The sequence below is a fragment of the Ictidomys tridecemlineatus genome, chromosome 11, assembly GCF_052094955.1.
Source record: "Ictidomys tridecemlineatus isolate mIctTri1 chromosome 11, mIctTri1.hap1, whole genome shotgun sequence".
NCBI classification, from domain to species: Eukaryota; Metazoa; Chordata; class Mammalia; order Rodentia; family Sciuridae; genus Ictidomys; species Ictidomys tridecemlineatus.
In genome coordinates, this window is record NC_135487.1 from 88,912,745 (window position 1) to 88,984,833 (window position 72,089).

Below are 72,089 nucleotides of genomic sequence, written 5' to 3' on the forward strand. Positions count from 1 at the left end.
AGGCATCATATCACTTGGCTGCAAATTAATACATTAAAAATGTATAATATAATGCCTAAAGTGATGCTAACATTACAAAAAAAAGAATTATGGTACATCAAAAAAGAATAAAAATGGAATCATAGAATATTAATTTAATTCCAAAGAAGAAAACAAAGAATGGATGACAGTGATGATGAATTTATACCTGTGTCAATAATCACATTAAATGTAAAAAATACTTCTGGAACTCTAATTAAAATTGCATTGAAGAAAAATATCAGGAATTAACAAAAACCCAAATAGTTATAATGTCAAGTTGGAGTGGGATACACTAATATTAATATTAACATTAATGCAGATTTCATGGAAGATATTTACCTGAGATAAAGGAGGTCATTTTCAAATGATAAAGGGAACCAAACCATGCAAAGCATGTAGAAAATTCAAATATTTATACATGTAACTACACAGTGTTTTGATACAGGAAGTAAAACTGGTAGAATTACTATGAGAAAATAGATTTCTGCAACTCAAATCATATGTTTTAATTCATAACCTGATATTGAAGTGAGCAGAGGTAAAATATCCCTTGCTATATTCTTTCAATATTATAAAAAATTTATATTATAAAAAAATCATCATTTTTATTTATGGTTGTCAGTTTTGTCATGGTTTCATAATACATATAAGTATCTTCTCTTATAGCAAAATTCTAATATATATACAAGTCTCTTAAGGAACAGGTGGTTGGGTGAAGCTTGGTGGATGTTTGGATAGTTGGCCAAAGCCTAAATTTTCTCAAGGATATGATTTGCAGTAGCCTGATGCTCCTGAAGAAGTTGTCAATGATGGTTTAAAGGAAAATTAGACATGTTACTAGGTGCTCGAAAAAGTGGGATTTTCATTATGTAGTGGTAAAACTTAAAACTATGAAATTGTTAAACTAAACTTTGCAAAATGTAACTAAGAAGTTGGTAGTCCATGAGATTTCAAGGCAGATGGACTCAACAACTACCTGCATATAATTTACTGCCTATGATAAGTAACACAGGAGAAAGATAAGCTGAAAAATTAATTATTCCAGTTTTGAACCAAATTTACATTAAGTAGTAAAGAATCAGTACTTGGGGCAAAATAAACATTATTGCATTTTAATTCCCAGGTCTTTAAATATTTTCATATTAAAAACAGATTTGGAACAAATTTGAAAGAAGAATGGGACTATATGGCCTTCAATAAAATACCAGAAAACTACTGGGTTCTGTGGTGCACACCTATAATCCCAGGGGCTCAGGAGGCTGAGGCAGGAGAATTGAGTTCAAAGCCAGTCTCAGCAAAAGGGAGGCGCTAAGCAACTCAGTGAGACCCTATCTCTAAATACAATATAAATTAGGGCTGGGGATGTGACTCAGTGGCTGAGTGCCCCTGAGTTCAACCCCTGGTACATCCCCCTAAAATACCAGAAAGACATAAGGTGGTGTCTCAGAGAATAACTGTCAGAGAAATGCCCCTTGAAGCATCTCCAGTGATAAGGCCACAGATCCTCCTCTTAAAGAATAGACCTTCTAAGAAGTTAAAGCTGGAATGTGTTACATAGACTGCATTTACAAGTAGTTTAGACATGGGTTATCTTGCCTAGATTTCTGGATTGGGGGAATTTATGAAATTACAGTTTGAGTCAGCTTGATAAACATGAGGTAAGGAAATGTATATGAATTCCAGTATGGAGATCCCCAATCATCAGAATACTTTTATGATTTTAAATTCCATAATATAATTTCACATATCAGATTTAACAGGGGTCTACATGATGCTTTGAATATAATCCTTGCATCTCTTTCTGTCACTGTAGTTTATTTTAAAACTGACATTTCTTTTTCTCTTCCTCTTCTGCCTTTCTCACTGCCTAACTATGGGGGAAGCAAGATTAACCTTCTTCACATCCTAGGCTGAGTTATCTGTCCTCCAGCTCATGGATCAAAGTAATGAAGAAATCCAGACTGGGGCTGGTACCTGCAGATCTAAGAAACAACTCCATCTCACGGCTGTAAATCAATGACTCCTGACAGGGAACAGCTGGAGTATAGCCTTTGTTCCCTTCTTTAAACACCCACTCTTCTCCCTGGCACCTAGAATCATAGCCCCTTGGACTGGAGTCTACTATATATTCTCATTGCTAACAAAGCAATAAAGATTATTTTTCCTTTTTCTCGAAACCTCATCCTCATCGTTAGACCGGCTTGGGGACAAGGACTGAGCTTTCCTTGACAATATCTATCCTCCAAGGACAACAGGTTGGGAGGAGCAATTTATTAAATTATAATTCATGAACTCTGAGGTTTTGGAGAGTAAGAATTATATGTCCTCAATGTTTCTCTCAGCTCCTGACTTTGAATGTTTTCTCATGGTCTTTGTGTTGTTCTTGGGTACAATAGCACTGGAAAATTGAGTTACTGATAATACTGGATGCTACTGTTGGCCCCAGCTCAGTGGTCAAAGAGAAGCAAAGCCATGTCCAACACATCCTTTCCTCTTAACTTCCACAGCCTGATTCCTGCCAGGACAGGCCTCTACCTTCATCTGGTATAACAATGCAGAAAATCCTTCACAATATTCTTTGTTACTTTAGAGTTGCTGGAGGGATAGCTTGTTTAACATCTAAAGAATGTAACTCTCCACTTGTGCTTCCTATCTAAGTTACTTTAATTAATAATTAGATAATATGAAGAAAGGTAGATCAGCGTTGTGCTGGTCATATTATTTTAAAATGTTTCTTTAAAACTAGGAAGAACAAAGAGAGTGTCATGCCAAATTGGATTTTCTGAAAGCAACCTGGTCACTACTTCCACGGGGTTGAAAGTTCTTGCTGCTTCTTTCTTTCATATTGAAGTATTTGACACTGATATATAACTGGAATATATTCTTTTCCTCTCCAGTCACTGAAATGTAAACTTCCCCTAGTAATGAACAGAAATATATATATATATATATATATATATACAAATATATATATATATATGTATATATATATTTTTTTCATCTCATAGATCAAAATGTTAATATCTTATAAAACAACTCACATTTTTCTTGCCCCTCCCCCCATTGGATTCCCTTATAACTTAACTTTTGGAAGGAAGGGTTTTTTGTTTTGTTTTGTTTTGTATTGTTTGTTTGTTTTGTTTTAGCTCACTTTGTTCTCAGATTAAAACAAAAGTCATCTGGAAACTAAAGTTCTTCCGTTGTGTTCTTCTGCTCCAGTCCCCTTATAAGATATGAAAACTGAGATAGGTCTGAGGACATGGGTGTTTAGGTCATATGGAAGTACTGTTTGTTAATTCTCAAAAATAAGGGAAAGAGGCTAATTTGTATGTGTCTCAACAACACACACATGGTATTGATACTTCAAGTTCAACAATAATAATTTTTTAAGACTTTAGATGTGATAATTCCATTTCAATTGGATCTAGACTAAATAAACTTACATTATATTCAAACCTTAGTTAATTTTAACAGTCCAAGGACCATGCTTATGTCCCACATAAGCTTTAATTAAAACAATATATTCCTTCTCATGTCTGCCATTTTCATTCCACTTGCAGGTTTTCAGTATGTAGTCATTCATATATTTCATTACTTTTTTTTTCTTTGAAATACCTGTTCAAACCTTTCTTTGCTTACTTAAACTTAATGCATCTTTCCTCAGCCCAGTATTATAAATGGTTAATCTTTCCCTACTGTTCAGATAAGTGGTCAGATATGACTGCCATTGTTCCTTAGAGGGGAAAAAATGATTCTTTACAATGAATAAAAATCTAGATTTCCCAAGGTGATAAGTGAAATGAACCTTCTGGGGTCTGCACACTGTTAAGTGTAGAGACAGGTGGTGCTGACAAGTAGAACAGTTAAAAATTTAAGACAGTTTCTCAGAAGAATAAAAGAAATTAAATTTGTGAAGGTCACATCTGGACATTGTAACTTTTGGGCAGATTGCACTTCTTCACATACCATTGGGACTCTAAATAGTATCATAACATGGGACTAAATAAGCCATTTTCTTCTAGATATATTTTATTACCACTCTACATATTAATAATTCTTCTTCCTCCATAAAATTATGCATTCTATAGTAGGATATTTCATTTTGAAACATTACCTTTCACTTTTTTTTCAGACCTTAAGAGCAAGCTCTATTATTCATGTGGTTTTTCCAGAATCTACAACTTCAGCTCTTTTTCCATGCTGGCTTCTTGTTTAGGTTAACTGTAGCAATAGTGAAATGCTGACGGCTCAGGGAACAGTGCTTTAACACTGCAAGTACTTCCCCGAATTGCTACCCCAGGAATAGTGAAGCCACTTCCTTTCAATGTGTCTAGATCTTCTTTTTCCAACTTGCCAAATTTTCTGGTGTATAGGATTTGAAGGTTAAATGGGAGTCAGGACATTTTGACTATATTTTTTCCACCTATAAGTCACTTAGATATGACACAATACTGAAAGTTTTTTTTTTTTTTGGTACTGCATTATACTATATTAAATAGTTTTAAAAGTTTCAGTTTAAAAACAAGTTTCAACTTTTAATAATTTGTGGGCTCTGTTCTCAGAGTAAAGAAAACTCTCTGAATATTATGCTCTATAAATAGAAATACTTAGTTTATATAAAAAAATTAGAACCTTACTAGAAAGGTTCTAATTATAATTGGAATATGTTCAGTCAGATGCTTACTGTTACAATTTGGATTGTATTATGGTAAAGTCTTGTTCCCCTGGATGGTGCTGTTGGGAGACAGTAGGGCCTTCAGGAGGTTAGGCTTGTGGGATGCCTTTAACTCATAAGGGGCATGATTTTAAAGCCAACTGTGGGATTCCTGACTTTTATTCCACCTCTTTATCTTTCTAGCCACGGGATAAGCAATTTTTTTCTACTGCACACCCTAGTCACGATGTGCTTCCATAGGTCCAAAGCAATAAAGCCAACTGATCATGGACTAAAGTCTCTGAAGTGTGAGCAAAGACCAAATTTCTGAAACAAGTCTTGTTGGGCTAATATTGAGAATTGACAGGGCTACATGTTCCTTATGGTAGCTGTTGTCTTTTCCCCCTCTGGAAGCCACCTCCATTCCTTGTCTCCTGGCTCCTCCTTAACAGAAAGTAATATCACATCTTCAAGTCTCTCTTGGACTCTGACCTATGCTTCTGCCTCCCTCTTTGAAAGTAAAGAAATTTTGTGATAAAATCACAACCACCAAGATAATCCAAGATAATCCACTTATCTTAAGATCAGCTAATAGACAACCTTAACTCGATCTTCAGCATTAATCTCCTCTTATCATGTACACAGCATATTCAGAGGCTGTCAGGATTAGAACATAGATATTTTTGGAAGCCAATTATTCCTCTACCACATTTTTAAAGTGATAAATTTTATGCATTTATAATGTGAAAATAAATTTACAGAAATTATAGATTCTGATATTCTAACATTTAAATTAATACTTAAAAACATGTGTATGTATATGTGTATATATACGCATACATTAAATTTTTGAAGAAGACTCAGTTTAGAATCAAATGAATTAAGTTCTTAATTAGGCTCACTTTCTGATCTTAAATTCATAGGGAAAAAAATAAAAACACTAAAATTGCATATTTTTTTTAAAAAGAACTTCTTACCACAGCACTTCACACATTGTAAAAATTTAATAAATGCTATATATTATTATTTGTGATGAATATTTAATATTGGTTTAAAGGTTATATGATTTTTTTAAAAAATTCAAAAATTTCAAGAATATAATATGCATAATAATGTGCAGATAATTGTATAGATGACTGAAATTTCACAAACTAGGCATACCCGCACAACTAATATTCAAAACAGAAAAATAAAAGGAATATAGGTAACATGGCCCTATTTTTACTTTGTTACTCCTTAACTAAACACTACCTTTATCTTTCACAGCATAAATTAGATTTATCACTTATTTTACTTTACTTAAGTAAATTGATGCAATAGGTACCCTTAGTGCCTGACTTCTTGACTCATCCATCCATACCACTGAAACAGCTGAAGTGGTTCCTTTTCATTATTCTCTACTATTTCAGAAAAGAATTCCATTGTGTGAATATAATATAATTTTGAACCATTCATCTCTGATAGGTATTTGGTATTTTGTTATTATTCATAGTGTTGTTCTTAAGATTCCAGTGGTTATCTTTTGATTAATATAGGTCTACATTTTTTTTGACAGATGTAAAATTCTCATCATATTTATCAAATGTGCCACATAAAATAATGATTCCCCCAAAGATGTCTGCATATGTGTCCCTGGAACCTCTAAATATGTTAACTTACCTGGCAAAAGGGATTTTGCAGACATGATTAAATTAAAGATTTTGAGGTGAAGATTTTATCCTGGATTATTCAAGTAGGCCAATCTAGGTCTTAAAGTCTGAGAATGTTTCCTGGATGAATTCAACGTAAAAGGAAATGTGGTTACAGATCAGTTACAGAGCCATACAACCTTGTGGGCTTTAAAGATGAATGAAGGTGTAGAAGAGCACCTCCCCCCAAAAAAACTTAAATACGTTGATATTTTAATGTAAAATAGTGCCACTTAGTGAATAAACGGAACCTTAGTCCCCAGAGTCTTATTATGTAGAGTGAGTATTTCTCTTGGTTTGAAATGGATTAAGCTAATTTCAGATGGCTCACTGATTCAGCTGAGGTCAATCAAAAAGGTCAATTTTGGCTTCCTTGGTCCATAATGCCTTTAGCTAATATATATGCTTCTGTTCCATATGTCATCTCATTTTCCAGAGACTTCAGATGGGCAATTTTTAGATCAAAGGAGTGATATAATTTGCTGTCTTGTATGAGCACTACCTGGCAAAGGCAGAACTAGTAAGCCTCAAGTTTTTCTTACAGTCACACAGAAATTGGCTAAAACATTAATGGTGATCTTTAAGTAAATATCATGAATAGCATCAGTTTTAAAATAAAATTGGCATGATATATGCAATGGTATGTTTGAAAAATGAGGAAATGTATACTATAAAGTTAAAAAAAGTGAAGAGATAAAATTTAATACTTCAAATTTTACTTCTTTACAAGAAGAATTTTGTATCAGAGCCTTCCGTCCCCACCCCCACACCCAAAAAAGAAAGAAAGCAGTTTTAGGTTTGATGGCTTTCATGCTGATATTTATAAGGGAGGTCATTGAGAACATTTTAAACCTCATAATAAAGTAATCTAAATAAACTCTATGATGATTTCAATTTAGTAAATATTAATATATGAAGAATCAAAATTGAGACAACATGCAATAATCATAAAAATGAGACTACTTTTAAAATATATGTAGAGTTATATGAAAATTGGATAAAAATTTACTTGAAATAATTATCAGATAACACACTAATAGATTATTTACTAATTTTGGAAACTTTAATCCAACCTGTGACACAAAATGCCATATGTATTTTCTGGTGTTGGGAATTTATCTGATAGATTTCCTTAAGGCAACTGGAAATATAGGGTTATATGATCTAACTAATATGAGTAGTGAGTTATATAGATAATTGTATTAGAACATTTTAAGAAGAACAGAAGAAACCGTATGTGTAAAGATCATTAGGTGGGGCTGGGGATGTGGCTCAATCGGTAGCACACTAGCCTGGCATGCGCAGGGCGCTGGGTTCTAACCTCAGCACCACATACAAATAAAGATGTTGTGTCCACCGAAAAAAAAAAAAAAAATAAATATTAAAATTCTCTCTCTCTCTCTCTCTAAAAAAAAGATTATTAGGTATTAATATATTAGGCTTGTTAAAAGAATAAATGTCTATGTATGGACAGTATGAGAGAGGAAGACTGAAGTAGTTTAGGTTGATTCTTAGAGCAAGTTGATAAGAATTTGAATTTTCACTTGGAAGGAGACACAGCAATGATAGAACAGTTCCATATAGTATGGAGACTGTGGGGAGATGAGTGTGGATTCAGGGAGATCACTCCAAGATATAACTGACCAAGGAATCTCCATACTGCTTTCCTGATTGGCTGTACCAATTTGCAGTCCCACCAGCAGTGTATGAGTGTACCTTTTTCCCCCACATCCTCACCAACACTTATCGTTGTTTGTATTTTTGATAGCTGCCATTCTGACTGGAGTGAGATGAAATCTTAGAGTAGTTTTGATTTGTATTTCTCTAATTGCTAGAGATGTTGAACATTTTTTCATGTTTGTTGATTGATTGTGTATCCTCTTCTAAGAAGTGTCTGTTCAGTTCCTTGGCCCATTTGTTGATTGAGTAGATATTATTTTTGTACTTGCACTCTACTGATTGCTACTGAAATGGGACTATTAGAATTATTCATTTGCTTTCTCTTTTTTTTTTCTTTTTCTTCTTACTGTAATAGCCTCCTCCTCTCCTTCCTACTCCTCCTTTTCCCCCTCCTCCACCTTTTTACCTCCACCACTTTCTCCTCCTTTTTTTTTTTTTTTTTTTTTTTTTGCTTTATTGGGGATGGAACCCATGTGTTACTTTTCTTATTCCTCATTTTTTTCTTCCTTTTTCTTCTTATTTCTTCAAGGACCTGATGTTTTCACTAACTACATTTAGCTAAAACTGATTTGATTACACACATTAATCATTAGTGACAGAAAATTTGCTAGTAGCAATGCCAAATTCAGCAACTTGCAAAATAATTTGCCACTGTAGAAATAAAACAGTTCTCTACCAATGGTTGTCATTTTAAAAACAGAAATTAAAATAACGTGTTTTTTTTTTTCCTGTTTGTCTCTTCTTTCTTCCAGTTGCACCTGTTAGCAATTTAAAATATTACTGAAGGGAAGTAAAATGGTGTCAAATGAAGTGTCTTAGTGGTTATAGTTGGGATATAAAACATAAGGAAATGGCTTCCATGTGCTACTAAATTGTGACCTATTTATAGATAAATGTTCAAATTACAAATTCTTCTAATGGAAACATTTTTCTAGTTATTTTCTTCTAACAAGACCCAAATACCTTGTGTGACATTAAAATTTTAATTTACTTGAAAAAAAATTTATTTTTTAGTTGTAGTTGCACACAATACCTTTATTTTATTCATGTTTTTTTAAAAAATTTATTTTTTAGTTGCATTTTGAAACAATACCTTTATTTATTTATTTTTATGTGGTGCTGAGGATTGAACCCAGGGCCTTGCATTTGCTAGGCAAGCGCTCTATGGTTGAGCCACAACCTCAACCCCCTTACTTGAAATTTTAATGCCTCCAACTTTAATCAATTTAATATAATTTAATAATGACTTGTGACAAAGTAGAGACATTTAATATGAAAAATATTTCATGACAGCTAGTGTGGAGTTAATGCTACACAAAAAAGTTAACACTGGAAGTAATATAATGAGAGACTTCTGATAATGTAATATTCTTAGAAACAAAAGTAATCATGATCCCAGTATCAAGAGATTATGTAGATTTTCTGTTCCTATATGTTTTTATAAAAATTTTATATGAAAGAAGAATATTAGAGTTTTAAGTTTTATTGTAACTTGAGTATAATGTTTTATATTTATGAAGCTAATGGATACGTTTCCCTAAATAAATGTATAACACAAGGAAACAATTCTGTCCAATGTTATTAACACAACACTTCAAAGTTTTCATAGAGGTATTCACTAAACTTCTGATAAATTTGCAGTTATTTGGGATTACAAAGTTTATTTTATGTATTATATAATGTTTTTTAATTAATACATTAATTTTTTATGTTCTGATTTATTAGCCTACCATGTTTCATTAAGTGTAAGAGTATATGCTTCTAATTTCAGCTCCACATTGTACATGTTTTGTGACCTCAGGAAATTTGTTTAATTTCTCTGGGGTCTTACTTTCCTCACCTGTTAAATGGGATTAATTGAAGTAACTACTACATATGAAGCCTGTAAGGATTGTGTAATTTAATTTATAATGGTCTTACATATCCAGATATTACCATAATTCAAAATTATTTCCCCTCATACCAGATCTATTAGATAATAAAATGATGGGCCAATAGATTTTAATAACTGGAGAAACGGTTTAATTTAAGGTAATGTGGGGCAAGTCTGTATCTGAGAAAACAGGGAAAAGTGGGATCAGATTGAAGCTGTTGAAGGAAGAAAAACCTCCGGGTTATGGAGACAAGATTTATCTCAATTTACTTTTTCTAGGGTAAGCATATATCGCTCATCTTTTTCTTTAGCTCCGAGAATATAAACAGTACTGAAAGGAAAGCATCAGTGGTGTAGAGCCTTGAAAATCTTTAGATTCATCCTATAAACAGACATTTCAGTTCTTATTTACAGAGCTATCACAACACACATGACATAGAAATCATCCATAAGGAGAGTGACTGAGATATTCAACACTGTCAGTTAAGGAAAATCCCCTGAGAAAAGCTTATGCTGCTCAAAGGGTGTACAGCAAGTGCAGACAGGGAGGAGGAACCATTCATTAATAAACACTGATGGATGAAAAATACCCTGCATGGTCACATTAGATCCATCAGTCCAATAGACTGAAACACTCTACCTGAGGCTGGGAAACAGTTCATTCTTTCACCTATGAAAGAAAATTTCTGTTTTTTGGTTTTGAGTTACTGAGAAGGGCAGAAGAATAAACCTAGATTGCATTCTATTAAGTATATAGATCAGTTTTTCTTCATTAATCAAATTAGCTTCCCATGGACACAACATTATCAAGATTGTTTATTTACTCCCACATCAGTTAAGAAATATGCTTCAATATTGAGAAAGATTAGTAATCTGTTCCTTAAGTAATGCTGTCACTTTTTGCTACTGCTAAATGTTAGAAAATATCTTGCTGTGATTTCATCATTTCATAACTGAACATCACTGGTTCATATTTGCAATCAAATTTCATGAGAGATTTTTGAAGAAGCATATTATAGAGTAATCTTAATTTATGGTATTAAAACAAGTCATTTAACTTTTTCTTTCCTGTCACTCATCACTTACCAGATGACCCCATGCTGATTCTTTGGCATATATTTGTTGAATTAAGCTGATGTCTCACATGTCCTACCTAGATGAATGAAATTCATACTACATTGATGAAAACTTACTAATACTGTATTTATAAAAATTGTTCACAGACTTGTTAAGGTGGTACAAGCCAGTAATCCCTGGGAGGCTAAGGCAGGAAGATTGCAAGTTCAAGATCAGCTTCGACAAGTTAGTAAAACCCTGTCTTAAAAAAAAAAAAAGCAGCAGATATAAATAGATATAAATGCATAAGATTAACTTATAAAATTAACCTTTGGGACATGGTTAAGTATGAAACTTTGGGCCAGAATTGGATATTTCAAATGTAAAATTATTTAGTGATATAAACATATGAGTACAATGTATAGAAAGTTTTAACATCTTCTTTATAGCTTCCCAGTTTCCACTCTTCTTTCAAGGGAGGGCGGGGGAGAGAGTGAGAGAGAGATCAGATTGTAAACACTAGGTAGCAACTTAAATAATTTTCTTATAAATATTTCATTCATTAAAAGACAGAAAATCTCTAATGCTTTGTGTTTCCACCTTTGAAACACAAAACAAGCATTACAATAATAGAAACAAAGCCAAACATAATGAACCTTAAGAAAAATATCAAATGTGGAGTCTCACAGTTAGGTGTGACAAGTAAGCATTGCTTTTGCTGCTAACATCCCACTAAATCAAAACAATGGGGCCTATGGTGTGGGATAATTGTCTCTGATATGCTGCCAGAAGTGTTATTTAGGATTGTCTATAAAATATGCTGTCACAATGGCAGACTGCCAAGGACTTCAGTGGTAACTATTGAGTTGCCTATCTTTAGGTGTTCTCTGGGATACAAAATTTTTGAAAAAGGAAAAGAAAGTATGCTCAGCATTGTCATTGCAAAACCATCTTTTATCTTTTCACAATGATATGGTTTATTCAAAAGCTAAATATGTGAAGTGCATCTGACCTTACATTTTTTTAAAGTGTATAAACCCCCATCAGTTTAAGAAATTCTGTTCAACTTGTGCTCTTACATCCAGACTTACATTTACATAAGGGAAAGGCAGAGCAATTGAGTATTTGGAAAGTCTCTACACATATTGATAACACCAAAGTTGGTTTAATGCTAATGAAATTTTCTATAACTTAACTGATAACAGTCTTTTATAGTATATCCAATACACTTGGCTTTAAGAGCAAGGAAGCGCTTGTTTTTATTACAAAAATTATAAATCATAAAGATGCAATACCATTCTTTTAGATGAAAGGAATTTGAAATATAAATTGCACATATTCATGGTATTTTGATGACTTAAAAAAGAGCAATGATTATCTTCTGTAGAAATCAAGCTAAAAACCATAAAGTAATAATTTATTCAGGCAACTTTAGGATTTAGCTAATTTATGGTCTTAGAAGAATTTGTCTAACAAATTTCACTCTTCAGAAGAAAAGAGAAATAAATAAATAAGAATAAATAAATAGCAAATTTTGATAATATATTTTCTCTACATTATATAACAAAGTGAATTTTTAATTTCGATTAAATGTAGGTTTGTAGACTATTACTATTCAGGAAAATAATTGTTAGAGATCTTCGAGTTTTGAATGAGGGAAGCTGCCTCATTCTTAGCACAAACAAATAAACAATAAAATCATTTACATTTGAGCATTTTACCTCCCTTTATTCATACATAAAAAATTGTGAAAAGATAAGCATCTGTTATTCCTGAACCTCATTTTGTTAGTTTCAATGTTGAACTTTAAAATAATCAGTACCTGATATATGTTCTCCAGGATGCCACTCTCAGAAGCTACAGACCATGATGGTGGAATAGGTCATGTACAACGTTAAGGGTCAGAAAACATGAACTTTAATGTTGAAGAATAATTAAAAAGGATTAATTAATATATTGGGGGAAAGAATACCCCAAGAAAAGGATGGAGCCAGTATGGACAGTATCCATGTGTAGAAACAAAAAAGATGGGGTGATAAAAACAATGAAGGGAAGTGAAGGCTGGTGTTAATAAAGGGCAGGTCACCAAAAACCTTGTAGGATTTTAAGAATTCACTTTTTACTGAAGAAAGTGAGGCGTCATTACAGGTTTAAATCTACTGAGAAGTAGAAGCACACACTGTAACCAACATTTAAATATCAATTGAAATTTTGCAGATTCTCTTTATCAGATTAAAAATGTTAACTATGATGTCTAGTTTGTAAAAGATAGTGTTTTTTTAAATTAATTTTTAAAGAATCAATTGAAATAATTTTTGTCCTTAAAATATTATGAAATATATTGTTTGATATTTTAATTTTAAACATGTAATTTTAAATTTAACCTATTTGCTCAATGCATAATGTTATTTTTATATTATGAAATTTGATTTTAAAAATTATTTAACATGTTGACCTCTAAATTTAAAACAGTTCATTTTGTGATTCCTGTCCTGTAATGTCCTTGTAAATTTTTTTAGCCAATTTTATTATGGTCTCATAGAACTGAAATTCTGAGAACTGAAATTCTAATTAGAACTGAAGTTCCTTTATATGTATTCTCACATTGTGTGGGCTTTTGTTTTCCCATAGAATTTACATAAACTTATTGTTATTTTTTCTTTAAATGATTAGGAGAAATTATCAATGAAATCAACTCTTTATAACTTGATATTGCTCCAGATTCAAGATATTTAATAGAAATAAAATTATTTTGAATCTCATATAAATGATTATTTTCCTGCAAATAAAATCCACTTACTTTGTAGTACTTAATTACCATAAAGATTTTCAAAATATACTCAATTTTAAATAATTTTTAATAATTCAGCATTTGAACAGCACTAGTGAATTCTGCCTTTAGAGAACATGTACATTATCCTCTTTGACGATTCTACTATTGTTTGATGTATTATTATAGGTATACAGAATTATAATTCTTATATTTTTCTGAAACTTTGGCATATTTATGAGGTGTCATGGTCTAATAAATATGTTTTATTCTTCAATATTTCTTACCTATATTGATATTGTAATAGTTATATTTGCATTTTTTGTCAATATTAATATGACATAATATAATTTATATAAACAAAAATATAATTTGTTTATAATTAACTTTACCATGACCACATACATAGTATAAGTAATATGTAATATATGTAATATACTAAAAGAAAAATTAAAATACAATCTTTGAAGAGTATTGTAGATGAAGGATTGATTAACCATACATCCTATCTGCAAAAATCTACTTATAAATTTATTGTGAAGAGGAGATCAAAAAGTAGAATGTTGTAATATGTAGACAAACACTTTAGAAGTCTGTTATTGATTATATCTTTGTGGGTCTGATGATGTTTGTTTTTGGTGTATTCAGCTTTTTAAAAAATAGTTTTATGTAGAAATTCTCATTGTATATAAATGTTCCTTTTTATACCTAATATTCCATTTATCATTTTATACATTTTACTTTCCAATTCTCTAAGTTGCATGACTTATAACTTTGGGTGCCTTACCTGAGCCAACATTGTGTGCTGGTTGTCGGATGTTCTAGTGTAACCTAGGCAATGCTCACCATCTGCCTTGATACTGGAGCTATTTGCTGTCCAGTTGATGAACAACTGGTCCTCTCCTTGCTGACTCTTACAAGTTGAATTTTGTGACCCTGCAATATGCCATTTTGTCCTACATGGGCAATCTACCATCCGCCTGAGGGGCAGTGTTTGCCTTCCACTGTATCCCCTAAACAGAACTGTCAACTAGCATTTCCTTCTTAACAGACAAACATGGAGGAATGTTCAGAATGCATTCAGTGCTGGCACTGAGGTTGTGCTTAACTGACACTTCCTAAAATTAAGTTTAATGTTTAGGGCAATAAATCTGCTTTAGTTTTCCTCAGCCTAAAGTCAGAATTGATAATACACATATATAATTGCTCCATTCTCTTATTTTGCTCTACTTCTTCTACATACAATTTTAGTAAGTTATTTAAAATCTTAAATATTAACATGCTTCCATTTAATAGAGTTTGGTATTTACTTTATTATATATATTTTTTTCATTTAACACAGGGACTCTTTACCACCAAGGTATACACCCAATGCTTTTTTAATTTTTTTTTTTTATTTTGAGACAAGATCTCATTGAGCTCCCCAGACTGACCTTGAACTTGTGATCCTCTGGTCACGTCCTTCAAATGAGTACCTGGGATTATAAACATGCGCCATTGCACCTGGTTAGAGTTTGTTATATATATATATATATATATATATATATATATATATATATATATATATATTCTTTTTAGTTATACATGAGAGTACTCTGTATTTTGACATATGAAACAGACATGGATTATAACTTCCCATTTTTGTAGCTGTACATAATGTGGAGTTACACTGCTCCTGTATTCATATATAAACATACTAAAGTTATGTCCGATTCTACTGTCTTTACTATTCTTATTCCCCTTCCCTTCCCTTCATTCCACTTTCTCTAATTCACTGAGCTTCTATTCTTTCCTTCCTGCTGAGGGCCATTGCCAAGAAGGAATGACGCATGGAAATTTCCTTGCCAGTGTACCCCATGTTGCTTAGAGGAAGGACTCGTGGGAATGGACTTGCCTTGGACATTCGCTGTGACATTGCATGTATGTTTGAAAAAGGTGACCCTGCTCAAAGACCAGGGTGGATCCAGGTTTAGGGTGTATCCTGCAGGTTTTAGGAAGTATCCCGTTCCTTGGGTTTAGGGCGTTCCTGGTTTAGGACAATCTGGGTTTAGGGCTGTTCCAGGTTTAAGGTTATTCCTGCTGGGAATAGGGCGTATCCTGCTGCCTGAGTTCCCATTGAGTTCTCCTGGAATTCAGAAAGTATTTGGGATTCAAAGCCTGGTGGAGTACGTGAATTTTGCGGGCAGAACTTGGATTTCCCCAGAATGTGTTTGTAGAGGGCCAGTGTGAGTTCAGGAATAAAGAATTGCTGTTTGAATCTACAAGGTGTGTGGTGGCTCGTGATTCTGTGCCCAGCCAGACTGCGGCACCTTCCCCTCTGACTTATTGTGAGTTAGCATCCACATATCAGAGACAACATTAGGCTTTTGGTTTTTAGGATTGGTTTGTAACTATTCCTATATGAATATCATGCCAAGACATGATTCTATATTTAGAAGTCTCAAAAAAAAACTCCACCAGAAAACTTCTAGAATTCATAAATGAATTCAGCAAAGTAGCAAGATATAAAATTAACACCATAATTCAATTTATTCCTATACATCAATGATGAATCAACTGAAAGAGAAACTAGGAAAACTATTCCATTCACAAGAGTCCTGAAAAAAATAAAATATTTGGGAACAAATCTAACAAAAGAATTGAAAGACCTCTCCAATGAAAACTACAAAACATTAAAGGAAGAAGTTAAAGAAGACCTTAGAAGATGAAAAGATCTCCCATGTTCTTGTATAGGCAGAATTAATATTGTCAAAATGTCCATATTACCAAAAGATTTATACAGATTTACTAAAATTCCTATTAAAATTCCAATGATGTTCTTCATAAGAATAGAAGATGCAGTCATGAAATTCATTTTGAAAAATAAGAGGCCCAGTCTGTTTGTAAAGAAAAACATATTGAGGGAAAAACAACAACAAAATAAAACAAGCAACAACAACAACAAAATCAGATGAAAAAAAACCACTTTTTTGTGCAGAATCAGTTATTTTTGAAATAACAAAGTTTTGTTTTCTCTTGTCTAGACATGCAAACTAAATAGTGACTTTTGGTAAAGTTTTTTCACAACATAAAACAATACTTTAATCATTCATGGGTCAACAGTGTTTCATGTTTTGGCAGTTCAGATGGCCCTGGACTTAATAATGGTTCAAGGATTTTTTTTAACTTTACCAAGGTGTGAATGGAACATACACTTGATAAGAACTATATCTTAAATTTTTAATTTTGTTCTTTTTCCAGGCTAGTAATATGCAGTATAATATTCTTCTTTCACGTTGGGCGGGAATCCCCACTCAGTCTTATAATCATGAGAGTAAATTATGAATATTCTACAGTGTATAGTATTGCTAAGCTATGATGTTTGGGAAATTCAGTGTTTTTAACATGTTTTCCACTTACAACACTTTTAACTTATGAGGAGTTCACTGGAACACAACATCATTGTAAGTTGAGAAGTATCTGTATTTTTAAACTGAATGAATTATCATTGCAAAATATGTAGTGATAAAATTGTGTCTGATTAAATTTAAATTATAACCTGGCTTACTAAAGTGTTACAGAAAACATCTTTGATGTTGGATTCACAACGAATCTATGTTTGGAGTAGTTCTAAATCATTTATAAAAATGGAATTCAACATAATTTCAATTCATATTATCAAAATAACAATTTTAATTACAAATTTAGAACAGTTTTTAAATTAAATCTCCATTTTATTTCATGTGCTTTACTTTAAATGGATAACTCAATTATAAAGCTGACTGCAATTCTAAAATAATACTGGTGATATATATAATCTTCACAATATATATTTTACTCCTAATATAGAAATAGATAAATCTTTTCAGTGGATTTCAAATAGACAATATTAGGCTGTCTATAAAGTAAGTTGTCTTTTTTTCCTATTTCTAGTTTGAAAAATTATTTTATTCTCTTTGTAAAAAATCAAAATACATTTTTTAAAGTTTTATAAATATTCACTGCAATTGAGCTGCAAAAAAAAAATATTCTGTGCTTTTGAATACCTATTAAACTTTCTGAAACAAATCATCCTGAACTTCCTTACATAGAGGCAAATGGAATGCAACATAAATATAATTAAGAAAACAATTTTTCACAGAGAGGGCACTCAATGAAGATGATGGAAAGTATTCACAGACTGTAAAAATCTAAGTTTTCAATCAAGGGTGTCTTTTAGGCTAATGTTTTCTTTCCTTTCTCTGTCAATCCAGTCTTGTCTATCTCAGGAAGACTTCATGGTGATTAATTGATTCTCACCAAGATTGTAATACACTGAAAGCCTGGTGCAATTGAACGGGGATTGCAATTAGAACTATGCAGACTTTTACTGTAGCTTTCATCCAGGCAGGTAGTCTAGTCACCTTTGTGTTTTAAATATCAACTTGGTAAAACAGAACTGAGATCAAACATTGGACAATATTACTGACTGATCTCATTTGGGAATAAAATAGAGACTCAAATATTTTAAATGGATATTCCTTTCAACAGCTTACTGGCATATATGCAAGAGACACTTTTGTATTCAACACAAAATGACCTTTAAAAAAATCATTCAATGGTGCTGTGTAAATGTCTGATTAATTGGAATCAAGCAACTAAACAATGCAATTGACCTGAAAAAAATGACTCTGAGTGCTGTACAAAATGCCTTTGGATTTGTTTCTCAAATAAATGCATTACATTTTGCAAGCTTATTATTTAGCATATTCCTATCAATAAAATTTAAAATTTTATTTAAGATCAAAAACATTATGTCACAGGTATACTAAATGCTGGGACAAGTGGCATCATACTTTTAAAACAAATTTTATATATACAGTAGAAATTACTAGAACAATGATATTTTCCTTACTTCTTAGAACTAATTTGTTCCCTGCATTTAGGTTGAAATATTAGCTTGACATTAGTTCTTTAAAATTTCTGTACAGTATACTATTAATTAGTGAGTATATTAAATAAGTAAACTATGTTCATATTCATTCAAAATTTGTTTACCCACAAATTATTTCAATTATATCCAGTAGTTTTTAACTTTTACTTGTACTCAGTAAAATAAAACAATAGAACTGAACAATTTATTTTGGAATGTGTAGAAAAATCACCTATATATATATCAACTGAAAGTACATATCAAATAAATGTAAGAATAGTTTAGATTAATAAAGAACTGAGACTCTCATTAATCCTATGACCTTATTTCAAGTACACAAACCCCACTAAGATTCAGTGAAGTTGTATTAATGGTGGGTTCAATATCACAAATCACACAGCTAAAGTCATGTTCTATGTTTACTTTGTCAGCTTTTCTAACAGATGTCCCCCTCCCACCTAATCATAATGTTCGTCCCACATAAATGCACTTGTTGGAGAATAAACTGATGCTAAAAGATAAGAGAAAATTAGAAATTCATGCATTTTGAAGTTTTATCATAAACCTTTGTCCAGAAAAAATAGATACTTTACATGCAGAAATACTTATTCGACTGTTACATACATTTAGAATTCTATGTGTAATTGTTTACATCAAATGTAGGTAGCCAAAAAATCATATTATTATAAACAATGTGTGGAAAAATGAGAGAAAACTATGCTGTTTGAGGTGAAAAAAATAGGTAAGAATTTTTACCTGAAGGTTTAAGGTATGAAATAAAACAATAATGTAGAAACTTCTAAATGACCAAGGATTCCTGGAGTCAGATACAAGAATATGTGATTGACAGGGCTTGAATCTAAGTAGCCAAGTGAGTATTCCAAGAATGTTTGCAATAGAATGCAGTTTAAGTTTCATCTAACATTAGATGATGGAAAATTCAATATAGATATAAAATATGACTGGAGTAATGGCTTGACGTAAGCTAAAAGAGAATTTGCATGGCTTGAAATAATGTGCTTCTATGCTGCCTTTTCAATCATACTGGTTGATTGTATTCCATATATAATTCCATTGATACTAGTGTCATGTTTTTACAAAACAATTCAACAAGATTGGGGCTTTGCAAAGAGCCAATGGAAAATTCCTTATTAGCCCATAAAATCATTATGTGTAACAACTTGTTCTCAGGTAAAGAGGTAATTTCAAAATAATTTGTTGAAAAGCTTTTTCAATTAAAACATACCTATGGTGTTTGTATTTTGAAAAAAAATCTGTGTAATGTGGCTGTCATAAACCATGTATACTTTTCAGGAAAAGAACTAAATTAGCAATTATCTATATACTAATTTTCATAGCAATGTTTAAAAACAATATATTTGGAATTTTTTTGTTTTTCCTTTCTTTATCTTTTATTAACTTTAGAAATAATTAATCCCACCTATTGTCCTGTTTTGACTAAATTCATATTACATATTATTGCACTTCACTGAATGCCTCTGTGAAATATAATTTATTCACTTGCCCTCAGGATATGTAAAAATTCCCTATGAATGTTTTATCTATTAGTATTTACTTTAAAATCTGAGACTGTAACCAATGTGAACAATATTTCATTTGGTAAAAAATTTCAATTTTTGGCATTTCTACATAAATCATTAGTGTTAAAGAATTATCTCCCCTTTACATATTTAATAATAATATGTATGTTAATTGCTTAGGAAATTTTTTTAAACCTAACTGTCACATTGCATTATTTTGCAGTACATACAATATCACAAGTAGGTCAGGAGTCTAGTCCTGGGCACCTAGACATGTCAGTACATTTTCTACATTAGCCATTTTTCTCAGGGATACATGCAATTTGGTTTTCTCTCTATGTTAGCAGCACAAAACTATGAAGAAACCAAATCAGTATTGATTTACAACACAGATAATTACGGATGAATGTGTGAGAAAGCTTTCTAATAGAATTCTGTCAATCAACTCCCAGCCCAACTTTCTCATTATGTGTTTGCTGAAACTATATGATGGAATTTGTCTGGTGACATTTCAGGGATAGTGACTTTTATTTCAAAGGAAATGTTTCAGGTTCATTTCATTACCTTAGAAAAGTAAAAGCAAATTTGCCTTATAAAAAGCAATTACTTCTTAGCTGACCAGTGCACAATAGCAATATAAGAGAGATTTCTCATTCCACTATTCAAATCCTGAACCAGCAAACTAGTGTTTGATTTTGCTTTAAGCCAATTTTACCATGTTTGAATTGCAAAAGCATTTAATCTTCATAAAGTAGGTTATTATAATGGAGATCATATTGTATTGGTATGCAATACCAGCAAGAGACAATAAGGTATTGGTATTTTTATAGTACTTATGGCATTTAAAATATATGTGATTGAAAACATCTATGAATGTTTAAGAAATGCAGAAAACATTTTAAATTGTCATTGTACTATTACTTTCTTAGGTAGTTATACACTTGCTTATTTAAAATGACAGTTTTCTGAGTTTTTAAACAGATAAACCTGAGGAATATTTCAACTCCACACTCTATATAATGACTATTAGGAAAAAAATGTTAGAAAATCCTAACTACGTCTTAGTCATATTGTTTTCATTATTTTCTGCAATAATTACATTTTCATAACTATGATGTTCATAAAAATATTTTTGAACATTTTTATATAAAACACAAAAAGTGAGATAGAGACCAGGCTATTTTACTAAGGCGGAATTATTATCCTTCAGTATCAAGTCTAACAAAAGGTTAGATGAAAACTTCCAATTACAAAAATTTTCCTATGGAGTAAAAAAACCTAAAATTTGAGGTATTAAATAGAAGAAAACTAAGGAAGAGCATAAACAAGAATTTTTTCTTTTTTGTTTTATTTTCAGTCTAGCTGAATGGCTCCATCTAAACTTAATTTTCAAAATAAATTCGCAGTGTACAAAAAAAAAAAGGACAAATGAGAGAAAATATATCAACAAATAAAAAATGCAATATAGAAAATTGAAATAAGCATTAAATGTCTGACATTGAAGCTAGTAAAGAACATGATATAAAGACAAATTTTAGAATTTTAGATCATAAAAATTATGTACATATTTATCTATTTATTTGTGATTGTCAACAAGTAAGAGGCATGACTATGCATGTAATTTTCTCCTGTAATTTGTTAGCATTTTTGAGTTTCGTTTTAATGCAAATTTAATTCCTAGCATTTAATATAATCCTTTAATTACATACCACTATAGGCAAATGAGCTATTCAAATTTAACTCATTATAATTTTGTTTAGAGCCAAGAATCATGATTCCTTTTATGTCAATGAAACTTCAATGAATTTGCATACAGTGGATAAATATCAGTGAACCTTGGAGAGCTTTAAAGTATGGCATTAATGCAGCTATTCTGACAGGTAAGTTGGTATTTTATCTGTATGAGAACAAAGAGATAATCGTGGTTAAAATGACATATGGATGCCAAAACATAAATAGTAAAAAAAACAAAAAACACATAAAATTAGAAATCTGTGCTTAGAAACTATTTCCTATTTGTAGAAGTGAAGAACATGTGAATCATCCAAATGGGGCACAATAATTCCAATAGGATATAGGAGAATGAAAATAAAATTATGAAATATCAGTGGAAAAAACATGAGAATCATGTTTGAGTAAGACCAGAGATTTTTATGATCGATTAGAATAAATTTAAGGACACATGCAAAAAAAATTAGTAGATGGAAAAGAACTGCATAATTGAAATTCTAATTTCAAACTAATATTTACATATTTAATATAGCCACAATTTAGACCCTTTTGAAGATATAGACTTTTTAAAGATATAGACTTTTCTGTATAGTTAAAAGAATAGAATCAATAACATTTTTGAGATTATTTGATAATTGGTGATGTTAAAGTAGTTATCTTCTGATTTTAAGATAAGAATACAAATATCATTTGAAAATTAAAATGTGCAATTACCACATGAACCTATATAAGTAAGGAAAAGTATGGCCTTCAGTGCCATTCCTTCTTTCTATTTTCATTTATTTATTTATGGCTGTGATGGGGATTGAAACCAGTGCCCTATGCATCACTGGTAAGAATCTACCACTGCATTCCAACCTCATCAGTATGTTTTTTTTTTTTTTGAGAGAGAGAGAGAGAAAGAGAGAGAGAGAGAGAGAGAGAGAGAGAGAGAGAGAGAGAGAGAGAGAGAGAGAGAATTTTTTTAATATTTATTTTTTAGTTATCAGCGGGCATAACATCTTTGTTTGTATGTGGTGCTGAGGATGGAACTGGGCCACAGGAATGCCAGGTGAGTGCGCTACCACTTGAGCCACATCCCCAACCCTTCTTCAGTATGTTTTTAAACCTCTTATTTTCTTTTAGAAAACTCAAAACCTGTATAAAAGTAACTAAGAGATAAATTCCTGGCAAATGTCCCTCTACTTTCCCTTATAAAGAGGGAATGTTGGGTGTTGTTATATAATATAGTCCAGGTTATGTGATTATTGAGGAATTAGAAATAATATTCTTAAAATGTGCAAACATCTCTTATGTTCATATATGAATACACAACCAGTGTAACTCCACATCAGGTACAACCACAAGAATGGGAAGTTATATGACATGTATGTATGATATGTCAAAGTACATTCTACTGTCATATATAACTAAAAAGAATAAATTAAAAATATAAATAAAAACCTCCAGTAGTGGTGTCTTTATGTTATTTTCACTTTGCAGTTGAGGAAATGAAGGCAAATGTAAGCCCAACTTACCCAAAGATGTTTGGTGAATTACAAATACAATTCACAAAGTAGACCGGATTTTTTTGTTCTCTGTAAACTTCCCATTTAAATAAACTAAAATCAACTGTATCTCTGAGTTTGAGAATGCTCACTAAAAATGAGACTTCTCAGAAATTTATTTGGGGAAATAACCAATTTGCTAAAAGTTACCTTCATAGGAAAAATTTAGACATTGCATCTAAGCATAATTTAACCAGCTTTTATTATGGCATCGCAATGTTTTTCTCTTCCACAACTGCCATTTCATCTGCTGTCCTGTTTGTCCCATGGTTTTGTCTATAAAAACAACAAAAAACAGAAAGCAAAAACAGAGGTGTGTTTCACCATGAACACCTTTTTATTAGTGGCAAAAATTCACTTGCATCTCCTACCACAACTGACCCAGAATTTTGAAATTTAAACTCTTCCTTCAATTTGTCTATTTATCTGTGCTCCAATCAGATCAATACCTCAAATTTATCAATTTAACAATTTTTAAAATTTTTATTCCATTAACATTATAGGTCATAAATGTATGATTATGGATCTGAATTACTTTGTCCTTTTTGGTATCACAGATATACTTGCAGGAAAAAATATAGTATGATTTTAGTGGACATTTTTATCTTCTCTCCCTACCATGAAATTAAGAATCTCCCCCTAGTGATGAATGAGAGAAGGAGAGGGTAGAGAATAGTTTAGATCCTAGTGTGGTAAAAATGTAAATTCTTTCAGTCAAGATTTTTTCTGAAAAATAAAGAAAACTCCACAATGAAATATGTTATCAGTTAAAAACTTTAAAAATTGTGGAAATACAGAAAAGTTGTGTTTCAGGACATTGTAGTTTTCTTTTTTGAAATGAAGGAATCTAATATTGAAACAAGTAATAACCACATACAACAGGAAGCTTATAAAACATGACAGTTTTATGAATTTTAAAATTATATATGCTCCAAATTTAAGATCTTCTACTGGAGAAAGACATTATATTCCATTTAATTGCCAGTCATTTAAAACTATGTCATCACAGAAGATCTGCAGAAGTTTTCAATCACTCAACTTAACCAATAAGAAGTTCTAATAATTTTCTGAACTTTGTGTAGAATTCTACTCCTTAAAATCTGGAAGAAAGGGATAGGATAGAAGAGAATATTTTAAAATAAACATTGTATTTAGAAACTAAATCCTTTCCAATCAAAGTATAAGAACAATTGATATAGTATCTAAAAATAAAATAAAATATTTCAAAGCAAATTATAATTTTAAGGAAAAATGTAGTATATAAATGAATGAAAATTAAAGGAAATAAACCTAGTACAATTCAGAATTTGCTTAAGGGTAATATATATCAATTTTGTAACTTTTATTTTTAAACTTTGACTGGAGCTCTATCCAGTTACCATAGTCTAAATAGTCAAAAATATAGGTGATCTAGTATTGAAATATGCACATTAATTAGCTTTTTATCTTCTGACTATTTTATTATTATTTTCTTTTGCTGATGCATCTATTCTTTGTTAACTACAAAATGTAGCTTCTGAAAATTTCATTCAGGATTTTCTGAAAATAAAGTGGCCAATAGTTTTCTATTGCAAAATGACTTCTTCTTACTGAAGTTTTTCTGAAAATTGAATTAAAATGAAACCTCACTCCACAGGAATTTGAGGGGAATGACAAACTGAAATCAAGGCAAGTGCAAATACTTATTTGCTAGAGACAAGAAGACAATCTTAATGAGAGGTACTGGCATTTAGGAAGCCAGAGAGGACTTGGCATTGAGCACAGTCTCATCTAAGTCCAGTAATCAGAAGGTAAATAAAGAAAACTAAAAAAGAAGTTAAAATAAGCAAGCAAATAAATACAAATATTTGCAGAGTCATCATTTTCCACCATTAAAATGTGCATATCCTGTTTTTGAGAATATCTGCATTTTAAGAAAAAAGATTTGATTTCAGAAAACATGATTTGTTCTTTCATTTGAAGTATTAATTTGGTAGTAATTAGGAAGTCATTGAGCCAATTATTCAACAGCAAGAGATTACAAGATTCTTAAACACAGGCATGTTATATTGTGTAGGGGATTAAATGTTATTTCAGTATATTCCAGTGAAGTATAACAATCATTTTGAGTTGGAGGCAAATAAGATTCAACAGATACAGAAAAAAAGTCTTCTTATCTGATAAATACCAGAAACTTCTGAAAAATGATAACTGCTATCAAGTCTCTCTTCCAGAAGTTTCTGATTCTAAAAATTATGAAAAGTTGGTGCCAAGATGAAACTGATCTGCACAATTGAACTTTCTTAGTTTCTCACATATAATTATCTTCTTATAGTTTTAAGTCCTATAATCCTAAAACTCTTTGTCTCCTTAATTCTCTATCAATGTATTACTGTTTGCTAATCTGTTATGTAAGCCCACATTCTAACCCCAACTTTGAATTTCTTGCTGCTGAGGCTTCAACTGTCCTATTAATATGTGCAGCACATATTAATAACTATTTCCTCTTTTAATATGCCTTTTGTCAGGCGAATTTGCAGGATCCCACCCAACAAATGTAAACAAAGAGAAGTTTCTTTATTCCCTCCTCCATTGTCTTGCTCTATTTATCTCTAACAGATTTACATCATCATCACCAAGGGAAACAGCATGTTAATCTGTCCTGGGTGACAGTCTTGTTGATTATGAATGTTAAATGTGCTAATACAAATAACCTAGTACAACATACAGATGGAATTATTGTGAAATATAGTCAAAGCCAATGTAAATAGTTAAACAAGTTTATTAAAAATGGGAGCTTAAAACACAATTTCTTTGACTTTTTATTGTTGTTATTGTAATTTTTTTCTCTATTCTTTTTTTTTTAATTAGACAACAACTCCTTCACCACACTAGCAATCATTTTTTTCTAGCTTAAAAATGAAAATGTACTTCAATGCCATAGTGAAAGAAAGAATATAATAAAGTAAGCTTTGGTGAAAATTAATGTTTTGGCTATTTCTCCAATTTCAGAAAGTTTCAAGTATAATGGATACCTACAGGAGCTCTTTCTTTCTTGGTAGCTTAAATAATAACTATAAAATATTAGACCTATATCCTGCTGATATTGTAATAGACTTTTGCTGCACCATTGCATAGTTTCAAAAGAACACTATCTCCTTTGACACTCATTGAAATCAAAATAATAATTTTATTTAGCTTCATTTTTTTTCCTATGGAGTTGCTGAAATTTAAAAGCATATCAACATGTTTCAACTGTTGGTAAATTTATTTTGCTTTCTTTGGAACAGAGAGTAATGAATATGCACCAAGGTTTTAAGGGATCCTGCAGTTATAACCCAAAGAAGTAATAATTTATGATATTCAACATGGCACTTGCTTAGTTTATCACTCCACTAGTATTAGAGGAAATTACATGATTAAAAAAATGTAGTGGAATTGTGGCTGAACTTTGGGAATGCATATCTGTCCTGTGATTTATTACAAGTCTTTACATTATCTGTACCTCCCATACTGCTCATGATGTATAGATGAAGTGCTTAATATAGTAAATTATAAAAAATAATACTGATAATTAAAATATGAATTAAAAAAGAAAAATAGAAAAAAAATGCAAAAAAAATATATTCACATTAATTTCTATATGGCAACATTCCTTTATAATTTCTCATATGATTTCATATATTACCAACATGAGCATTTCCTATTAAAATTTTCCATCTTCTGAGCCATGCTTTTGGTTGATTTGGATACATGGAAATCCATTATGTATGTGTTCATATACAGATCAAAAGTGTGTTGGAAATATTATTAATATAAGGGCAATACTATGCTTGATTTTCTGCTTATCCTACCATGCACATATGATTTTCAAACCAGTCACTGACTTTACAGACTTCTTAAGACAAATGCCCTTTTAGGATTTAATCCATTAAAAGCTCTTAGAATTTTGTCAGTTGGAACACATGATACTGAAGATAAATGACAGGTTTTAGACTGAAATTTTTGTCATTGCCATATCTCATGGCCAATATAATTTCCAGAATTTGGCTTTCTACCTCCCTTATAAAACCTCTCCCCTCACGATGTGAGTTGCAACTTGAGGGATTTTGATTTTCAAGATTTCAGCATTTAGAACTTTCATTTTTCTTTGGGTTGTAATTATTATAATTTTAAACTGAGGGGATTTGATCTTTCAGGAGTTTAATACATGAGATTACAACATTATGCATTATTATTGACACCAGCTCTGAGCATCAATTGCTCCTGTTGTTTAATTGTGTAACACTATTCCATTAAATGGATCTACTGCAGCTTTTTCATTAGCTAATGAAAACCTGTAAATGTGTTCTTTCAGTTTTTCATATTACTGATAAAATTGCTATAAATATTTGTAAAAAATAATTTATATGCATTTTATTTACTTAAAATCTAATTTCAGCTTTATGAATTGTTTCTATTATTTTGTATTTTATTAGTTTTTGTTCTTTATTATTTCCTGTTCTCTGCTCATATTGGGTGATTTTTGCTCTTTCAGTTTCTTCAGGTAGAGACTTTAATAAATTATAAACCTATTTAATTTTGTAAAATAATTAGTTAATACTTTGAATATTCCTGTAAGTACTTCTTTGTCTACATCCATAACTTTGATATGCCAGGTAATGCTTTCTAATTCAGTTTAAGATAATTTCTAATGAACTTGTGAATTTTTCCATGAACACTATATTTTTTATCTATTTAAAAATACTCTCAATTCTATTTCATTGATTGATTAATTTATCTGCTCATGTAACAGTATCACATTATTTTGATACTATTGGTTTGCATTAAGTTTTGAAATGGAGAGTGTAAATGTTACTACTTTTATTTGCCAGAAATATTCAGCCATTTTTAGACCCTTATAAAAGTTTTATCAACTTTAAAATAAGTTTTTCTATATCTGTAAAGAATTTATCTGTATTCTGATGGGGATTGTATTAAATTCATAGATTAGTTTAGAAATTCTTATCATTTTTAGGTTAAATTTTCTATTGCATGAATGTGAGATGTTTTCCCCAACATATATATATATATATATATATATATATATATATATATATATATTTTGTCAGCAATTTTTTAATTGCACCTCTATGTATGTTAATCTTTTTGATGTTATTGTAAATGTAATATGAAATTTTAGTTTTGTATTTTTTATTTCTACTTTGTTGAAATACAGTTTACTTTTATATATCAATCTTGTGATTGGTAACCTTGATGATTTTACTTACTAGGTCAGATTTCAAATTTTTAAATAATTTTATGTCTAAATTATGATATCTGTAATTAAAGGTATTTTTACTTCTTCCTTAAAATATGGATCTCTTTTGTTTTTATTTCTTGGATAATTTTTATAGAAAGAATCTGTGGTACAACATTTTAGAAAAATTTTGATAGTTGACATACTTGTCTTGTTCCTGATTGTTAGGAAAGATTATTGTCATATATACACACACACACACTTTTATATATGAATTAATAATGCAGATTCAACAATATATTGTTATGAATTATTGTTTGGCCATTTTTAATTATTTATTTACCTAAATATATCTTTGGTCCCAACCACTCCTTTGTAGTCTTCTTGTCCAAAATGTTATGTATAAATTATATTTCTATATGTGTAATAAGAATTGTAATGAATTCTGCTGTCATATATAAATAAAAAAATTAATTAATTAATTAAAAAAATAAATTCATGCTTGCTACTCTAAAAAATTGTTCATTTTTCAAAAAAGATATATAAACTGACAAGTTCTGCCTTTTACTAGTATGATTTCAACCATTTTCAAGTAATATAAATATTACAATTATATTGAATGTTAGTACTTTTGTTTGTTGATTCCATCTGTATGCACAGCATATTTGAGAAATTTTGTCACATCCCAGAGTCAATGGATGTCAAATAATAATATAATTTTATCTTACAAGAGAACATAATGAGAGTCATACTTGAAACTTTTATATGTAAAAGCTGAAAACATTAGATGGCTACATATCAGATCTACTAATGAAAAATGTACATTTTATCAAATACAAAGTCTATAAAATTTACTACATTTAATACTAAGGTGTTTAAATTAAAAATAAAATTTTGATAGATAATAAAGTAAATCCTAGGTTTAAAATCATAATTAAAATAAATGACAATAATATATAATTTCTGAGATTTTTATAAGCAAAACAGAAACCTTCTAAGGAAAAGAGATATAAAAGAGATATATATAAAAAAAGAGATATATAAAAAAGGAGATATATAAAAAAGTGATATATAAAAAGTGGTATAAAATTCATCAACGTATCCATCATTTGAGGCAGAAAATGCTATATATATATATATATATATATATATATATATATATATATATATATATATATAATGCAATTGTACCTAAAATTAGAATTTGAAAAGTTAAAGGGATGGTCATTTCACCAATTGTTTTAGGTGACTGGTAAAAGATTGCTCCATTGACCTCAACAAAGGAAGCTTTCATATCTAGAGAATTCCTGTTGTCATGTGGCAAGGATTTGAGAGCAGTGTCTGAATGCTGAGAGCTGCCCGGCTGTGAACCAGCAAGGAAATGAGCACCTCAGTGCCAGGACTTCTGCTAACACCTGCATGTACCAGGAAGACAATCCCATGCCACAGAGAGGAGCACAGCTCTGAAGAAACTTCAGTTTCAGCCTGTTCTAGACCCTAAAAAGAGAACCCAATTAACTTATTCCTGGATTCTGGACCAACAGAAATTTTAATATAATAAATACATGTTTTAATTGGCTGATTTTGTGATCAATTGTTATGCAAAAATAAAAAGAATGAATTTATAACAGAACAAATACCACCCAAAATGTTCAAAGCCCTCAGGAAAATACAACATCAATAAAAATAAACAGAACTTAACTGAGCAAAATGTACCTTTGTTCTTTGACAAACCAAAAATCATAGAACATACAAAACATATTTTATGTCCATATGTGTTCATGTCCATGTACTTATATATCAATACCTATATATTTAGTTTGTTATTAGTAAAACTAATTATGAAATTTTGATTTTTGTCATTAATGTATTTTATTTTATACTTACATAAGTACAACAAATGTTTCTTATTTGGTAATCATTTCATAAAATTTCATTCTTTCTCATTTAAAAGCTCTCTGAGATGATGAGAGGTGAGATGTCATTTTTGTCAGACGCTTGGTCAATATGGGTAGAAAGAATGAGTGAACAGATAGTATGATGAGCAAGTAGTACTGCAACTTTTCACACACAAAGATATTTTCTCTTTTAAATAATGATTTTGTTACTCTAAATGACTTTTCCAGATATTTGTCCATGGTTTGATAAGGTAACTTAACAAACACAAGAGATAAATTTATATATATATATACACATACAGCCATGCAAAGTACTATAACCAATCAAAACCATCAATTAATCTCAACTGCTCCCATGGGAGGTATTAGGCAGAAAGAACTGCAGCCTGCTGTGAGTCTAATAATCTTGGTGTAAGTAGTATTATTAAGACAGAAAAAAGAAGGTCATGGATCTACTGGTAGAACCAGTGGGAATAATTTCCCATACTCTTAGTCCTTTTCCAAGTACATTTTTTATTATAATCATAAAATGTTGAATTATCTCAAAATGAACTAAGACTGCCACCCTACTTCCAAGGCAGCCATTCTTTATTCCTCTTTGCCTTATCAACAGAAGAAGGAAAATATTGCTTCTTGGTGATTGTTATTGGCAAAAATTTAAATAGAAACAGAAAAAGCATATGTAGAATACTGTTACTAACAATAGCTAACATTTATTATCTGCTTGCTACTCTAAATACTTTGCACATGTTAACTCATTTAACATTTTTCATGTGAAAATAGCTTTGTCACAACAATAACTCTAAAGAGCCTTTCTGTCTTTCTGTAAGACTGCCTATTTAATCTTTAATAAGGTTGAGCATGAGCTTTATGACAGCATGCTTGCAAAGCATTACTTTTAAAAACTGCAAATTGCATAAAATAATTAAAAGTTTTTTCACTAGTTTAATACTTTCCCACTTAACATCTATATGAATGGAAACTTGATTACTGACTTATGTAATATTTAAATAGATATTGATATTAACCTGGTGGCCTCCTATGACCCAAATTATTTTTCTCTTAATAGAAGTAGTAGTAAAAGGCAGACTGCATTTCACTGAAAATGTGCAAGTATTAAAACTAAAAAAAGTCATTTTTATTCTTGAACACATGCATATAGAGAGCAATATACACAGCTGGGAAATTGCAAATCTTTAAAGCTCTCTGGACTTAAAAGCAACAAAATTTCAGATAATTGTATTTAATTGCTCATCTCTGAGAAGAAACTAAATTGAGAAAGTATTTTCCCATTATATATTTAAAAAATTAAAGAAACTAGATTATTGATAGCCAGATTTTTTTTCTAGGATAAGGACTAGAGCTTTTAGTAAGTTTTTTTTAAGGTTGACAATTTTCTATTGCATAAATTTTTTAGAAACAATCATATTTTAAATGTCACAATTTTATCTCTCACATAGGGTTTAATATTATGGTTAAACTATTAAAATATGTATTAATTTGAAAATAATAGACAGGTTATGTCACTCAGAATCAAGTTAGTATCATTCATAAATTTCTTCTATTCCCAGAACCTATCACTTACATATATCATAATTTATTGGTTAGTTGGTATCACACAATAAGATACAAATATGGTACTTGACCTTAATAAGCTTACTATGTAGTGATAAAAGGAGGTTTTATTTTTTAAAAAATGCTTATGATAAACGCAACCTGATCTTTTATTAAAATTGGAAGCCATCTTGCCACAAAGCCATGAAAAGCTAATTTCGGCTTTACTGTAAATTACTGCAAATTCTGAACCTGCTTGGAATGCCTGCCTGTGCCTTGAACTCACCCATGCCTGGCTCTCTGACCAGATAGCAGCCCTCTCTGAAACTTTAGTGACGCCTCATAAATATTGGCCTTCCCTGGCCAGACAACGACCCTCTCTGAGGCTCTAATGGTCCTCATAAATTCTGATGTTGGGGCCAGCAAAAAATGTAAACTACCATTAGTGTGATGCTTGTCAGAGTTGTGTTATCTGTAACCCCCCCCCCTTTGTGTAACTTTCTGGGCTATAAAGCTGGGCTGTAGGAAAGGTGGGGCTGCTGTTTTGTTCCCACCGTTTTGGGAGGGAAAGGCAGCCCGGCCGGTCGAAATAATAAGCTTGCTTTAATTTGATTTTAATTGGAGTCAGTGGTCTTTTCTTGCGTCCTGGTCTAACATTTTGGAGTTCCCCAGCGAGATGACCCTGCCCGACCAGACCACAAGAGCAGACTGCTGGAAATTCTGAAGCCGGCCTTTGCTCCAGGACTCCGGGCTGGAGAGCCACTCTAGGGGGTGTGCAACTTGAGATGTTCCAAGGCCTTGAGGTGAGCCTTCAGTCCCCGGAACCCTGCAGTGAACTGCCGCACTAAAACTATTAGCAAGCACCTGGTGGAGGAGGCCTCCATAGGTAAGTGGCGCCTTTATAACATCTGATATCCGGTTAAGGGAGATCTCTTCTGATGACAGAGAGGTGGCCTGGAGAGGCTCACATATACTCCTGTCCGGACAGTACGAGAAATCCTTCTGTCTTCTGTTCTGTTCTGTAGGGAATTCCTCTGGAAGGGTAGAGAGGTGCCGACGGGCACACACGCGCTCCTACCCCGTAGCTTTGGCAAGATGTGGCATTGCTCCTCTGTTTTTCTGTTTCGGCGCCGGGTTTCTGTTTTCTTGTTTTTGTTCTGTGTTCTATATGTTTTTTTGTTTGTTTTTGTGCGTTTTGTTGTGTGATTTCTGTGGTGAAAACTTAAGGATATTGGACGTGAATATGGGTAATAAAGCAAGGAAACCTGACATCCCTTTGGACTGTGTTTTAAGGAACTGCGATGAACTTTATCCCCCTTTGTTAAGCAGGAAGCCCCTAGCTGGCTGCTTGAAGCACCTAGCTGGCTGCTTGAAGCACCTCCAGTGCAGAGGGCAATGCCTGCTGGGGACCTAAGAACTGAATATCTCCCAGGTTAACAAGTGAGACTCCTTTAAAACCCCTTGTCCCTCCAGATCAAGAGAGTCACAACCTTTGGGCAGAGTCCCCGGTGTTTCTCTTTTGTTGGCAAAGCAATAAAACTCCCTTTTTCTTTTTCTCAAAACCCTGTCCTCATTATTAAATTGGCATTAATTGGCTCTAAGGTCAGAAACCGAACTTTCAGTTACAAATTTTGATACCCCCCCCCCAGCTGACTACTGAAATGTTAGGAGATGGAGTGTGCTTGGGGTGGAATCCTGTAAGTAATAGGAGGGACTGAGGGACTCCCAGCAGCTGCCGAAACCCTGTTGCTTGGGGATTCCCTCCTTCTTTCCCTGCACTGTAAGGATTATGCCACCTCTGTCTTCTTGAAAAGAGAAAAAGAAAAAGGAGACACTTAATGCAGTAAAGTCGCCATGGAGACCCTTGATTTTATATTTCAGGTTGCCCCTCTGTGAAAACATCTGGTCCCCTTGTGGGGACATCTACGGTGCCACTGGTGTAGGAGATTTTTCTCTTATCTGCTCTGTTTTAAAGGTTTCTGTCTGTCAGCCATAGTCTGGAGCTCCTCTCTGTCTGTCCTGTGTCTTTGTTTCTGACCCTTTAAGACATGTGCAATAGTGTGTTGATATTATAAATTGTTTCTTGGGAATGATCTTGGCTGAATGTGTGTCTAAAAGATGATGTTTTATTGTAACAATCTGGTATCTGAATGGGTTTTTGATGCACTGCACAATGCTGCAGTTAAAAGTTGGGTTTAGGTAATTGTTTAGTTTATGATTTCAGATAATTCATGCCAGAGAACTTAAATACTTAGGATGGAAAACTAAAGAACTCTACTTCCAAGTTGGCAAGTAACTTCCCAATCATTCAGTCTTTTTTTCACCAATTTTGAATTGGGTAGCCTGGGAAAATGTTACTGTGTGTACCAGTGCATTAATTTGGACAAGGATAGTAAATCATAGTATGGTATCTGTTGACAAAACAAGATGTAAAGATATAAAATTTTGTGAATTGTATCTTAAACTTGTATCATAATTTTCAACATTTGAACCTGAAAATTATGACTTATAGTTAAAATGCCTTAGGCCTGAGGTGTCTGCTCAAAATAGCAGTTTTTCCCTGCTCCTTCCAGACCTCAGCCAGGACTTATGTTGAAATGCAAATGAAAGAAGCCTGCAAGCTCAGTAGGAGACTGATCTGAGACCTAAGGGGAAAAAAAAAAAAGTAAATTGTATGGTATTTACTAATTACTGGTCAGTCATTTTTACTAGGACTCTTGTTTTTTTCCTTAGATTCTGTATTTTTTTGAGCTCATGATTTTGACCCTACAGACCTAGGTTAATGTTTTTCTGATCAGTCCTATCTTTGACCAACTGTGGAGTTTTTGAAACATTGCAATGGAGATTTCACCTGCGAAAAGTTACTAAGGCCTGTACTATTGTTATGTGTGCACACTTTTGTTATGTGTTGTATGTCTATATATACATATGTCCGTATATCATATATATGATATACAAATTAACATATATAAGAAGCACTCATAAAAACAAATTAAAAAATGGATCCAAAGATCTTTAATTCATGTGATTTAAATGGTTCAATTTAACTTGGATAAACAGATAAAAATAAATGTCTTTAAATTTAAGCTTACAAGTTTTTCTAGGTGTTCAAAAAACTCATAAAATATTAATGTCTATAAAATGTCTAATATGCCTTGGTTCTAGGACTTTTCCTTCAACAAAAAATGGTTTACACTGTTCAATACATTTGTCTAATATTTTGATAAATAAGTAAAGTAAATTTGATATGGGATTACTCATTCATGAGTACTCTTGTTAGATATCTGATTGATTTACTAAGGTCTGTATAAGTTTGTACTAAAGTCTGTATAAGATTGTAAAAATCAGTCATGTGTTAAAGAGACAAAAATTTCTTAAAACATAAGTTTACCCATAACATTGTGTTTATTAAGTTTTATTTTTTCTAGAGCAAGCAACCATAAAAATTAAACAACTGGTTAAATAAGAACTGTTATTTTAGAGCACTGTACTGCCATTTCTTTAAAAGCTAAACTTGGTTAATGTAGAAACATCAATGTAATTGTGATGCTATTAATGTGCTCATATCTTCCAGGTATACAAGTCTGTAAGGTAGAAACTTTGAAAGAGCATTATATCAAGCTGGTGTTTGGAAGTTGTATGGTAAAAAATATATTGGGGATTTATTTACCTGTTATCAATAAGATATGTAAAGTTTTGTTACTTCTTACATTGGGGAACAATTTAAATGTATTTTTAAGTTAATGAGAGCCTAATCTATGTAAAGGTTAAAAACTTCCAGCCTTTTTTTAATTCATGTTTTAAATGTGATATCATATGGTGTTAGCTAATGTTCATGTGACCTCAAACAATTTATGTAAACTTTGTAAAATGATATTTAAAAATACAAAGATCAGCTTTAGAACTAAAACACTTAAGATTTATAAAGAGCCCTGCCTTACCTGAGATGAGGCTCTGTGTCCCATCTTACTACATGTAAGAATGACTATGAAAGCAGTAGGCCAGATTATAGTTCATTTAAAGTTATGTTCAAAAGTTTGGTTTTTTTTGTTGTTTTTTTCTGTCAAGATTACTAGGATCTCAAACAGGGGATATAATGTATAACTCAGCCAAAAATTCAGGGTAGCTGTTACACGAACTAAGTGTTTTTACTCTTGTTAATTTTATTTTGTAATTTCCTTATAAGTGATCTAAAGATTCCCTGTTAGTGTTTTACAGAAGTGTTGCTTTAAGAACACAACATGGGTTAGTTTGAGATAATAAGCCATCACCTATAGGATAATACAGATACCAATTAATAAAAAGATAAATAATTATAAAGTTATAGACATTAAAGCCCAGTACTCTTAATATAAGGCTGTTAAAATTTATTTGCTGGATGTTTAAGATTAAGTTTTAAAATTAAAATTAAATTAAAAGGGCCAGAAAAACCAATATTCGGCTCTTGCCCTCTGAGTCAGTCTGAATCCAGGGAACAGGAGACTTCTCTAAAGAGCTTTGCAACTCTGGGCCACATAACCTCCTGATCAGGGAGACTAATGAGACCACTGGAGAACAGAAAGCCAATCAGTGCATTTGCTATGAAGAGGAGAGTCATCAGAGAAGGGAGACATCCCTGGTGTTTCCGAGGGAAGCCAGATGGTCAAGCAAGACCTAGACCCATCCTAGCACAAATGGCACTAGCAGAACTGAGAAGTTTCCCCAGGAATGACTCCCATAAAAGCTCAGCTGACTGTTAACAATAGATAGAAACAAAAGTCAGTTTGCCTGCTTCATCTTAAACACTTAGCAAAGACAGTTAAAACCAAAATACAGCCATTCCTGGGCATTTTAAATAATAATAATAATGATAATAATAATAATTATTATTATTTAAGGTATACACTTTATGTTAGCCTCCCAAAATAAGTAAGACTGGAGGCTACAAAGAAGGATACTCAGACAGAAATGCCTGATAACTATAAAAAGAGACTATCAAGAGGAGCTGCCAGAGACAGAAGTTTTTTTAGTTTAAGGCCTACAGTTATTCCTAACCTACACAGGTAGGCTTCGTGTTTGCTAGTATGATTATCCAGCCCTGAGTAACAGAATTAAAGGTTTCTCTATTAGACACAGAGCTCATACTAGTAAAAAAATTTTGCAAGATCAAATGACATTAAATTATTAAACTGAATCTTATGGGGAAGGACATCTGTAACACTAAAAGTTAAATGTTATGCTTATAGTCCTGATAACTGGAGATGTGAAAGCCTGGTGAGGAAACTTCTATACAGTGACACGTTCCAGCTGCTGCAATATTTACTCAGTACTCATGGTTCTTGTTTCTCTCATAGAAGCACCCATCCCCAGATGACTTTACAACCTGTTCTTCCCCAACCAGACTTCAAACCGAACTGACTTCTAAAAGGCAACTCATGTCCCTCAACTGAATTCTAAAGGCAACTCATGTCCCTCGCACCGTGCCCCCTCACGTCACCCTCTTTCAGCTCAGAAGAAGCCAAAATGAGTGACGCCTGTCTTCTTACAACAATGAAGCCAAAAATAAATAGATTATCAATATAAGTAATTAATTAAGTCAGGTAAAATCAGGGAGACCGGTTTTGGGTGAGTTCTAAAAATTTGGAGACTGTTACCTGAGGGATTAAAATTCCCTCAGTGCTCTTCCCTACCCTATCAAAGATTTGAAAGGGACACATAAGAAAAGGGGGGAATGATAAACCCAACCTGATCTTTTATTAAAATTGGAAGCCATCTTGCCACAAAGCCATGAAAAGATAATTTTGGCTTCACTATAAATTACTGCAAATTCTGAACCTGCTTGGAATGCCTGCCCATGCCTTGAACTCACCCATGCCTGGCTCTCTGACCAGATAGCAGCCCTCTCTGAAACTTTAGTGACACTCATAAATATTGGCCTTCCCTGGCCAGATAACGACCCTCTCTGAGGCTCTAATGGTCCTCCTAAATTCTGATGTTGGGGCCAGCAAAAAATGTAAACTACCATTAGTGTGGTGCTTGTCAGAGTTGTGTTATCTGTAACCCCCCCTTTGTGTAACTTTCTGGGCTATAAAGCTGGGCTGTAGGAAAGGTGGGGCTGCTGTTTTGTTCCCACCGTTTTGGGAGGGAAAGGCAGCCCGGCCGGTCGAAATAATAAGCTTGCTTTAATTTGATTTTAATTGGAGTCAGTGGTCTTTTCTTGTGTCCTGGTCTAACAGCTTAAAGAATTTAAAATGTGGTAGTGCATTCTTATAATCCCAGCTATCTCAGAGACAGTGTAACACAGAGTTACATAAGCACTGGAGGTTTCTTGTGTCTCTCACCCAAAAAATAAAGTACACAGATGATAGACGGTGAGAATTCAGTAGCAGTTTTTGGTGGATCTCTGTCTAGGGGTTTTATACTACTTTTATGAGGAACTAACCTTTCATTGCAAAGTCTGTCTTTATTGTTCTCTTTTCTGCCTCAATTGAAAAGGTACAATTTTAAATTCTTATTCCCACAATAGGATGGATTAATGTCTTTCTTAACCTGAGTGCATCTTGTTCTCATTCTTTAAAACAAAAGAATTGCTTGGGTTGAAAACAACTTCTTGAGCTGACTAACGTCAAGGTATTCAAGGAAGCCTGGGGCAACAACAGAATGCATGGGCATCCAAGCATGAGTTGGGCCTTCCAGTCTAACAGCAAAAATTTAAAAAGTAAGTAAATAAATAAAACAAGGTTTTGTATAGGTTTTAATCTGGAGTGGTGTGACTCCATTCTTTATGGTCTCCAATTCTATCTAGGTATAAAAAAATTGATCTCCTGTCTCTGCAAGAAGTTACTTAGTTTGAGGATGGCCTGGATAAAATAGCAAGACTCCATGTAAAAAATTAAAAAAAAACTACATAATGAATAATTATGAAATGTTAAATAAGAAATATTCCACATGCCTTGAGAAGGTATTATAAGGGGGGCATTTAATTTAAAAGGGAGAACTAAGAAAACAAAACTTCTGATGATAAAATATTTAAGATGATATGAAAGTGTGAGTATGAATTAGTCATAATGTGAGTTTAATTTGCACAGCACTATAAATCAGAAAATGCACATATTTTAACACAGAGAGAGAAAAAATGTTAATGTAATGTGAATATAATGTGATTGTATTGTGCAGGTGAGAGAAGATTCAGCTGAGACTGAAGAGAGCAACAGGACAGAATACACCAAGCTCTAGATAAAATTAAGATCTGAGATTTTTTAATATGGAAAGTTGAGGAACATTGGAAGGTTTTAAGCAGAAGAATCATATTTTTCAGATCTGTACATTAAAATCAAACAAACACTCAAAAGCAATCACTAAGTGTCTTTTGGAAATAGCTGTCCAAAGGAAAGGCACAATAGAAGTTAGAAAGCCCATACAATGGAAGAATAGTAGTATAAAGAATAGTATTCAGGATGGGAAGAACAGGGTGTAATTGCTTTACTTTTAAATCTCACAATAATATTTTCCTGCAGATAGCCATTATTAGTCATTATATGCATGTATGTCATTACATTATATCATTATTGGTCATATATCCATGCATATGTGTGTGAAATATATATATATATATATATATATATTTGGAATTTGAAATTTTGTAAAGAATATGGTTTGCCAAAATTTAGAAAGCTCTAAATGACAAAATTATATTTTGACCTTTTGACCTGATTTTAGAGAGTATGTCTGGTACAGAATTAAGGTAAATGGTATGAATCGAGGGTAAAATTTAGGATTTTGACATTTTTGTGTTACTGTTTCTATATAACATCAAAAATAAATATAAGAAAACTTAAATTTAGAACCAGAATTTGAGAGGAGAGTGCAAATGTCTGCTGTGATTGTGCATTTATGAGACTCATATAAAATAATTTGCAAGATTGTTTCTAATCACCTAATACTAAATAAAAAGTTTTCATCTACTCAAAACATCTGATGTGATTTTAGTGTTTTCATAGTTTTGGTAAGAATTTTTAAGTCTTTCCTTTTCAAAGTTGAAGAAATTCAAAGTTTTAATATATAAAGTCTCAATTCTGCTTTTAGGGATTAACAAATTATCTCTTAAGAATGAGGTAGTAAATTGCTGAGCATGTGAGTTATAGTCTGTGTTACAATTTTTCAACTTTGCTGCTGCTGCTCTGAAACACTTGTAGAATATATCAATGAGTGGACAAGACTGTGTTCCAGTAAAACTTTATTTACAAGTCATGGCAAATTCAACAGACTATGGTTTCATGATCACTGATGATACATTTATGGTCATGATCTGGATATAAGGTGTCCCCCCAAATCTCCTGTGCATGCTAGAATATTCAGAGATAATGAAATGGTGAGATAATGGAAGTTGAAACCTACTAAATCCATCATAATTTGAGTGAACTGAATGGATGTTACTAATGACTGGTGGGATATGGCTAGATTAGATGGAAAACTAGAGGCATGCCCTAGAAGGGTGCATCTTCTCTGTGGCCTCTGCCTACCCCTCCATCTTTCTCCATCTGCTTATCTCTCCCACTCCCTCTCCTTCTCCCAGCCTCCCTGCCTCCCTAGCCCTACTTACTCTAGCATAAGCTGAGCAGCTTTTCTTCACTGGTCCCATCTCCCGTGATGTATTGCCTTATTTTGAGCATAGAGCAATGAAGTCAGCTATCTATAGACTGAGAACGCTGAAATCATGAGCCCAAAATACGCTTTTTCCTCCTCTAAGCTGTTCTTGTCAGGTATTTTGGCCACAGCAATGAAAATGGCAACTAAAACACATATTGAACATAAGCATGCAAACATTTTTTCTTAAATAAAATAATTTCATAATGTAAAATAACTTTATTTAAAATAAATAAAATGAAGTATGTCACTTAAAATAATGATTAGAACAAGTATTTATAAAATTCATTATTTAGACTAAACAATGTCTCATCACAGTATTTTTTATTAAAAATACACAAAGAATATGTTGCTTGCTTAGTATTGCCTAAAAAACTATCCAAAATTAGTAAATGATGCAAAGGAAAATATAGAATCTATTTTTGCTATGATACATATTGTCTGCCTATCCATTTAAGCATGATTTAAATATCTATTTGATTATTTAGGGGGCTGCATTTTTGTTTCACTTTGCTAATTGGTATTATTTGAAGACTTTCATCCTGTGAGTTCGCAGAGTAAATTGAATATCCTCCTGTAGTCCTACAATAATTTGTAGGATTAAAAAAGTAATTCCATGGGTCATAGTTTTATTTACTGGTAGGACATTAAAAACTTTTGTCTTTAAGCCAGGCATGGTGGCACATGCCTATAATCACAGGAACTATGCTGAGACAAGAGGATCATGAGTTCAAAGTCAACCTCAGCAATTTAGGCTCTAATGTACTTAACAAGAACCTCTCTCTCTCTCTCTCTCTCTCTCTCTCTCTCTAAACACCCGTGAGTTCGATCTTCGCATTGAAAAAAAAAGTTTGTCTCTAACACAGAGTGTATTTTCTGAATAAATGTACAATTTCTACTCTATTTAATTCTCCTGTAACCTACTATGATTATGGTTTGTATCTCAAATGTTCCTCAAAGTTCCTATGCTAAAGGCTTGGTTGCCAGCCTGTGGTACCACCAGGTGGTGGTGAAACGTTTTGTGGGTGAGGCCTATGAAAGGAAGTCAGGTTACTAATACCATGCCCTTTAAGGGGATATTGGTACCCCATCCCCTCTCTGTCAATCTGTGTTTGCTTCAGAGCTTGCATGAGGTAAACAGCTTTGCTCCATCACACATTACTACCTGCTATTCTAACTACAGGCTCAGAGAAATGGAGCCAAGGATCCATGGACTGAATCCTCAAGCATGAACCAAAATAAACCTTTTCTTCTTTTATGTTTTCTGAACTATTTTGTTACAATGAAATAAAACTGACAAGCACAACTATTTTACTGGTTCTCTCTCTAATGATTAATAAATGATCTGCAATGCTTATTTGTATTTGTGTAAAATGCCATTTTGAGCATTTTTAACATTTCAAAATTACACATTGACAGTATTTCAAAGTTGACATTTCTTTTTAAAGAGAGAGAGAGAGAGAGAGAGAGAGAGAGAGAGAGAATTTTTATTATTTATTTTTTAGTTCTCGGCGGACACAACATCTTTGTTGGTATGTGGTGCTGAGGATCGAACCCGGGCCGCACGCATGCCAGGCGAGCGCGCTACCGCTTGAGCCACATCCCCAGCCCAAAGTTGACATTTTTGATTACTTTTTAAAGAACATACATGGGCACTTTTGATTCTAGTAAACACTCTTACTTGTAGTTATTAATCTTTCTAGATCAGAAAACCCTAACTTTATGTTTAGATCATATGAGATCTGTATCAATAAAATATATCCACCCATAAATACATTAAATATCCATTCACATTGTACTCCCTGGATCTCATTTTAAAGTCCTAAATTTATGAGTGTAGAGATAGGCTTTAGTCCATATAGAAAACTTATGTGGGGACTGATTAATTCCTGAAAGTGTAACCTTTTAGCTTTCTATTCACTATATTCAAAGTACCCTAGGAAAGAAGTAAACTATATACATCCATCAGTTTTATGTGCTCTCTGCTCACATGGCAAAGTTCATATTCTGTTTAATTTATTCAGATAAAATAGAAATAACAGCTATAGTATTTCATCTTCTTGATATATGTGCAATTTAACACTAAGCAAAGGCTGATACCAAAGTATAAAGACTTATTTATGGAATTTTAGGCATCAGTTAGCCAAATATAAATGGGGACAAATCCATTTCAAAGATGCCTAATCCTTTAGTCTATATATCCATGTGCAGCTTATTGATGGAGAAGAGCATCTGTTAAACTGTGTTCAGACATTTATGATGGGATAACCAAGGGTCTTTTCAGGTTTATGCACCATTTTATTGCTCAATATTAACTCTTGAGCTTTTCATCACTCTTTCATTAGTACATGTGCATCACAGAGATTTGAAGTTCTCTAGTTGCTATTACATACTACTATTTTAAATTAAGTTAGCACTTATATTTTTACATTTTAATTTCTAAATTATTATTTTTATCTAACTTTTTACATTTGCCTAGCTTTTCTCTTCAATTAAGTACTAAACTATTTAGTTTGATGGGATTACCTTCACTCTATTCTTATTTGTTAATTTGTGCAATCCGTATGATTTTACAATGTGCACATGGAAGTGCTAATACAATAAAAAGATTAAAGATAATGATATCAGGAGACAATTTTGATTTTTATGAGAGAAAAGTATTAGAGGTGAATGTGTGGTTCTCTCTCATTCAAATTTAAATGGTGATTTCACCCAAAACAGATATATTTGCAAATATTTGCTTAATTTCTTGGGAATATATATAAATCAACTGTATATTAGAAAAGTCAATGAATCTTATAAGCTTTCTTTTACTTGAATTTCTCATTGTTAGCTTTGTTCAGCAGATGGCACTACTTGAAAACTCATTTAAATTAATTTCTTTGCTTCTTATGATATGTTAACTGCTCATTGGAAGCAAGATGGTTCTGCTAAACATAAGACATGCTTGTTCTACATTTAATGAAAAACACAAATTTTTAGTCAGCACATTAGAGATGGACAATAAACTTCCTATTTATGAATCCCATTCCAGAAATTGAATTTCCTTTTGCTAATAATGTCTGGCCCTTGAAATTTTTCTTTGGTTTCAACAAGCACTTCCTAACTTCATTTCTTTCTAAAATCTTGGATTGCCTTAGATAAGATGTTGCCTTGTTTCTTGATGTTTTTTTGAGTTTTAATGTTCTCATCCCAAATCCATAATTACAATATCCCTTTTCACTCTCTTTGGATGTATGTCTCCATGCCCCAAATCATGCTTTAATCTCTTTTCATTCAGATACTATAAGACATATCTGGAAAGAAATTTTAGGTAAGTCTATCTTTCAGAGCCTTCTGCCAGGCTTCCATGATCTGATTTTATCTAATTTGGCACATCTTAATCTGCTGAAAATAGACAAATAAAATTCTTGTTTTGCAATATAATAAGCCCACACTCACATCCACTAGAGTTGTAATTTAGGTAAGAATTCAAGGGTAGATTTTTACTTTCTAGAATTTATAATTAAAAGTGGACTAGTAATGTACATATTAGGAAGGATAGCAGAATACAATAGACACTTCTGTGGCCCTATGTGTAAACGTGGCTGTATAACCAATGTGATCTTGCAATCTGTACACATGGAAAAATAAGATTACATACCCCATTTGAATCAAATGTATGATATGTCAAGATCATTGTAATGTTTTGAGCAACTAATAAAAATTTTTAAAAAAAGATCCATAAAAAAAGTGGACTAGTAATGTACTTATTAGGTCTGTTCCTTCCCTTGATTGTCAGTACAGTAGCTCCCTCTTATACATTGTTTCACATTCTGAGGTTTCTATTGCCTGCAGTCAACTGCAATCCACAAATAGTAATGGAAAATCTCAGAAATAAACAATTCACAAGTTTTAAGTTGACAATCTGACTACAATGATGAAATCTGGCACCTTTCCACCAGAATAGGAATCTTTTCTTGGGTCAGGGTTTTCAAACTGTAAATACTGCACCTCTACTTTTCACAAGTGTTGAGAGAGAGAAAATACAAACATATAACTTTTTTATTCTTATAATTATCCTATTTTAATAACAGTCATCATTGTTAATTTTTTCTGTGTTCATGTTATAAATAAATCATAGTCCTTGGTTTTTGCATTTCCACTTCATAATTGTGATGACAAAAACATATATAAAAGATGTAAAATTATTTAATTATTTGTACAGGAGTATTTGTTAAGAATCTGCTAATAACTGAGAAAGGAGAATTTCAAAATCATGCAAAAGGTTAAAAGGATACTATTTCAGATACATTGGCGCTAGTGATTATAGAGTGTTCAAAAGACCAACTTATAAATGTTTTTATTGTCATGTTAATCTGAATTCTCTACATTTTACGTAATTTATCTATTTGCAAAATTAGAATTTTCAATAATTTTTCATGAATTGGCAATAAAATTGAACTGAAGACAGCTTGTTTTAATCTTATAATATGAAATCTCAGTACTTGGATTAAATAAATGTGTAGGAGATAAAATGACTGGCTTAGATTTTAAGAGCCCTTGTATATTATATATGTCTTAATCACTTACCTTTTGATTATGGTAGTTGACTTCTATTTAATTTTTTTATTCACTAGATCTGCTAAACTATCACTTATTTCAGTTATAATTTCTAATTTATTTTCAAGGTGAGAAACTTCAGGGATATTTGTTAATTTGATTTTTTTTGACTTATTTTCTGATGCTACATTTTTTTCTTTTATTCTAACAGCAAACTTATTTAGTCTTGGGAAAATTACCTTCTATATATTGGGTCTAGCATTTGTGAGTCTATAAACCAGGTATCCTGTCAAGTATCGGATATGCTACTCAAGCTAGAGTTCTCAACTCATTTTTCTAAGATTCTGAAATAGATTGGAGAAGTACAATCATGATGTAAAATGATTAAAACTCATTCATTCCCATTGCAAACAATTTCTTTAAATTTCTTCTCTGACCAATACATTTCCTTTTGGGGTAATTAAAATATTATATCTCTCTTTCTCTCTCTCTCTCTCTCTCTCTCTCTCTCTCTCTCACACACACACACACACACACACACACACACACACACATACACATACACAAATTCTTTAATTACTTACAAGAAAAATGTATCTATAAAAATAATATAGAAATGTTTTGTTTGTATCATAATACTTCCTGGCTTATAAAATGGATTAAGGTACAGAAAAGAGTGAGTCTCAACGAAGATTATGTCAGGGATTCCTGTAGCACTGACAATTGAGAGTAAAATATTCTGTTTTATGATATTGAAAGGGCTTTGTCAAAACATCCGGCACTTTATAGAGTCCCTGTCAAAACTACTTGTGGTTTGATATTGTACTTTACTTAGGTGTATTCTAAAAGAGAGGGATGATCTAACAGTATTTTTAAACCTGTGTACAATGTTTCTCCTCTCTAACTTGTGTTCCCTCTACGGATGCATTTTTAACTGCTAAAATAATTACAGTCAGGTAAATTTCCTTCAAAATGTTCTTAAAATTTATGATCTTCATTTATTTTATAAATAAAGAGATAGTATTTCCATTGTTATAATAGGCATAACCTAAATCAGATTATATTTTCATTTCCTTGTTCTGTGAAAAAAATTACAGAATAGAATCATAGAATCTGCCTATGTATTTAATTCCCTTAAAAAGTAAAATTTTAAATAGAAACTTTTCAGACCTTGACCACGTTTAATTCACTTATCCTGACATACCACACAAAACATTTAATCCAAACAAAATCCTGAAGTGTAACCTTTATTTAATGAAGTTGGATATTATTATATATATATATATAATATATTATATATATATGTAATTTAGAAAGTTTAAATTTAAAGAACTTTAGTAACATATCCATGTATTAAACCATTTTTTTCTAGTATAAAATTATCTTTTTTTTTTCTTCTTTTTTGTACCAGGTGCACTCAACTACTGGGCCAACGTCCCCAGCCTGTTTTATTTTTTATTTTAAGACACGGTATCACTAAGTTGCTTAGGGCCTTGCTAAGTTTCTGAGGCTGACTTTGAACTTATGATCCTCCTACCTCAGCCACCCTAGCTGCTGAGATTATAGTTCAGCACCATGCCAGTCCACGAATATCTTTTTAATCTGGTTGGATTCATTCCTTTTATTTCCACTGAAATATAAAATCATATAAGACATTATTCAATTAATACCTAATACTTAAGCCAAGCAACAGGATAAAGGCATAAGAACTTTATTTCTCAAGAATAATATTAAGATAGAAAATATTTATGTAAAATGAATACAAGGCAAAGATTAACAGAAGCTATGCATTAAAAGTCTAATGGATAATAATGTCTAATTTATTCTACTATCTTTTCTACCTCCTATGTACATATATGACTACATGACCAGTGGAATTCTACATCTTGAACAACCAGAAAAATAAGAAATTATTCTCCACTTATGTATGACGTATCATGGTGCATTGTACTATAATGTATAACTAATTAAAACAATTTTTTAAAAAGTCTAATGGATGACATATATAATGACTAATATTTATTGTGTGGTTATTGTGACTTGTATACTTTTCTAAGCATTTTAAGTACATTAACTCTTCTCAGTACATTAATTAATCTCAAAAATGTATGGTGAGTTATATTATCCTTCTTGGATACAAAAGAAACTGAGGCACAACAGTTAAGTAACATAGAAGTTAGGGTCACAGAGCCATGAAATAAATGAGAAGGGATTTCAATCCAGACAATCTGGCTTTAGCTAGTATGATCAATTGTCAATTGATGCTCAGTGACCTATTATGTATATTTTGTTCCATTAAGTGACTACCAAGAATACTGTTGCTGATGGTAGAAGCACTTCTCATATTATAATAAAATTGATAGCAGTAATAATGTGTTAAAGCTAATATATTTTGTCATGAAACATAATTCACAACATTATGTTATGTAATACTGAAACTGCCAATTTAACTATGACACAATAATTTTAGAGTTCTTATTTTTTAATTATTAAAAAAAGGTTTTTTGGCAAATTTAACCAAATATTTAATCAGATATAGCAATTCGATATTTCCTAATAATCTTGAACTCTTTAGAGTATGTAGTATCAATAATAATATTCAAAGTGGATCAACATCACTTGTAATAGCATCTCAATCTAAAATATTCTAAATTGTGCTATTGGTTTAACATCAACAAAATATAGAAGTAACTATTTAGTGTTTATGTACAATAACCTTACTTGTCTACTACCAGATTTTACATGGATTATGTTATAAAATTCCACCCCAATTCTTTGAAATAGTGTGTAATAAGCACAATTATAAATGAATAACCAAAATCAGGTGATATTGACATAAATTTACATCAAAATAGACATATAAAGCAATGGAACAAAATTTACACAGAAATAAACCATATACATTGTAAGTTATATTCAAAAAGGGTAAAGAAACCAAAGAATGGAGAAAAATTGTTCTTTGTAGTGATTTAGCTGAGAAATCTGGCAATTCACATGCAATATAAGGAAGTAGGGCTTCTACTTCACACTCTATGGATCAAAGATTTAAATGTAAGGCCTAAAACTTATAAATTTCTCGAAAAAAACAGCACACGTTTCCTGATGTTGGATTTGGCATTAAATTTTTGGCTATAACAACAAACACACAAGGTAACAAAAAAATAAACTAATGAGAGTCATAAACTTTTATGTATCACGTATCACAATATACTATCAATGGAATAAAAAATGTTTCATGGAATGTGAGAGAATATTTATAAATGAAATATCTGGTAAGGAAATAATAATGTATAGAAAGCTTCTAAAACTCAACATCAATAATAATAAAAAAACAATTCAATAACTAACAAGAACAAAAACAATAAAAATTCAATAATTCATAGAGAACTTAAATTGATATTTATCCAAAGAATGTCAATAACTGGCCATAAAAATATGAAAAGATTATTACCTTCACTCCATATCAAATTGAAAATCAAAATCATACTAGATACCATTTCAGGTCTATTATAGCTACTATAAAAAATATAGCTCTTCTTGAAGATGTGGTGAAATTAGAACACCATGCACTGCTGCTAGAAATGTTGATATAAATGTAAAATGGGCTGCTACTATTTTTAAAAATACATCATTTTCACAAAAATTTAGAAATAAAATTTCTCTTTCAATAATTTCACTTCTTAGTATTGTTTCAAAAGATTTGCAAGTAGAGTCTCTAAGAAATAATTTTACAATAGGAGCAAAATAAAATTCTATCAAGAGATGAATTGATGATTAAAATGATACATACACACATATTATATATATTACATAATATATAATGTAATTATGTAATATGTATTATATATGTAATGGTGAAATATTATTCAACCCTAAAAAGAAAGAAAATTCTGACATATGCTAACACATGAAGGAAAACTAAGAATGTATGCTAATTGAAAAAAGTCACAAAATTCAGATATCTTATTTCATTCATATGGACTAACTGGAATAGTTAAATTCATAGAGAAAGAAAGTAAAATGATGGTTCCTGACAGGAAAGGGGGAAATGTGGAATTTTTGTTTAATGAATTTTTGCATTTCAGTTTTGCAAGATGGAAAGAATTTGGTGATGGTTTGTGGTGATGATTTATGATACAGTTATATTTAATACCACTGAACTATATATTTTAAAAATTGGTGTAAAGTAAAAATAATTAAGGGTAAATCAAACAAAAGAGGAAGCAAAATTCAAAAGAATTAATTGGTTTACCTCTAATTTACAGTTAGCATTCTGACCTAAATATTTCTCAGTTTTTAAATAATTTCCTTTTCAGTTGACTTCTATTCCTCATGTCAATATGCCATGGATAATTGGTAAGATCAAATCAGGTGGACAAATCTTAGAGCCTCCTATTATGTTGTGTAGGCAATGAGCTTATTACAGTTGCTTAGATATCTTATGAAACAAATAATAATACTTCTCATAAATATAAATACGCAAACTTAATTTTAAGGGAACAAGAAAATATTTAAATACACCATGATCAAAAGATCTAATTGAGCTGTAATTAATTCAGGGTGAAGAAAGGGTTGGTGACCTAATTACATAACTTGGCAGCACTATATCTGTTTTTAAAATTTAAATAATAATATCTTTTAAGCAAAAATTATGTTCACATCCAATATTTCCACATGCTAATGATAATGTGCTCTACTACAAAAATGACTTGACTTCTTTAAATTATGTTTTATATTATCCAAATGAAATTTTAAATGTTGTTTAAATTGAGCTATGATTCAACTAAATATTTAGGGAAATTTCACTCTATAATATCCAAATTCTCTTTAAAGTTATTTAAGAATACATTTCAAAACATAGATACATGTTATATTTATATATTCAAATATCATTTGGATAACTAATAAAGTATCTAAATATTTAGAAAAAAACAACAGTAATCTGTAATGTCTTGAATTGTGTTTTTAATCTTTTGCCATGATTTAAAAGGAATCAATAAAGAAATATGAAATGAGTGAAATAAACTTCTGCATGATAATAAAATAATGAAACTTTTTAAATTTATAAACTTTTTCTCATGAAATTTCTCCTGAATTTTTTTTTTTTTTTGCAAATTTGGATATATAGGTAGAAATTACCTTTTTGCCGGGTAGTAATTACAGAATGTAAGAGAAGGATAATTTGAACAATAGTATTCTTACATTCTGTAATTATTTTAAAATAACTTTAAAAATGGTGTCAATTATTAATTCTGATAACTTTTATTTTAATTCTTACTTATTTATATATATATATATGTGTATATATATTTACATATATGTGAATAAATATAGTTTCTATTTCTTCCTAATTTTTATACTTTTGATTTTATTTTTTTACCTTATAACATTAACAAGTATCTCGAATACCTGCTGACTGAAATCAGAAAGGCTATACATCTGTCATATTTTAACATTAAGGGGAATGTAATTTTCCAACAATGATTAGATAATTGTATTTTTTGTTTGTTTCTTCTCTTCAACAAATTAAGAAAACTATGATCTATACTTAGTTTAATGTGAGTTAATTGGTGTTATTTTTCAGTGGTTTCTAAGTATCTATCAGCAAAATTAAATATTGTTTGAAAAAACCCTGAAATATCAGGGTAATCTCACTTGATTATGGTGTATTCTTTTTATTTGTTGGCTAGACTTACTTTTTAAAATATTTTGCTATGTTTTTTGTTTTATTTTGTTTTTAAATTTTTGTTTTGAAGCATGCTTTTTCCTGTATTATCTTTGTTTTTATTGCCAAGGTGAGGTTGACATCAAAAAGTATGTTGTGCATGAGCACATCTTCTAAGAGTGAATACAGGATTAAAAATAAATTTGTCCTAAATTATTATTGAATTCACCATATAAATTATTATGGCATTGTAGGGATATATTAAATACAATTACATTTCATCATTAGAAATATTTCTATATAGTTGTTTTCTACTTTATTTTATTTTATTTATTTGCATTTTGTGAGAAAGTTGTACATGCTAAGTTTTCAGTGTTGCTTGATAATGTTTCTTTATAGTTCTTTACTGTATATTTAAAGGCTGTGAGACCCTCAGAAGTACTTCTTTTTTTCTACTGATATTGATAAAATGAGTATTGTCTTTTTTTATCTTCATCTATTTTGTTAAATACTGCTATAGCTTCCTGGTCAATTCACAAGGAATTACTAAATGTCTCTATCACTGTAATGAAATGCAACTTGACATGGATAATATAGCCACTCAGACTTTATTTTCATTAGTGCCTGCCTAACATATATTTTGTCATTCTTTTATTTTTATCCTCTTTTTCTTGTTATATAAAGTTTATTTTCTTCTACAGAATAATAATTGTATTTTAAATACAATCTGAAAATGTCTACCTTATAATTGATGTGACAAAGCTACTTATATTTAATTCAGTTATCATAATGGTTAGATTTAAAATTGTCACCTCAGTATTTGTTTCTTATTGTACCATTTTCTTCTTTCCTCCTTTTTCTACATTATAAATTAATTAACATTAGGTAAAAAAAATAATTTTGACTCATTTTGTATTCTATTTTTGTTCTATCTTTCCATATTTTAAATCAGAATGTAGAAAAACATTTACCTAGAGAAGACTCAAATAATCAGAGATGAAAAGACAGACATTATAACTGATAACACAGGAATACAAGAAATACTTAAAGATTATGAACTATGCATTAACAAATTTGATAACCTAAAAGAAATGGACAGATTCCTGGACATATACACCTGAACAAAATAATATAAAAAAATTAAAAACCTTGAATATATAAATAGCATGTCACAAGATCAAATGTTATAAAAAAAACTTCTAATCAAAGAAAAGCTCAGAACTAGAGTGTTTGTGCTGAATTTTATAAATCAGGTAACAAAGAAACAATACCAACTCTCCATTAGTCATTCAAAAAATAAAAGAGGAAGGAATTCTTTCAAACATATTCTATGAGGCTAGCATTTCCCTGACATAAAAACCAGATAAGGATTCAACAAATAAATACTAGCCACTATCCTTGATAAATGTAGACACAAAAATCCTTAACAAAATGTTTCGGTCTGAATCCAATAACCATGTATTGAATGAATGTGTAAAATAATGAGTGGATGACTTGCAGTCTTCCTCATGTTCAATTCAGATGATATTTCATCTAAAGATAATTGCTCATGTTTCTACAAGCCGTTCGTTCACTAAAAAAAAGTATTAATAGCATATTAAGAGGATTTTTTTTTATCAATACCACCTGAGGCAGTGTTGGTAAGAAACAGATGACTTGAATGATTTCTAAGGAAAAAAAAATACTAGCGTGAGTGTACCAATACAAATATTATCACCAGAAGCAAATTCCAATCAAGATTATTAAGCATATTACTTAAAAATAAAACTGGACAGCATTTAACTATGAGTTTTAGGTTTAATTTCATCAAAACTTCCAAGTATGGTAAATATTATGGGAATATTACTTAGAATTTTTACAAATGCCAAGGATGAGTTGTACTCCAAATCTTATGAGAATCAGTAGAACTAATCCTTCTAATATGCAGAGTGTGTTTCCACCAGAATGACTGAATAAGAAATTCCTACTATAAGAAAATGAGCTAAGAACATTGACTAGATTAAAAAAGTGGCATTTCCATTTATTTATTTCTCTATTAGCTATTTCTCCCAAAAAAATACACATTAAAGATGTTGGAATATGTTTTATGTTTGAATAATACTTTTTTTAGTGAACGAAAAAGTTTTCTGACCCCAACATTAGATTGAAAATAAGTAAGAAAGCACATAATCAATCAAAATTTAGCATTCATGAATGAACAGACTTACATCTGCTCTTTTAAAATCCATTCTGGGCACTTGTTAGCACAATATCTAACTATTTATTGAATGTATAATTTGCAACACCACCAACCTTCAGCAGACATTAACCTTGTTTTTTTATGCCCCCCCCCCATTTTTTGGATATACACATATATATTTCTATTTCTATTTCAGATAATGAAGTAACATAACTCATTAGACTGGATTGGAATGTTAAAGTGGTACACAGACTTGTATACAATCACATATAAAATCAAGTCTGGCTTTGATATCAGTACTCAATTTCCATTCAGTTTTGATCTCTACCTACTTCAAAGAAATTTACTCATGTCATGAAAGCTTATTCATAATTCTGTGTAACTGTGATTACTCTGCATGCATTAAAAAACACCTTTAAGGGCTGGGGATGTGGCTCAAGCGGTAACGCACTCGCCTGGCATGCATGCGGCCCGGTTCGATCCTCAGCACCCCATACAAACAAAGATATTGTGTCTGCCGAAAACTAAAAATTAAATATTAAAAAAATACAAATACAAAAAATAAATAAATAAAAAAATAAAAATAAAAATAAAAATCAGATATGGGCTGGGAATGTGGCTCAAGCGGTAGCGCGCTCGCCTGGCATGCCTGTGACCCAGGTTCGATCTTTAGCACCACATACAAACAAAGATGTTGTGTCTGCCAAATACTAAAAAAAAAAAAAAAAAAAAAAAAAAAAAAACACCTTTAAGAACTAAAATTACTAAAACCACACACACACAAAATAAATAAATAAATAAATACTCCATTAAATAAATTTGCCTTTTTTACAACTCAAGGGTTTGAGTATAGAATTTCTCTAACTATAGTTGTGATAATTAGCGTAGCTGGAAATATAATGTACATTTATAATAATTTTCTCCAATTTATTCTTTTGAACATCTGAATAGATACATCCATAGTTTTTGAAAATATTTTTTCTATGACAATTTTGTATACTCTCTGATATTAATATCTCAGATTTTATATGCGCAAATATACCATTTGCATACTATAGAAAAGAAGGCTTCCTAAATTTGCATTTAAATGTATACAAATGAAGGCCACTGAGGGTATTACAAATTTTTTACTTTTTTTAAAAAATTTTAGTCACATATGACAGTAGAGTATATTTTGACATGTTTATAAAAACAAAGTATATTTTATTCTAAATACCATCCCAGTTATGTGGTTGTGCATAATGTGAAGATTCACTGTGGTGTATTCATACATGTGCATAAGAAAGTTATGTCAGATTCACTCATCAGTCTGAGCATGCTAGTATTGTAATAAATTTATATGATAAGATTTTAAATAAACTATAATAGTAAAGGAGATACGTGATTTTTTTTAAAGAGAGAGTGAGAGAGAGAGAGAATTTTTTAATATTTATGTTTTTTAGTTTTCGGCGGACACAGCATCTTTGTTTGTATGTGGTGCTGAGGATTGAACCCGGACGGCATGCATGCCATACCACTTGAGCCACATCCCCAGCCCAATACATGATATTCTAAAAGCTCTTTTGAATCTAGATACCTATGATGAACCCAGCCTACTTCCATCTTAAAATTGCTACTCATCTCTTCAAAAAGTCATAAAAAGTTCATTTCTGTTTTACTATAAAATACTAAGATTGCTATTTGTCTTGACCATTCTTTGATGAATTAAGAACTGTTTGGAATTCCTGCCCATGCTCTGAACACACCCATGTCTGGCTCTCCTTGACAAGATAAAAACCCTCCCTAAAACCTCAGTGGTACCTCATAAGTTCTGATTTTGGAATCTCAATTTACTCCCTACGTTGAAGTGTTAAGCCATGTAGATCATTAACCTGCTATCTGTCTTTGTATTACATTTCCCAGAACCCTGTTAGCTGTTAAGTTCCCAAGATATGCCCTTTGTGACATTCTGTGCTATAAAAACCTTTCTTCCCAGAAGAGCTGTTTCAGATCTCTAGCCCCACTTTGGGTGAGACAGCCACTGGCCAGCTCTCTTGAGTTTAAAATATAAGCTTGCTTTAATTTGATTTAAAATTAGAGTCAGTGGTCTTTGCATCATGGGTTAAACATCTATTATTTACATTTTAACAGTTCTTAATAGTGGCAGAATAATTTTATTTTAAATATTTGGCCAATGCAGACAAAAATAAAAAATTTAGCTATCTATTCCTAGAGTGAATTTTATGATGTAATTCATCTTTATTGTACACATAAGTTAATATCACCAAATTTATAACTTAAAGAAGTGAAAAGCTGTAATTTTTTTATTTTTTCAATACTCAGGCATTTGTATTAATTCTCTGGCTAAAATTCCATTCTGATCAAAACTTGAAACATTTTGTTTCACTAAAAAATTTAACTATGATTTTAATCAATTGACAAATTGTGAGGGGAAGGACAATTCAGTGTAGGTAGTTAATGATTGGGTGAGATTGTGAAGATGGTGGCTGTTAAAGGAAAGGAAATAATATGCTAATACCTTCAGGACACTTCCCTCTCCTCCTCCAACCTGTTGTCAAGGTTACCTGCCTCCAAAGAGATTGTTCCTCAATGCAGGGAGTTGTAGTACATATTAATGAATGACCCCTTCCTGCATCCCCCCAAAGTCTCCTTTCCCACCTTTGAGCCAATTTTGGTCACTTTGGAAAGATGATAAATGAAGAGAGAATGAGAACAAAGGAAATTTAAAATCTATTAAAGAGCCAGGACACCCCCATTTCCTTAAGAACTAACTTTCAAATTAGACCCCTTCTCTGCCTCCTGGAGTAATCTCTGTCTCTGTCTGTCTCTCTGTTGTATCCTTTAAATAAAACTTTTTGTGCTTGCCTGGGCATTTCTCAGGTACTCAATCTTCAACAAAGGAGGAAGCAGACCAGGATTCTGATTGCTTCTCAACATCGGTATCAAAATTAATAATCACATTACTCTTGAAAAATTATTTTCTGAAAACAATCTCTAAATATCTTTAATTTTTATTATCTTCAATTTTCTAAATAATTTTCCCTTTACACTCCATGTTATATTTATACATATTAGTTTACTATATAATACGTTTCTGAATCACAGACATCCAAGCAAAAATAAACATAATTTCAAAAAAACAAAATTGTAATAAAAACATTTAAACTCTTCATAAGCAAATTGGTGAGTATAATGCATTAAATGTTTCTCTAATACAGGAAAAAATATTTTGAAAATATTTTCCATGGTCAGTTAGTTGTTTCTCTAATTTTAGGCTTTATAATTTCATGTAAATTTAAATTTCTCTTAAATGCTGTTAAATCTGTCATTTGCTAGTAAAGCCAAAAGGTAAATTTGCAAACTATTGCATTCAGGTTTTGGAGCACTTTTCTATGATTGGTTTGTAAACTATCTTCATGATATCCATATTTTCAAAAAATATTATAAGTGTTTGTTACAAATTATAGGGAATTGAGCGTAATGTTTATTGATCATCTTAGACCAATATCTTTCTTTGAGGAAAGAAAATGAATCTGCAGATTATTTTCTCTGTAGTCTAAGTGTTTATATACAAACTTGGATGTTATAAGGACTGTGTTATTTTTAGCAAGCAATAAGCAAATTTGCAGAGAATAAAAAAAAAAAGTAGCAGCCTGGGGTTCTAATGTCAATCACTAGTATTTTTACACTTGGCTTGTAAGAAACAGAACTCTATTTGTATAATAAATGTTCTGTAAACTTCCTCTAATTTATTGAATTATTGGTTATTTTCTCTCAAATTTGTTTCTGTTGCCTATAGCAAAAAAGGCATAATTAGTGGAAGAATACTCTGAACTGATCTAAATGTTGTCTTTTTGCCATTCTCTGAATCAAAAGTAGAAACTTATAAACATACTAACCTACATGTTCCTATATTAAGTATCACAGTTCCATTCCTTCTCACTTAACACCTTAAGTTTGAAGTATAATACTCGCTACTATTGAATAAAATGACAAGCATGCTGTGCTTTATACTGAAGTATAAAATGAGTAGTGAAATTGATACCATGGCTTTGTTCTGGACAAGTAAAGACATTTCTCATGGTCTACTTGAGAGGTGTGAAAACTATGAAAGGAAAGAGATTTCATTCAAGTATCAGGAAAAAAAAACCATGAATAATGATAGGTGAGGTGTATACAAGCATTCAGAGAATAAAATATAGAACAATCTAAACAATGAAATAATTTTATTTGGATTATAAATGGAGAATACATATATAAAATGATCATACTTTCAGATTACTAATGTTTTGAACTATCATCTCACAAATTTTAGATTTTATCTAAGTGAGTGACATGATAAAAAATATTAGATGGATTTATCTGAATATAGCATATTTATTGTGCAATTTCCTCTATATTAATTAAAAACTCACTTATTTTAATACAATACTAATATATTTAATAATAACAAATATCTGTACACATTGCTTTTAGTTAATTAAAGAATTTGACCTATATTAGCAAAACTTAATATCCAAAGCAACTTTTGGAGACTTTCAACTCTGATTCATAATATGACTATCCCTGAAAAAAAAAAGACTACAAATATAAGGCAGCTGTAAAGGAAGGAGTAGCTATCAATAAAATAGTTATTATTGTTATTTTTGTGGGGATTTTGTGAATATTTTTTGTGGGGATTTTTGTGTTATTTTGTGGAGATTGACTTAGGCATGGATTCTCCCACAGAGTTAAATCCCCAGTCCTATTATTGTTATGTTTGATGAAGTATCTATTGAATATGTTCATGCTCATTGGAATCATAAAAACATTGAAAAAAATTATGATTATATAGTAAAGAGAAAAATTGCTGAAGTGGTATCTGTATGTTCAGGAATTTGTCATGGGGTAAATCAATACTCACAAATTACACAAGCTGTGGTAGGTAAGTAGATTTATTGGTGTGAAATTTTGCAAGTTCTATTTTCATTGATTCTTTTTCTTCTTTTCAGTGAAATGAAAAGCAATTATGAAACAAAGGAAGCATGGGGAAAGAATTGTCAGATTCCTGAGGAGAGAAAACAATGTGTAACATCATCATTTAGCAGAGTGGAAAGATGGAAGTACTGCTTTGCAATCAGAGAGATGCTAAGGCTAATAGTAGTGACTATTATGATATCTCAGTGAATAATTTATGTTAAAGGAGAAATAATTTCAATTGAGAGACTCTCAAAATGAGGTGGCTTAAAGCTACATTTATTTCTCTTTCAAGAAACAGATCTGAAGTTGTTGCTTCAGGTTGGGTAGTTTTTCAGTGTTACTGAAGATCATTGAATTACCTGGTTTGTTCCAAACTTATCTTGTATTTACTCTAGGAGCCGACTTGATCCCCATGTTGAAATATGACTCATAAACATGAATATATTTTGCTTAAATTTCTTTGTAATTAGAAAAACAAAAGATGCAAATATTTCTTTGCTAGCATCTAATTATTGAAAGTTAATAATGTGAGCTGGGTTTGGTGGCACAGGCCTGCAATCCCAGTGGCTGGGGAGGCTGAGGCAGGAGGATCATGAGGTCAAAGCCAGCCTCAGCAAAAATGAGGCACTAAGCAATGCAAGCGAGACCCTGCCTTTAATTAAAATAAAAAACAGGGCTGGGGATGTGGCTTAGTGATTGAATGCCGCTGAGTTCAATACCTGATACCAGCAACAACAACAACAAATTAGTAATGTAAATACAGCCTGAAACAGGGGTATAGGACATTGGAAAGTATATCTACCTGGACCCCTGTCTATTATACAAGACAGAAACAATAAACTTGAATTAACATTTAATGTCCACCATATTTTGAAAACACTCAAAAATGTTTTTTTCCATTAATATTTATGTATAAAGTAAGTAAATGTTTGGATATAAACAAAATTTTATTTACCAAGAGATTCCAAGGAAAGGAGAGATGCCCCAGGAAATTGAGGATGTATGCAAACACATGATTATAATATCAAAAAAAATATCCAAGTTTAGTGAGACATGATTTAAAGTTGTGGGGTTAATTCTGCTACTGAGAATTATTGAAATAAATGAGAAATATAGCTTTGAAGGAAGTATATATATTCTGTCACCATAATATGTCACCCGGGATGATGAATTTATAACTAGAAACTATTTATTTTGGCTCACAGTCTTAGGCTTCCAGTCTATGAATGGTTGTCCATATTACTTTGGGCTTGTCAAGAGAGCACATCATCATAAAAGCATGTGATAGAGCAAACTTCTTATCTCATCCTTAGTCAGGAGCAAGGGAGACAAAGAAGAAATCAGAGCTCCTCTATACACTTTGAGGGCATGCCCCTCCATGACTTAAATATTTCCCAACAAGCTCTGCCTCTTAAAGTATCCACCACCTTCTAACAGTACCACCATGGGGCCAAGCTTTGAATACATGGGCCTTTGGGTTCATTCAAACTCTAAATTACATCAAAGTACATGGGACATTAAAAAGCTGAAATATTTCAAATTAAATATTTTAGGGTGTGTAAATACTAATGAAAGTGAAGAAAAAACACAGAACCGAATTTTCAATTCATGTTTTTAAGGACTGAGAAGTCAGATTCACAGAAGTACCCTGGAGCAATTGTCATCTGTGTGTGTTAAGAGTCAACCATTCACCTCTCCTCTTTTAGCCACATCTTGGTACAGCTTTTCTGATTAACCTCTCTTTGCTGATAAACCCTTCTCAATTATCTCTTATGTAAATGGCTTACACAACAGCAAATAAGTCTGTACATTATTAAACCATAAAGAAATTGAGTGCTAGTAAATAGGTTCAGACAGTAAATAAGACAACATATGTATTTTTTACTGGTTTTAAAATAATAATTCACATTCTATGCCTGCCAATACATGAGTAATCTGTAAAATAACACATTTTAGTGTTTTATGCAGAAGGATATTTAATGCTTAACGACAAAAAATATGCTTTTATTTAGTGATTCAGTCAGAAAGTTATATGTGTGTTTTAATCCGTATTTGGCATGAATAATCTTGCCATTTTCATTCAGACTTTGTAGTTTTTGATTCTTCCACTTCTTAAATCCTTTTCTACTTGCTATTCACATCTTTCACATATTTGTACATCATATTCATATTCCCATAGCTAGCTATAAACATTACACTAATTCAATTTCCTCCCATAAATCAGAATCCCCTTCTCATTATTCAGTTTTTTTTTTCCTGGAGTATTTTCCAGTATTACTACATATGCCTGGTATTAAAATGCCCCATATTAACACAATAATATAGCTGCAGTATCTCCAGTGATATCAATTTCAATTCTAAGTATGGCATGTCTCCTCATTTTGTATTAATTTGCATATTTGCACATTAATTTCTTTTTCTGGATGTCTTGTGTCACCTTTATTTGTGAAATGTTTATAATTATACTAGGTCCATTATATATCATAATTTCTACTAAGTGTAGCCACTATGATATTCTCTAAAATATAAGGTTGAATTACATATATAATTTGATAGTTTGTTTCTTCTAGAAGTTCTGTACCTTGTCAGATAATCATCATATAATTCCACTGTCCATTCCCGTATTTAGGTGATTTGTAAAGGTATGAAATAGAGGAAAACTAAGAGTTAAAGGTATATTAAGTATCTATAGTTAATCTCTCTGGAAGAGATTTCTTTTATTATTCTGACAATGATGTTCTAATAAATTTTCAGTACAAGAAGAAAAATTTATATTCTCTTGCAGTAAATTATGTAGAAGTAAAATTTATTGAAATATTTTTTCTAATATTATAGGAATTTATGTAGTGATTTTGAGCTAGGTTCTAATTACTCTAGCTCTATAATATATATGAGATGTCTGCTAAAAGCTCCTGTGAGAGACAATGCAGGAAGTTTCAGGAGTGAAACAATATTATGAAATGTGTAACCTAATCAGTGAATTGACCCACTGATGTGTTAACAGGGCAGAAACTGTATGCAGGTAAGTTGTGGCTAGAAGAAAGAGGACAATGAGAGAATGAATTTGGGGTTCATATTTTCCCTGATAAGTAGAGTTTTTGCTATTTCCTGCTTGCTGTGTCCTGAGCTGCTTTCCTCATCCTGAGCTGCTTTCCTCCACCAAGTCCTTCTGCCATTATGTTCCAACTCAACGTGGGCCCAGAGCTGTGGAGTTAACCATCTATCCACTGAGATCTCTGAAAAAGTGAGTTAAAATAAACTTCTCCTCTACATTATTCTTCAAGGTCTTTTGATCACAGTTACAAAAACGCTGATTAAAACATCTAGAAAGATGTATTTCTCTTGAAATGTTCTAAATTCTATTTCTTTCAGCATTTCATTTGTTAGTCTAACAAGCCTGGTTTAGAAATCATAGAATCATGTGTGTCCCAAGAAAACAGAAAAATCATGAAAGTTAGAAAAAATATTGTGTAATTCCCAGTTGTTACTGTGATACAACATCCTCAAATCCCCAAATACTATCAATGTTCTAATACCAATGTGTTATATGAAACATACATTTTATTTGGATTTCCATGTGGAATCTTGAAACAAATTGTAAGTCTCCATATAGATTTTTTCCTAATAAATTTAATATATTTTTGAGGTGTTAGAATGGCTGTGAGTACATTATAAAAATGAAGATACTTGAAATGTGTAAGTTGGAAATACTAAATAGAGTATATGAATTCAGAGAGGCTTAAAATAATATGTTTGTGCACATTAATTTTGACTAGATGGAAAGTTTGAAGAAATAGAATTGCTTCCGTAGAAAGATAGATGATTGTATACTATTGGGATCTTACATCATATCCATATCTATCATTGACATTGATTTTGCTCTGATACTGATTTCTCTAATATGTGATTGAGGAGAAGATGATCCTGTATCAAGCTCCAGTAATTATTTTTGATTACTCATAGTCAATATCAGTGATCTCAATATATGCACTAAAGTAGAACAAAATCCAAAATCTAATTTTGATAAAAGTATTTAACCAACTAGGAAAAAAGGAAAAGTTCATCAGTCTTAAATAAGCCTCTATATCAATTACATAGTTAGCCTCATATTTAATATCAAATGACTAAATATATTGCTTTCCACTTAGGATCAGGAAAAGCACAAGAATTTCATTATGAGGAATTCTATTTGATATTGTGCTAAAGATTATAATAACTATAATAAAATATAGCATAAACTATTCAGAGTAGAAACAAAGAGGAAAAATTATTTTAATTTACAGGTAACAGAATTGTCTACATAGAAAGTGTTATAGATATGAAACAATTCACTACATATAAAGAAAATAAAAGGAGGCTCAGAGACAAGATGCAAAGGCAGGGAAGATGGCAGAATGGCAGAGAGGCCAAACTGCCAATCATTATTTATATCAATAGGTTACTTTAGGTCATAACTACATTATTGTTTGGTGTATCAGTAAGGTTGCTTATTCTGGAGTTACATTCTAAAGTTACAATATGCAATGCCCGGAGCTTTATGCAGCTCTCAAGAAAGTCCATTGTCTGAAGTTACTGTTAGGCAGGCGGATCCAGGAGCACCAGAGCTTGGTGAAACATTGTAGTTATCTAGCAAGCAAGTTCCATTATTCCTAGGAACTATGTGCCTTAGATCAAGGTTAACACTGATAAAACTCTAGCACAGAACCTTCTCATGCAGGCATTACCATAGCAGCTAGACATCCCACATGTATTTAGTTATTTTACTAGTTATTAGGAGAAACCATAGGGCATTCTAAGTCTAGGACAGAGTTTCTGTTACCCTCCAGGAGTTTGCTTACCAGAGGAACACTTCTCTATATATTTCCACAGTCAAAATTCCTACAACTATAACTACTTATTAGATGAATTTAGAAAAGTTGAAGGATGTAACATTAATACCAAATTCATGCTAGAAATAAAATAGAGATAAATAATATTAAAAAAATAAGTGAAATTATTTAAATAAATAATATGTAATGTTAATATGTTAATAATAAATATTTAAATAAATAATATTTAAAATGTTATTAAAATTAATAAAATTAAAATTAAAATAGCATTCATAATAGCTCAAATATTTGAAAAATAATACAGAAAGATTGGTTACACAAACATACTTAAAATCAAAACACTGCCATTAGCAATTAAAGAAGGCTTAAACAAAAGTAGAGAAAGAATTTTGATCATGTCTCCAGTGACTACTATTGTGAAAGCATCAAATCTCTCTAAAAATATGATAAATAAAATGATTACTGAAACCTCAATAATATGTTTGTAGAAGTTTACATGCTATTTCTTAATTGAATTCCAAAGGACCTAGAATCTCAAAAATAATTTTCAAAACACAAGGTCAGGAGCTGGAGTTGTGACTCAGTGGTGGAGTGCTCATCATGTGAGGCATTGGGTTTTATCCTCAGCACCACATAGAAATAAATAAAGGTTTTGTGTTCATCTACAATACATACACACACACACACACACACACATACACACACACACACACACACACCCCCCACAAGGACAAATTGAGATGATCATCCAGATTTCTAAAGTTATAATTCTATATAATTGTTACAGTATGACTTTTAGAAAGTTAAAAATTGATGAATATATAGACCACATATTTTCTGTATTAGATTTGTTGAGAAATATCACATACCACAAAATTTACTTATTAATGTAAAATTAAATGATTTTTATTGTATTCAGAGTGGTGCAGCTATAATCTCAATCAAATGTAGAATATCTTACTACCTCAAAAATAAGGCCCTTGCCCTTTAAGATCACATCCCAGTCCTCCAGTCATCCGTACACCTATGTAAATACCTACTTTTGCTATTTTATGTAAACAAAATCATATTATGTGTGATCCTGTATGAGTGGCTTCTTTTACTTGAAACGATATTTTCCAGGCACATATACATCAAGAGCATTTATCAATAGTTCCATTGTTGTGGCCAACTAATGTTACACAATAGGAGTATGCTGGATTGTGTGTATCTGTTGTTTACATCTTTTCAGTATTTTGAATATTGCTTCTATGAACACTAATATATATGTTTTGTGTACATTTATTTTTATTTCTCTTCCATATATGCCTGAGAGTGGTATTGTTGGAGCAAATAATAACACTATCTTTATTTTTTTTTCTAAAGTAGCTACGTCATTTTACTTTCCCACCAACAATCTAAAAGGGTTTTAATTTCTGAATATAAACAATTAGTATGGTTTGTATTTGAAATGTCTCCAAAAAGTTCATATGTTGTAGGCTTGGTTCCCAGATGGAATGGGGATCCAGTTGGAAAATATCAGATCACTAGGGATGTGCACTTGAAAGACACATTGAGACTTAAGCCTCTTTGTTTCTCTCTCTTTTTGATTTCCAGCTTTTGTTTCCATGAGGTGAGTATCTGTGCTCTACAACATCAACCACCATTATTCTACTTCATCCTTGGTTCCAAATCAGCAAAACCAACTGAACATGAACTGAAAACTCTGAAACCAGAAGCTCGATTAAACACTTCCTCCATATAAGTTATTATATTTCAAGTGTTTTGTCACAGCTGTGGGAAGATGGTGAACACAACTATCCTACCCACATTTCTAAAGTGTCTATTCCTATTTTATTATACTCACCAAACAGGGGTGTGAAGTAGAATCCCATTGCGGTTTTCATTTGCATTTCCCTGATGTCCATGTTGTTGATTATATATCTCCCCATATCCATATTTTAAATAAATTTTTATATATAGTTTTTGGAGAAGTGTTTATTAATAACTTCATAAGATCTCTAATTAGGTAATTTGTATTTTTATTTTGGATTTGTAGAGTTCTTTGTATATCTCATCACTTATTTAAATGCAATTACTTTTTACATTCTTTCAGTTTATTTTCAATTTCTTGATAATGTCCTTTGATGCATAAACTTTTAATTTTGATGAGTTGTGATTCATCCATTTTTTATTTCTTTATTATGTTGTGGTATCTAAAAATCTATAGCCAAATCTGGGGTAACAAATTTGTCTTCCTAACTTTTCTTTAAGAACTTTATAGCATTAGCCTTTACATTTTAGTCTTTGATCCATTTTGAGATAAATTTTTTTAACTCTTCAGTTATGTTGTTTGTTGCTTTCTCAAGGTGTTTTGGTCCATGTAGTGAATTTTATAAACTGTACTTGTAAAGACTAGATAATATTAATTGTTGTTTGTTCTCTCTGTCTGCTCTTTTCCCGTATCTGTGGTTAACTTATATTTTGACAGGAATTTCTTTTTTTTTTCAACCAAGAGATTTTATTGGGGGGCTGCCCAAAGGGGAAGAAAAGGAGAGGCAGAGAGCAGAGAGGAAGAGAGTAGAGAGAAAGAGAAAGAGAGCAGAGTGGAGAAAAAGAAAAGGAAGTTGACAGGAATTTATTTTAAGGCCTAGAGATAAAACTAAATAAATAAAAATTTTAAAAGTCCAAACCACTTTGAATTGAGTTAGTTGATTGAATTAATTAATGTAACCCCCAACTGGAGTATTTGTTTTATCGTTGACTAGGAGTCTTATTCTTAAGATAAATAGTAGAAATCACTAAAATGTTCACAAACAGATCAATATGTAAATCAATAAAATGGAATACCACTCAGGGGGAAAAAAAAGAAACTGACAAAGGTGTACAAAGCAACATGACTGATTTTTAAATTAACTTTATAAGTTTCAGAAGCCAAAATGTTTGTAATAATATTCTATTAATATAAAACTTGAGAAAGTGAAAACTACTTTATTTGGAAAGAAGAAAAAGGAGGACTAATGTTTTCCAAAACTTTTGAGAGACTAAAGATATACTTATAATCTTAATTATAGTGACAATTTTATAGGTGTATACATGTCAAAACATCAAATTGCACATTGTATGTATGTATACATATATAGATATATGAACACACAAACACACACATAATTCTGTATACAAATTATTTACTTGCATATATATGTGTGTCTACATATGTATATATACTTTCTTTTATATAAAATATACTTCAGTAAAACTGCCAAATGCTATGTGTTCCACATCTATCACCATTTTAGTTATTACTTCTTTAGTTAAGGAGTGTCTAAAGATTGAAAAATTTTAAGGGATTTCTTTTTCAAATGTATTTATTTATTTTATTAATTTTAAAATTTTAATTAGGTATTTATGACAGCAGAATGCATTTTGATTGTTTGTGCAAAATTGCAGCACAACTTTTTATTTCACTGGTTGTACATGATGTAGCATCACACCATATGTTGAGTCGTACATGGACCTAGGGTAATGATGTCCATCTCATCCCACCATCATTCCTGCTCACATGCACCCTCCCCACCACTACCTCTGCTTTGCTCAATCAAAGTTCCTTTATTTTTCCCATCCTCCAAACCTCTGTTATGGATAAGCATCCATTCAGCAGAGAGAACATTTTGCCTTTGTTTTGGGGGGATTGGCTTAGTTCACTTAGCATGATATTCTCCATCTCCATCCAGTAACCTTCAAATGCCATATTTTTATTCCCTCTTACTATTGAGTAATATTTCATTATGTATATATACCACAATTTCTTTATCCGATCATCTATTGAGGGCTTCCACATTTAAGCTCTTGTGAATTGAGCTGCTATAAATATTAATGTGGCTGCACTACTATAGTATGTTGATTTTAAGTCTTTGCATATAAACTGAAGAGTGGGAGAGCTGGGTCAAATGGTGGTTCCATTCCAAGTTTTCTAAGTAATCTCTGTACTACTTTCCAGATTGGTTGCACCAATTTGCAGTACCACCAGCAAGGTATAAGTGTGCCTTTCCCTCCATATCCTTGCCAACACCTATTGTTGTTTGCATTTCTGATAGCTACCATTCTCACTGGAGTGAGATGAAATCTTAAGGTAGTTTCGATTTGCATTTCTCTAATTACTAGTGATGTCGAAAATTTTTTCATATGTTTGTTGATTAAATGCATATCTTCTTTAGCAAAGTGTTTGTTCACCTCCTTAGCCTATTTATTGTTTGGGTTGTTGGTTGGTTGGTTGGTTGGTGTAAGGTTTTTTGAGTTCTTTATATATCCTAGAGATTAGTGCTTTATCTGATGTGTGTGTGGCAAAAATTTGCTCTCAAGTTGTAGGCTCTCTGTTCACCTCATTGATTGTTTCTTTGGCTGAGAAGCTACTTTTTAATTTTAGTCCCTCCCATTTATTAATTCTTGATTTGATTTCTCACACTTTAGAAGGCTTGTTAAGGAAGTTGAGGCCTGATCCAATGTGAAGAAGATTTGGGCTACTTTTTCTTCTATTAGGTGCAGGGTTTCTGGACTAATTCCTAGGTCCTTGATCTACTTTGAGTTGAGTTTTGTACATGGTGAGATATACGGGTTTATTTTCATTTTGCTGCACATGGATTTCCAGCTTTCCCAGCACCATTTGTTAAAGAGGCCATTTTTTTTCTCCAATATATGTTTTTGATGACTTTATCTAGTTTGAGATAACTATATTTATTTGGGTTTGTCTTTGTGTCTTCTATTATATACCATTGGTCTACATTTCCATTTTGGTGCAAATAACATGCTGTTTTTGTTACTATGTCTTTGTAATATAGCTTAAGGTCTGATATTGTGATACCTCCTGCTTCACTCTTCTTTCAAAGAATTGCTTTGGCTATTCTGAGTTTCTTATTTTTTGAAATGAATTTCATGATTGCATTTTCTATTGTATAAGAAATGATGAAGAGGTTTTAATTGGTTTTAATTGAATCTGTAAAGCACTTTGGGTAGTATGGCCATTTTGACAATATTAATTCTGCCTTTCTAAGAACACCGGAGATCTTTCCATCTTTTAAGGTCTTCTTCAATTTCTTTCTTTAGTGTTATGTAGTTTTCATTGTAGAGATCTTTCACCTCTTTTGTTATGTTGATTCCCAAGTATTTTATTTTATTTTATTTTATTTTGAGACTATTGTGAAGGGGGTAGTTTTCCTAATTTCTCTTTCAGAGGATTTATCACTGATGTATAGAAATGCATTTGATTTATGGGTATTAATTTTATATCCTGCTACTTTGTTGAATTCATCTAATAATTCTGGAAGTTATCTGGTGGAGTTTTTTGGATCCTCTAAGTATAGAATCATGTTGTCCACAAATAATTATAATTTGAGTTCTTTTACTTTTTATATTCCTTTAATTTCTTTCATCTGTCTGATTGTTTCAGCTAGAGTTTCAAGGTATGTTGAATAGAAGTGGTGAAAATGGGCATAAATTTCTCCAATTTTTAGAGAAAATGCTTCCAATTTTTCTCCATTTAGAATGATGTTGGACTTGGATTTAGCAATGATTGCTTTCACAATGTTGAGGTATGTTCCTACTATCCCTAATGTTTTAGTGTTTTGAACCTCAAAGGATGCTATATTTTGTAAAATGCTTTCTCTGCATCAATTGATATGATCATATGATTCTTATCTTTAAGTCTATTTGTGTGATAAATTATTTTTATTGATTTCTGTATGTTGAACTGACATTGCCTCCCTGGAATGAACCCCACCTAATCATGGTGCACTATTTTTTTTTCTAAGTACGTTTTTGTATGTGATTTACCAGAATTTTATTGAGAATTTGTTCATCAATATTCATCAAGGGTAATGTCTGAAATTTTCTTCCCTTGATATGTCTTTGTCTGGTTTTGGTATCAGGGAGATACTAATTTCATAGAATGAGTTTGGAAGGGTTCATTTATTTTCTATTTTATGGAATAATTTGAGGAGTATTGGTATTAATTCTTCTTTGTAAGTCTTGTAGAACTCACCTGTGAATCCTTCAGGTCCCAGGCTATTCTTTTTTTTAAATTTTTTTTTTAATATTTTTTTTCAGCTTTCAGCGGACACAACATCTTTGTTTGCATGTGTTGCTGAGGATTAAACCCCATGCCAGGCGAGCTCGATACCGCTTGAGCCACATCCCCAGCCCCATAGGCTATTCTTAATTGGTAGGCTTTTGAAAGTATCTTCTATTGCCTTGCTTGAAATTGAGCTGTATAAATTGCATATGCTCTCTTGACTCACTTTGGGTTGATCATAAGTCTCTATAAATTTTTTTTTGTGTCTTTGAGATTTTCTATTTTACTGAAGTATAAATTTTCAAAAGAGTTTCTAATTGTCTTCTATATTTCAATAGTGTCTGTCATAATATTTTCTTTTTCATGACAAATTTCAGTAATTTGAGTTTTCTTCCCCTTCTTTTTCTTACAGTGGCTAAGGGTTTGTCTATTTTATTTATTTTTCAAAGAACCAGATTTTTGTTTTGTCAATTTTTTGAATTGTTCCTTTAGTTCAATTTTTTGATTTCTGCCTTGATTTTAATTATATCCTGTCTTCTATTACTTTTGGTATTGGTTTGTTCTTCTTTTTTTAGGGCTTTGAGATGTAATATCAGGTCATTTATTTGTTGACTTTTTCTTATTTTAATGGATGAACTTTATGCAATGAACTTTTCTCTTAGCACTGCCCTTCATAGTGTCCCAGAGATTTTGATAAGTTGTATCAGAGTTCTCATTTACTTCTGATAATTTTTTAATCTCCTATCTTGTGTCTTCTGTTATTCATGCATCATCATTCAATAGCATATTATTTATATTTAGTCTCCTAGTGTTGGAGTAGCTTCTCTTTTGAATTTTATAATTGCTTTCTAATTCATTCCATTCATGTCTGATAGAATGTAGGGCAGTATCTCTCTCTCTCTCTCTCTCTCTCTCTCTCTCTTTCTTCTTCTTCTTCTTCCCCTCCTCCTCCTCCTCCTCCTCCTTCTTCTTCCTCTTCTTCTCCTTTTGTATTTGATAAGAGTTGGTTTGTGGCATAACATATGGTCTATCTTGGAGAAGGATCCATGTGCTACTGAGAAGAAAGTATATTCACTTGTTGATGGATGGAATATTGTGTAAAGGTTAAATTTAAGTATTTCTCTCCTGTTAAGTTTAAGTTTTGTTTTTCTGTAAGTTTAAGTTCTGTTTTCCTGGAACCCGAAACTCATGTTAAAAAAAGTTACTTATGTTAAAATGTACCCTGACCCAACACCCCCTGACAAAACGCATGATTATTCTGTAATGGTTATTTTTGTAACAATCCCACTCTCCACCCTAACTGTCATATGAACTTCCCTGTTTAAACACTGTATAAAAACTTTGCTTAAGCTGTACTCGGAGCTCCAGTTTCTCTCAGGAGAACTCTGAGCCCCAGCATGCTGGTTCCCCTCCCCCCCAATAAATCCCTTTGCTTTTGCATGAGACAGGTCTCTTGGTGGTTTCTTCCTCCGACGTTTGCCAGACCCTAACAATTGTATATATGTCTATTAAGTTCAAATTATTGATTATATTGTTTAGTTCTATAGTTTCTTTGTTTAGTTTTTTTGGAAGAGATATTCAGAGGTAAGAGTGGTTAATTAAAGACACCTAGTATTTATTGTGTTCTGGTCTATTTGGTTTTTGTATTTGAGAAGGGTTTGTTTGACTTACATAGATGCACCATTTGTGGGGGGCATAGATATTTATGATTGTTTCATCTTGTTGGTGTATGAATCCCATATGTCTTTATCTATTTTCACTAGCTTTGGTTTGAAGCCCACTTTATCTGATATGAGGATGGAAACCCCTGCTTGTTTTTGTAGTCCATATAAGTGATAAGTTTTTTCCATTCTTTCACCTTCAGTCTGTGAATGTCTTTTCCTGTGAGTTGAGTCTCTTGAAGGCAACATATTGTGGGCTTTTTTTTTAAACCTAATCCGTCAATCTATGTCTTTTAATTAATGAGTTTAGGACATTCACATTCAGGGCTATTATTGAAATATGATTTGTATTCCCAGATATTTTGGATTATTTTTGTTTTTTAACTTGACATAGTTTCTCCTTTGATTGGTCTTTCCTTTAGTGTAGTTCCTCTCTTTGCATATTTTCATTGTTTTTTTTTTTTTTTCATTTTCTCCTCCTGGAATATTTTGCTGAGGATGCTCTGTAGTCTGAGCTTTCTTACTATAAATTCTTGTAAACTTTTGTTTATCATGAAAGCTTTTAATTTCATCATCAAGTCTGAAGCTTAATTTTGCTGGATATAAAATTCTTGGTTGGCATTTCAGAGATTGGTATATGTTGTTCCACCATCTCCTGGCTTTGAGGGTCTGAGTTGAAAAATCTGCTGAGATATAAATTGGTCTCCCCCTATATGTGATCTTATTTCTCTCTCTTGTGGTCTTTAAGATTCTATCCTTATTCTGTATGCTAGGCATTTTCATTATAATGTACTTCTGTGTTGATCTGTTCTAATTTTGTACTTTTGGTGGCCTATAAGCCTCTCATATTTGATTTTCCAATTCATTCTTCATGTTTGGGATTATTTTCTGATATTATCTCATTGAATAGTATGTGCATGCCTTTGGTTTGAATCTCTGTACCTTCCTTTATCCCAGTAACTTTTAGATTTGGTCTTTTGATGCTATCCATAATTCTTGGATGTTCTTTTCATGGTTTCTTACCATCTTCACTGTGTGCCAACTTTATTTTTCAGATTGTAAACTTTGTAAACTTTGTCTTCATTACTAGACATTCTGTCTCCCAAGTGATTTAGTCTGTTCGAGATGATTTCTATTGAGGTGTTTTTGTTGTTGTTGTTTTGTTGTTGTTGTTGTTGTTTTGGTTTGGTTTTTGTTTCCTTCATTTCAAGGATTTCTGTTTTTTTTTTTCTTCTCAAAATATCTCTTTCTTGAAGTAATCTTTTGCTACCCATATTTGCTCTGTTGTTTCTTTGTTGGAGTGATCAATTTTTGCCTATGTTTTTCCATTTAGATCATTCTTTAATTCAGATAATTTTAATTATGTATATTCTGAACTCCTTCTCTGACATTTCATCAAATGTTCTGTCCATAGATTCTGTTATTGTAGTATCCTGGTTTGTTTAGGGCACTTTCTTCCCT